Genomic DNA, 61,345 nt, shown 5'->3' with positions numbered 1-61,345 from the left:
TACATAACAGTTTTATTTAAAAAAAGCTCAAAAACATCAAACAAATCAGTGAAAAGGAGCAGCTGTAAGTAGCTGCAGTTTTTATAGAACAAGGTTTATAACCTGTCATCCAAGTTTAAGGTGAAAGACGGAAGTAGGAGACAGTAACATACGAATACTAGTGCTGTCAATAGATTAAAAAAATTAACTAACTAATCTCACAATTTTCTGTTATTAATTGCGATTAATCTCAATTACTTTATTAATAGCCTGGCTCCAATTACATTTTTTTATTCTTTATATTTTAAGTAATTATCGTTGTTCACCGAAGTCCAGTGGTCTCCGGTGAGAGCGACATTCCTTACTTGCACAAGCTTGCTGGACTGCTGAGCCCTCTGGTCCCCATACAAAGTGTGCAGTCTCGACACAATGGTTCCTCTCGAGGGCAGATTGTAACACTCATCTCCTGATGCAGCACGAATGACTTCTCTCAGTCCATCATCTTCTACTATGCTAACTGGTCGGCAGTTTTTAGCTATCCAAACAACCAAGGAATTGGTTACCTTTTCTCTCACATTTTTTGTTATTCGTCCACAAGCACCATACTCCTGAAGCGTAGACTGGCGAGGTCCCGTAGAGGTGGATTCAGTTGGGTGTTTTGCTCTCAGGTGATACGCCAGTGATGAACTGCTTCTGTGGTACTTGAATTCAGCGTTGCAAATTGTGCATCTTACTCTCGTTTTGTCCAACAAGCCATCAGGCAACTTCTTAAAGAGAAACTTTCCACCCAAAAGTCCGCCCTCGTCCATGCTTACGTGTGTTAGCTAGTGTTAGCTAGATAGTAGCATGGTGTCACTTCTTCTTCTTCTTCTAATCATTTCTGTCAGGCCAAACGCCAGCATAGCACACTGTTGCCCCCTCCTCCAGAGGTGCTCATGAATTTAAAGGTCTTAGATTACAGGAAATTAATAAAAAAACAAAATCAGCGTTAAATTTTTTTAATGCATTAAACATTTCGCGTTGATCTTAACAATTAACGCGATAATTTTGACAGCACTAACGAATACATAAGAATCCAGATGTTTTGGCTCATGCATAAAGAAGCACACAGCATGTGGACTCTGTAGCTGCCGGTTTTTTCTTTCTCAGATTTTGTCTTGATGCTTTTTACCTTTATTGTTGGCTGCAGGCAGCAAAAAAAACAACCAACATGTGAGTGATGGGGGAGGGGTCATTTTATTCTTTTAATATAATCAAAGGACCCTAATCGTTGTCCAAAAAACAAGATGCTTAAAATGGATAAAAGCGCTTGAGAAAAATGTCAAACACGCCCACGAATCCTGTTGGTTTGGTGTTTCTAATATATATATATGATGCTACAACTCAGGCACGTCTGGCTCAGTAAGATGCTCTTCTACCTGAACAGCACGTGCAGCACATACATGTGTGTGTAACATTAGTATGTATGTGTCTGTAAACACGTTTGTTCTCGAGTGTGAGCGTCTCAGTTAAGATAATTCCAGGGATAAATTCAGCCACCTCTACAATTACACACCAGCCTCTCGCACACACAAACAGCGCCGTTCATGTCCCATTGATCTGCCTAATTCCTTCAACGGGAGCACATTATGGCTGGCGTCCTTTGTCTCCCGCCTTGCTCTCTTCTGTGCGGCAGTAGAGGCGAGGAAAGCCTTCCAAGTCCTTTTGTGCTCCACGTGTCTCTTTGAACAATGAATCGTATTTAGCAACGAGAAAGGAAACGAGGCGCCGCTTGGAAAAGAGAAGAAGGTGGCAATTCAGCGAGCCAGCAGAGAGGAGTCGACGCAGAGAGAGGGGGGTTAGTCAGGAAGCCTTTGACTGACACGTGGGTAGAGAGAGGTGACAGGGGCTGGGCAAGGCTTTACGGGGCCTTGAGCACAACTGGGCACCCCGCACTGCTTTTTGTTGATGAAAATCAGCTAAACACTGGGCTCTGTGCAGCCTCCTTCCAGTTAACAGCACAAATGAGCTGAGGGGACCAAAGACGATGCACATTTTTAATTTGCTCACGTTTGGGGCCCCCTGGTGGATGTGGGGCCATCATTAAAGCCTCCACTATGTAATATTTTTTGCAGATATTCATTTTGCCGAAATGAGACATTTTTAAAGCAAAAATAAACAAAAGAAGGTGAGATATCTGCCAGGAAACAATCAGACCGACACGTGACTGATACAAACCATCTCTGGTCTTTGAAACAACAGAGACCTGAGGTACACATTACCCTGAACGACCTCCTGTAAGCGATGTTCATCAATCCACAGTCGCTGTTCCTGTTCCTTGTTTTGCTTGTCAGGGCAAAAATAAAAAAGTGTGTTTTCCACTCGCTGCACAAATCTGCCACCTCCAGTGATTGATGCAGTCAAATTAGATGTATGTGGAACACTGGCTCTGAAAATGAACACATCAACTGATGACCAGCTGTTTCTAATTATTATACACTGGTTAATTAGGACGCTGTGTCACCATCAACGGTGGCGGTAAACTGTGTGAAATTCATAATTCATACTGTGGCATCCAATAAGCTCCCCGATCACGCCAGCATAGCGTGGCGTGGATGGCGAGGCCGTACGGAAAAAGGCCGGGGAGGGTGTGTGTGTGTGTGTGTGTGTGTGTGTGTGTGTGTGTGTGTGTGTGCGCGCGCATTCTTTGTCACGTCTCCAGCTTCTTCCTCTGTGTCTGTCAGCAGGGCGTGCATGTAGGTGGCAGCTTGGAGTGTCTGGATCTCAAAGGTAAGATGAGCCCTCACTCTGTCATTATTAAGCATGACTGTGACTGCATGCTGCACCCAGTCATTTTGTAATGTTTACACACACAAATGCATTTCTGCAATCTGCTGACCAAACAATCCAGTTTACCAGAAGCTGAGATTAGTTTTATATGGTTTTCAAACCAACATCAGATTGAAACACTAAACAGAGCTGATGTGTAACTCAGAGCCCGCTGGTGTGCATGTTTAGGGTCAGGGGTAGGGTTAGGGTGGTTTGCCCATGTTAGAAGCACTATGGTTAGTCACACATCTGGTCCTGTGTACACCAAATCTGTTAGCTAGAAACCAGCCAACAGTTTTTCCAGACACACAAACTATAAACAGGTTAGCCTAAGGTCTGATATGTGCAGTTATTTACATGCTGTGCGACTTAGCTCCGATTGGCTGGTTTCTATATTTCTGATCTTCCCACACACGTGACGCTAACAGGCGAGCTGCAGAGCACTCTGCAGGTTGAAGCATGTTTCTCTCCTCTCTTCTTCACTTTTTACCTTTCCATCAGAAATGCAGAGACACACAGATACCAAAGAGCCAGTATCAGCCTGTGATTCAGACTGCTCCAAATGATGGCCAACATACAGAGAGTGCATGTTAAAGACAGCAGCTTCCTGTTTCTCAAATACTTTTCAGCACGGCGACAAAATGCAACTGAGCCTAAATCCTGGTGCGCTGGTTAAAATGTTCACCTGATCTGGTCTCCAAGCTTTGCTTGTAGCACCAAGGTAGAGCTGACAGTCCTCCAAACCCTGGTCGTGATCTTAATGCTGTTATCCTGAAATAATGCTAAATATAGCATTTGATTTATAATAACAGACGTAAATCCTGGTTCACATCTTAGCCTTGAACCCAAACCGTTTTGCAGTGCAGTTTATATGCTGACACTGTGGGAACAAACAGACAAGGATGAAATAAATGGATGTTGACTAAACCCTAACCGTGGCTGGGTTGTCTGTTTCCTGGTGGAGAGGCTAAGCTTGACTTAACCTGACACAAATATCAAATCGTTATCATCAACTGAATTTAAACACAATCTAGTCCTGCTGATTAAAGTACAGTTTAGCTCTGAATGAAACTAATCCAGTCTCCCCTCAGTCTGTCGGCCAGTGATTTGACTGCATATAACTGGCTGAAGTTTTAAATCCAAGCTGGACGCTCTTCTCCTGTTAGAGGTCTTTAAACGTGCTAATATGGAGAGCGGGAGCCACATCTGCATACAGCAGCAGTGTAAACTTGTGCGTGATGCCATGATGGGCGTCACTGTCGTCACGCACTGATGACATCTGACTGCGGGTGCTGCTGCCTTATTATCTTTCCGACGCAGGGCGGATTAGAAAAAATGGGATTTCAGATGGCTCTCCCTTCAACCCCACACGCCCTCTGCCATCGCTCAGTTAGGTGATTATTGTTAAAACAGAGGGGAAAAATCATTTTAGAAATAATTATGATAGTAATTATCGTTTCCCCTTCTTGGCCAGGGAGATAAGAATGAACCCAGGAGATAGAGCAAAGGGGGAGAGACTAAGAGTCTTAAAAGTCACATGAATTTGCCTGATCAGTCACAGCTTAATGTGGAGTGTGACTTCTGAGCAGGCTGGAGTGACTTCCTACAGTAATCAGATTGCAAAGTGGTAACATCAAACCCTACAATGGCCTAAAGAGCTCAACGCTCTGAAAAGTAAGAAAATACCTTTATTAATTTGACAACACGTGCTGCAGTTACACATGACACCGTGCTGAAACCTGCAGCGACACAGTAACAGTGGAGCAGTTCATCAGGTTTGAACTGATGGAGACGTGTTCTTAGTGAGCTGTCCTCTGTATTTGCCTGCTTTCTTGAACTGTATTGAATTTGGGCCTCGATAATCCCAACAAACACTAAGAAACAGGGATTAGTGACAAAAATCAGAAAAGCACTTTTCTAAATGCGAACCCTCATATTTCATATTTCAGTGTAAAATGTGGTATCTGTATTAATTCATTGATATTGTAAGTGGAATTAATGACTGACCTGAGATCAGCTAAATCACACATGCTTAGGCTATGAATGCAAAGCAGAGATGTTATGTTTTCATTTAAAACTAAAATCCCAGCCACGTGTACAGCGGTCCCTCGCTATAACGTGGTTTTTACTGCGCATTGTGTTCTGCGTCCTGATTGGCTGTAGATCATTGTCAAGCCGTGTCTCCTGTACAGTACAGAGTGCATTCAGCTTGTCAAATTTAAACTAATCTTCGATCCTAGCAGTGTGACTCTGAAGTGCTGCACTGTGTGTTTGTAAGTTTCTCCCCAACAAACTCAACAATGTCGATGAAACGTTGTCACCTGCCTTTGGTTTCATTCTGTAACAGTGGACTTATTTTTCTACGAAAGTTTGAACTTTGAGAGTTTAAACGAGAGAAAAGTGAAAATGTTCATGCCTGTGTGAGAGAACTCTATAAAGTGTGTAGTGAGGGCTTTGACAGCCTTAAAACATCTGTGATAGTTGGCTACTTAGCTGATGTCATCTATCGCAGTAACTAGCTGTGTCCCAAAACGTCGGCTGCATCCTTCAGAGGACCCGGCCTTCGTGGTCTACGTGGGCCGGGTCCTCCGAAGACCGAGAAGACCAGAAGTGCGAGGCTGTGAAATGGGACGGTCTTGCCTTCAGATCTGCGTCACCGCTGTCTCGGTGGAGTTTAACAAACTCGGCCGTCTGCTCCTTGCTAACTAAAATATTACAGGACAGTGGAGTAAACGCTCGACCGTCTCACACTTCTGTTTAATCAGTTTTCTGTTTGACGTTTATTCAGCTGTGTGAAAACCCCGGAGGATTAATAAAGTTTTATCTAATCTAATCTAATAACTTTAATCTCAGCCAAACCGATTTACTCAGGAACAAATAAAACACTGAAAAAAGCCCAACAGTAACAATAATAAAAGTTATCAGAGTGACTTATATATCATGTTTAACCCGAGTAGTGAAAGAGCGCAGGGGGTTTGAAGACAATGAAGCCGGGAGTCCGCTGTTATTGACCCGGGTGGACGAGCGGGTGGACAGACGTCTCCGAAAACGTCGGAGCGCTTTTGCAAATATGCGATATCTTGATAAACCGAGCAGATATTTGAGGTTTACAGCTACATTCTCGCCTGGAAATATGTTAAAACTTTATTTTGTGACCCAGAAAGAGGAATAAGAATAATATTAAAACTTAGTAGCTGCCGCCATTGTTGGAAACTGGAATGGGCTGAGCCGCGCTATGAATTCTGGGAAATGGTGGGACACGAAGGACCTCCATCCTCCAAATCTGGTGAAAAGGAGGACGCGTTTGTTCGCCAGATTCGGAGGAGTCTACGAATTGGGACAGCCTTCATCGCGTTGCTGTGACGTAATCGGTCTACAGATGCACCCTGGGAGGATGCAGCCGACGCTTTGGGACACAGCTTCTGTGTGTGTCTATGTAGAAACTGCAGATGGTCAGATCAACAGCAACAGTATTTTATCCGCCATTGTAGAAATTCACGTAACGTAAACAATAATATGTTGTCCATATTGACATGTCAGCAGCAAACTCAGTAAGGCTGTGATTATAAGCAATGTTTCAGCTGAAGTACCAGGGGTCCAAGAATGTGCCAAGAAAATATCCCCCATAGCATTACACCAGCAGCATGAGCTTATACTGGTACAAGGTGGGTTCATTCTTATACCAAGCTCTAACTGTACTAGACACTTTCTGACTCATGTCCCCACTTTTTAACTTTACACGGTTTTTTATATTTCTTTGGTTCCTCAAAGGTTCCAATAAAAAATATATGTAGAAGTTTGGTGTCTTCCATCGGGACTTGGGGACTTGTAGTCCATGCCATGCACAGATTTTCCTGTACACTATCCCTACCACATGGTTGTACCTCTCAGTGTACGCAGTCCCAACTTAAACCTTCTACTATGTGTTGGATAGTCTCCAGGCACCTTTGCATAGTCTGCAACTAGGCCTTTTCTAGCCACTAAGACCAGCTCATTAGTCCTGCTTACCTTCTGCAGGTTTTTGGCTGTGGCTGCCTTCTATTAAAGTCCTGCTGACCTTTTGTCCATGTAGTTGTTTTATAAATCTATTATTATGCCTCGTTGCAGCTCCATGTCTCTGCATCACCTTTGTAACCATTTGACTTCACATCCACTCTTCTCTGTAGATCTGAGTGAGGTAGATTAGTGAGTCAGTGTCATGCATGCAGCTTTATGCATGCACAGGAGGTGGCTTGCGTTCGCTCCACTGTGGAATCTGTCCTGTATCTGCTCCTAATGATAAGCTGGATTAAGAGGTTGAGGCCTGTGAAGAACACCTGATGGTAACTTTGGGAGTTGGCCTGCAGTGTTTTCTTCTACATTCCCTTTGGGTTCCTGGTGAACATGATCAGCGTGCAGGAAACTGACTCGTAGGCTGTCCAGTTGCTGTCCCTAGTGTTACCGTCTCGTGTGCAGCTGTATCAACCAGTTACTGGTGTTTTGGCTCTCTGGTGTTATCTCCAGTACCGTTTATGAGCTGTGCTCATGTACTGACTCGTGTGCCTACTCACCTTGGTTCTAACATGTGTTGCGTATAACCTCTCTAACTGGAATAGTAGCATTTGATCAGTTTTATCAGTCGTTTTACATGCCTCAGCATTTTAAAATAGCATTAAACATGTTTTGTATTGCATCTCCTCTGCCCACAAACAAAACACGACAGATGGAACATGGTATTAATTAAGTCATGTTGAGTATTTTACCAAAATAAAATAAATGAGTTCTGAAGTTTTACACGGACAGGAGCAATGAATAACAACTACATATTAACACTGCAGCTAAAATGTGAATTTGGATTTAATTTACACAAAACAAACCACATTCTGCTGTTGCATGTTTATAGCACCATTTCCTGCAGAGGTGTGCCCATCACTGAGTCTGTTACACATTGGGCAGTTTTTATGTTGCACCAGTTTTATGGTATCATTTGATTGTCGTGGTTTCTATTACACGAAGCTTCTGGAGATGACTACTGGTTTGTAGTTGTGGTATATGAACAAAATAGGAATAATTTGAATGTCATTATTACGATATGTCAGTATGATTGACGTTTGAACAAAACATACTTCTCTGTGTGATGTTATGAGTATAAAGTGGCATCAACGTGACTTCCTCAAGTAAATTATAAAAACATAATTAAATGTATTAGTTGTAATTCACCACTGGGTTCTGGCACAGAGGATAAGTTGCCAGTTTAGACATTGTTATATGTATATTGCTATTATATACCATTAAACTGTTATTTCACATTCAGTGTGCAGGTAAAGTAATCAGACTACATTTAGCAGCTTCAGAAGTTGAGGTGCTGTGTTATTGATTACGATGGTTTGCAGGCAGACAGTAATCAATGGACCCTCCAACATTCACATCTTGGAAGTCCAATCATGAAAAACTGGAGCTGTCATTATTTCTCTTTCTGTGTTTCTGATTAACTCTCAGAACTTTATTAAAAGAAAACACACACACACAGATAAACTTTGCTTATAAGGGAAGTTGTTTTGTCGTGATTTTTGCTGAAATGTTCATTTCAGAAAAAAAGGATAAAGCACATTTAGAGTAGTGCAATTTTGCCTGTTAGCAAACAGCCTCCCAATTATCTTCCCTTTGATTGCTTGCCTCCATCAAGGTGAGCGATTAGACCACCGCTCCTGTGAAGCTCTGGAAGTCGTACTGAAATCGCTGCACTTTGATTTCATCAATCTGCAGGCAGCCCAACTGGAAGAAAATGTGAGTTTTATGAGCAAAACTTATTTTGCTCATCTTCATCTTCCAGTTGCAATACAGTTTCATATTCAGGCCTTCCCTTGTATCAGATTAGAGGCTATTTTTTTCCTTCCAAAGAAACTTCATAACATTCCTGTCAAATTTGGGGCCTTGCTTTCTTTATTTTTTCCCCTCTGCTTTTTTTTTCTATTCCAGGGAGCATCGTCCTTGTTGGATATGATTTTGTACTATGAATCTACAACACATCTTGACATTTCTGACAACAGCAGTATGGGAACATCGAGTTGGAGGGCCCTCGCTCATTTGATAAAGCAGGTTAGCTGACGCAGTGGAATAGCAATCTTTTCATGTAGGCTATCTCCCAGGGATAATGTACATCCTGCAAAGTGAGTTTGTGGCACATTACCGGGACTGAAGATGCAGGGCAGAGCAAACCGGGTGAGAAGTTCTGCTATGAACATCAACACAAACGCTGGATTATCACAACTAGCATTAGCAGGCATAGCTCGTTAGCTCTGAGGGTTAAGTGACTGTTAGATTAATATCATCAGGGAGGGACAGAAGGAGAAATTTGACTTTGAGTCCACGTAAAGACCAAAGGACTGTCGAAGCTTCTTTGGTGCTGCTGCATTTTAACCCACGGCTTGGTAAGAGCTGTGGCACATGTTGTGGCAATAACAGTGGATCTCACTGACTATGGTAAATGTCACAACAGTATAAATATTTATAGTTTTGTGAAGTGTTAGAATTCAAATGAAATGAAGGCAAAAAAAAGAAAATATGACGAGCACGGGAAGGAACAGTTCAATTCAGTTTTATTTACACAGTTTTATTTATATTGTAAGGTCGACCCTACAATAACACATACAGAGAAAAACCCAACAATCACATGACGCCCTATGAGCAAGCACTTTGGTGACAGTGGGAAGGAAAAACTCCCTTTTAACAGGAAGAAACCTCCGGCAGAACCAGGCTCAGGGAGGGGCGGGGCCATCTGCTGTGATTGGCTGGGGCGAGAGAAGGAAGACAGGATAAAGACATGCTGTGGAAGGGTTAACATATCTCTGCATTAGCTTTGTTGTAAGTGTTTGGTTCATTTTGCTACAATTATGACTTAATAATTATTTATAGTTTCACTTTTAGTTTTAATATCAGGGCTTTCATCTCGGGGTCTGTGTGGGGACCAGCCTTGGTCCACTCTTTGTGAAGCCCTCCAGTGGTTTCAATGAACATTTATTGTTGCTTGTTCAGTTTTCCTTCCAATCAACTTTCCGTTAGCAGTTTTCCAAACAGCACTCAGTGAGCAGCCGGCCTTTTCAGCAATGACCTTTGGTGGTTTACCTTACAGAGGGTGTCAATTATCGTCTAGTGACAGGTCAGCAGGCTTCCCCATGATTGTGGTTGCGTGTACTGAACTAGACTCAAACTAGAAATGAAATTTCCTGATAAGTTGAGATTTTCATGAACTATAAATCATAATCACCAAAATGTAAAAAGTAAAAAATCATTTTCTATGTAATGAAAATGTTTAGCTTTTTGAATAACTTATGAAAATTTAACCTTTTCTCATTTTTGAGATCTACTTTGATAACCTTGGCCGAGACACCCACATCTGCCCCAACAGCTCTCCATATCCTCCAGCAGCATGGACCTAACCTCCCTGTCACTCAGGGTTGTTCTTTCTCCGGGTTTTTTCCCAGTGTTTGATGTCAGGGAGGACAGACAGGTCAGTCCACTGTTCGAGTGCGAGTCCTTAGAAGCACCTTCTCCACTTGTCTTTCCACAGGTCTGAGTGTTTGACAGCCGCTGGTGAAGCTCTTTCTTTCAATATTCATCCTCCCCTTCTCTTCTTTTCTACTCTTGGTCAGATCAGACATTCTGACGAGTCTTTTTTCTGCAGTTGTCTGTATTCACTCTGTCTGCACTGTGTGTGTGTTTCAGAGTGTGTGTCTCTACAGACTGGATGTCTGCAATGTGGCCTTGGTCGACTATCCTGTCCAGGCTCTGTCTAAAGCGCTACGGAGCAGCCAGCTCACAGTGCTGCACCTTCAGCATGTTCAGCTCAGCGGGATGCCGCTGTACACACTGGGTAAGGCGTGTCCGTGTGCATCGCCCTGCACTCGCAGGCTGTTTTTTTGCAGCGATTTTTAAAAATGTACTTTTGAAATAGTGTCTGTGTATATAGCATTTGTGTGTGCATGGATTTAAAAATGTGGGTTTTTGTGCACGTTTATATGTGTGCATGCATGCGTGGGGGTTTGTGTCCTGGCTGCCAGAGCCTTTATAGACATGTGCAGTGGTGTGTAAAGTGACAGGTAAGAGATTAGGCCTTTAATCCAGGTCCAGACCTGCAGGGAGGGTCACAGGTCAAAATCTGGTCCTGCTGGCCACAGAACACACACTCGTGCACACACACACACACACACACACACACACAGTTTGTAGTCGTGTATTGTTAGATACATATTAGGACGTAATGGGATGTGCACACACAGCTATACATGTTTACAGCATACGAAGACCCACAAATGATTCAAACTTCAGTACATCTATCTGACATTCACTGATTTTGTGACCTCTCAACACTGTGGAAGGACAAGGAAAGGAGAGGCTTTAGGATGGTGACTAGGAAGGTTGCAGGACTTTATGTTCGTGACCTGTGCACAGACACACACACACACCTACAAACACACAATCACTGGGTGAGTATATAGCACAGAAATACACAAAAGGCTAACAGAACACCCAGGGTGGGTACACAGATGGACAGATATATAGCATCTCTCTCACACACACACACACACACACACACACACACACACACACACACACACACACACACACACACAGTGTTACAAAGAAAGGAAGAGTTTGATTAAATAATAAGTGCAACGTGAGTAGTTATTAATAGCCTTAAGGAGGCAAACCAGACAGTGATGTAGCAGTAAATTTATCGCAGCGCCCAAAGTGCTCTATGGAAAACTAATTTTCTTGCTTTAAAGCCGCTTTAATTATAATCCCACAACAATCACAGGACGATGTGGTTCTTTGAATCCTGGTACATGAACTGGTGTAATAATAAATCCGTCTCTGTGTCCGACTGGGACACAAATATCAAAGACAGCATCTGATCTCCTCTCAGCTGGGAGCAGGCAAAGACCCAAATGGACACAGTGTGCCGCCCACTCCCAACTTGTTCCTCCAACATTTGCAGCTCCTTCCTGGATTTCTTTGATATTTTCAGGCTGCTAAAGATTCTGCTCCTCCCATGCTCATCCTCACCCCACTCCTGCCTCTGCTATTACCGAGGCCCACTGGCGCCCTCCTCCTCCTTCCCTCCCAGCAGGGGGTCCCAGCTGAGGATCATTGCCTTCGATTCGAGGGGCTTGTGATTGCGGGATTGGGTGCTAGCAGTGGAGTCGACCGGATCAATCCCACTGATACCACCATTTGGTTCCTACTGTGCCTGATGACAATGTTGGCATTCCACATGCAGCCCAACAGGCTTGATCAAATCTGCAGCATCGATCTGGATGGAAGGGCAGCGAGGACCTAGACAACACGGACACATGTACAGTACACATGACACAAATACACAGGGAACGCCCACAGCGCACACATAAATACAGAATATGTCTACAAAAACAGCGTCTCAGCTGCGATAAAGAAGTGAAAAGACTAGTAACGATGGTGTGCACAGTGATATTTGGAGCAGAGGGTCGCGGAGCTTCGCTGGTGCTTTGTTAGGTCTCCTGTGCTGAATACTCTGCTGTTAACAATGGCTTCAAGGAGAAACACTTCTTTGGTATAATTACTGAAAGAGATTTTCAGTAATTACACTTTGTGCTGTGCTCCTGTTTTCATGTTCAGTCAGTCCTACCCAGCTGGCCTGTGTTGGCACTCACAGGACAGACTAGTACAGTGGCACAAAGTTCATAACATTAGCTTCATTTGGTTAGGGCTCAGATTTCCTAGATTTGAGATGTATTTGGGCCATGATCCAGAACACCTCCCACCGTGAGCAAGAAGCAGGAGCTTTCGATAGCTGTGTGCGATACTGCATATTTCGGTATCGATCCGATACCAAGTAAACACGGGCCAGATCGCCGATACTGAAATCGATACCGATACTTTTCAATAAATAAGGTGGATGCTCATTGAATTGCTAAATCTCAATTAATTAAATTAATTTAAATAGTTAAAACCCAGGACATAATTAGCACAAAGTTTATAATTAAATAGAAAATGTTTTATTATCATTTTTTTTAGAAACATGTTAAATAAAAAGTGCCGCAAACCAGGAAACAAATGAAAACAAACAAGTACTGTTGAGAAACTATAACACTAAAATTACAATTAAAATCCTCAACAACAAACACAACAACTGGTGAAAATATAAATATAAGTAAACAACCCCCAAAGCGTCTAAGTCACGTGACGGCGCAGCATCTAAACACAAGAGGGGGGAGGAGCAAAGTGTGCCTGCGCTGACACAGGAGCGGCGAGTCCGGCGACCTGGCTGTTGGTCTTTGCTGAAGCACAGCACAGCAAACAAGAGCAGAACTGAAAGTAAAGAATCGACCAGGCTAGTATCGATCTGATACCGATGCTGACTTGGTATCAATAAAATCGATATTTGGATCGATCCGCCAGCACTAGTTTTAGATTCCACCCTCACCAATGGAGTAAATGGTAAATGGCCTGTATTTATATAGCACTTTACACAACCAGTCATCCACCCATTCACACACACATTCACACACTGGTGATGGCAGCTACATTGTAGCCACAGCCACCCTGGGGCGCACTGACAGAGGCGAGGCTGCCGGACACTGGCGCCACCGGGCCCTCTGACCACCACCAGTAGGCAACGGGGGAAGTGTCTCGCCCAAGGACACAATGACCGAGACTGTCCAAGCCGGGGCTCGAACCGGCAAACTGGGAGGATGGATAGCTCTGCTAACAAGGACATGATCTTCCCTTCACATCAGTAAACAGTGCACAAACGTGTCATTAACATCTTTTTTACACTCACATAGTTTCTTCAGGGATTATTAAAGTATTGTAATTCTGAAGTCTGTCATTGTGAGTTCCAACCCTAGCCCCGAAGAAAAAGGTTGTATTTTTGGAAAATATCAAATCAATTGATGTTTGTCTGATAATCTGCTGATTACCCAGACAAAACAATTTAAAAAAAATAAATAAACACCCAGCACGCCCCTGCGGGCGGTTTATCCTTCAAGCTCGGGTCCTCTACCAGAGGCCTGGGAGCTTGAGGGTCCTGCGCAGTATCTTAGCTGTTCCCAGGACTGCGCTCTTCTGGACAGAGATCTCCGATGTTGTTCCCGGGATCTGCTGGAGCCACTCGCCTAGCTTGGGAGTCACCGCACCTAGTGCTCCGATTACCACGGGGACCACCGTTACCTTCACCCTCCACATCCTCTCGAGCTCTTCTCTGAGCCCTTGGTATTTCTCCAGCTTCTCGTGTTCCTTCTTCCTGATATTGCTGTCATTCGGAACCGCTACATCGATCACTACGGCCGTCTTCTTCTGTTTGTCTACCACCACTATGTCCGGTTGGTTAGCCACCACCATTTTGTCCGTCTGTATCTGGAAGTCCCACAGGATCTTAGCTCGGTCATTCTCCACCACCCTTGGGGGCATCTCCCATTTTGACCTCGGGACTTCCAGGTTATACTCGGCACAGATGTTCCTGTACACTATGCCGGCCACTTGGTTATGGCGTTCCATGTATGCCTTGCCTGCTAGCATCTTGCACCCTGCTGTTATGTGCTGGATTGTCTCTGGGGCATCTTTACACAGCCTGCACCTGGGGTCTTGCCTGGTGTGATAGACCCCAGCCTCTATGGATCTTGTGCTCAGAGCTTGTTCTTGTGCTGCCATGATTAGTGCCTCTGTGCTGTCTTTCAGTCCAGCTTTGTCCAGCCACTGGTAGGATTTCTGGATATCAGCCACCTCCTCTATCTGCCGGTGGTACATACCGTGCAGGGGCCTGTCCTTCCATGATGGTTCCTCGTCTCCCTCCTCTTTCTTGGGTTTCTGCTGGCTGAGGTATTCACTGAGCACTCAGTCAGTTGGGGCCATCTTCCCAATGTATTCTTGGATGTTCGTTGTCTCATCCTGGACTGTGGTGCTGACACTCACCAGTCCCCGGCCCCCTTCCTTCCGCTTAGCGTACAGCCTCAGGGTGCTGGACTTGGGGTGAAACCCTCCATGCATGGTAAGGAGCTTTCTTGTCTTTATGTCAGTGGCTTCTATCTCCTCCTTTGGCCAGCCTATTACTCCAGCAGGGTACCTGATCACGGGCAGGGCGTACGTGTTGAGGGCCCGGATCTTGTTCTTACCATTCAGCTGACTCCTCAGGACTTGCCTGACCCTCTGCAGGTACTTGGTGGTTGCAGCTTTTCTAGCGGCCTCTTCATGGTTCCCATTTGCCTGCGGGATCCCCAAGTACTTGTAACTGTCCTCTATGTCTGCAATGTTGCCTTCTGGTAGTTCAATCCCCTCAGTTCTGACTACCTTCCCTCTCTTTGTCACCATCCGACTACACTTCTCCAGTCCGAACGACATTCCAATGTCATTGCTGTATAGCCTGGTAGTGTGGATCAGTGAATCAATGTCTCGTTCATTCTTGGCATACAGCTTGATGTCATCCATGTACAGGAGGTGGCTGACAACTGCTCCGTTCCGTAGTCTGTATCCGTAGCCAGTCTTGTTAATGATCTCACTGAGGGGGTTCAGGCCTATGCAGAACAGCAGTGGGGACAGAGCATCTCCTTGGTAGATCCCGCACCTGATGGTGACTTGTGCTATGGGCTTGGAGTTGGCCTCTAGTGTTGTACGCCACATCCCCATTGAGTTCCTGATGAAGGCTCTTAGGGTCCCATTGATCTTGTACAATTCTAGGCATTCCAGTATCCAGCTGTGGGGCATTGAGTCATAGGCCTTCTTGTAATCAATCCAGGCAGTGCACAGGTTGGTCAGTCTGGTCTTGCAGTCTCGGCTGACTGTCCTGTCTACCAGTAGCTGGTGTTTTGCGCCTCTGGTATTCTTGCCAATTCCTTTCTGTGTCCCGCTCATGTATTGACCCATGTGCCTGTTCATCTTAGCCGATATGATGCCTGACAGGAGCTTCCATGTAGTACTGAGGCAGGTTATTGGTCGGTAGTTGGAGGGGACCGGTCCCTTCTTGGGGTCCTTGGGGATCAGGACCGTCCGACCTTCGGTTAGCCATTCCGGGTGTCTCTCGTCAACTAGCAGCTGGTTCATTTGTGCTGCCAGACGCTCGTGGAGTGCAGTCAGCTTCTTTAGCCAGTAGGCGTGAACCATGTCGGGCCCTGGTGCTGTCCAACTCTTCATACTGGAGACCCTTTCTTGGATATCTGCCACTGTGATGGTAAATAAAAGATATATATCTATATATACATATATATAGATATATATATATATGTATATATAGATAGATAGATAGCGAGAGACAGAGAGAGAGAGAGGATGCTGCTGTGTAGCATAGGCTCAAGGTTACGGTAATCGCTGAGGACTTAGAGTTCAGCGTATTAACCTGCAAGAATAACTGAAGTAATGTAAAGCCATGATGTAAAGCTTTGCATTTGCCAGCTTAGTTGTCCTATCATAACTTGTCCATTCCAGTTGGTGCACTGAAGACAAACCAGGCGCTGCGAGAGCTACACCTTGCTAATAACCTGTTGAACAGCTACCAGGATGCCCTTCATCTGAGAGACCTACTACGGTTCAACAATACTCTGCAGACACTGGAGCTCAGCAACAATGCTGTAGCAGATGCTGGTAAATGTTCATACATAAATCCTAGAACTACATGGTTCACAGTCTACTATGTAGATGTGTGGTGAGATGGGCCCTGAGTTATACAGTCATAAAACAGGTGAAGACAAACAAGGATAAGTCCATGGCTGAACCCTTACTGCTCATACATTACAGGGAGATGAAGTGTGCAAACATGCACAGACCAACTATTATTATTTCACTAATACAGACATGCGGATGTGTAAGGCACATAGCAACTTACATCAGAGTCACTACAACCAACACTCCCACCATACATCTGGAAGTGCCATTTAACTCCAGCACAGACAACAATGAAAGTTTGTCTGTGCCGTCTGCTAATAAACATATTTTACTGTTTGTTTTCCGAGGTTTGGAGGAGCTGTGTGACGGTCTGAGACGGCAGAAAGGAGGTCTCAAGGTCTTACTGCTGAGGAATAACCAGATTACTGTAAAAGGCATGGAGCATCTGGCTAAAACTCTGGTGAGGAACAAAGTGTTGGTTCTTTATGTGGAACAAAATCCAATAATGTGAAGAGTCAGCCAAAGGGTTGAATTAATACAGTGTCCGGTCATTTTGAGCCGTGTAAAGACATTAAGGACGACGGTGTTAGTGACAGTTAGCATTAGGGTTGCTAACTGTGGCTAGCAGAGGAAACACACGACTCTCAGAGCGTGTTTTAGGACCACTGAAGCTGTGGAGACATGTATGTGCCATCACTGCCACTGAAGCAAAGTGAAAACAGAAGAAACAGGTATGAACCAAACTCAGCGTACGCCTGTGCGGCGCACCAACATGGATAATATCATGAAAGAAGGCAAACTTACTCACAGGGGTCACCACAGTGTCCTGACACAATCCCAGAAGTGTGAAGCACTACTCAGTGTAAAACAGTTCGAGCATGTGAATAAACCACACCCAGGCCAATCCTACATGTGTGGCTGGATGTCTACAAGTCCTCGCTTCTTGTAGGTCGACACACCCTGAGTTAATGTGTGAAATACTACATTAAAGAAGGCTTAGCAGCAGAGATTCAGACTAATCAGGAAAATGTTTGCTGAGTTCAGTCATTTTTATAGGCTTTTATTTTTGCAACAACAATCTTTCTGGCACTTCCACTTTGGCTTAACTTTTTAGACCTGATGCTGTGTCCATCTTCTTATACAGTCTATGCATAAGTGATGTGTTTCATGTCAGCTGCTTGCCTCTGAGCGTCTGCACACACACCTATGATGTACTGATACTACACGTCTGCAGCATTTCATCTAGAAAAGCTACATTTACATTACACATCTATCATTCGGGTCCATGTTTGTCATGTGACGTCTCATCATTGCAGTGTTTCTTGTAAAATGTAACTGTGAACACTGAATAGTTCAGCACGCTTCAGCGACACCAGCACGACATGCTGTCCAATCACGTGTGAAGGCAAAAATGTTTATTCTTGTCTCACATGGCTCGCTGCCTGGCTTCTGACTGTCTCGATGCCATGAATTGTACAAATGGAACTAATGGCTCACTTTTAGGCAGCCGGCTGCACCCATGAAAGGCGACGACACAAACGTGCACACCGCCGACTGACACTCAGAGCAGGTCAGCATCAGGTTAAGGTGTTGAGGGTTAACATTCATGCAGGTTTGCAACTGCAGGTTTGTCATATCAAGTTTTTACCTTATTTTTAAGTTGTGATGATAAAACGACACCAGTCATACTGTCAGTAGAGGTCTGACAGCGTGCCTAATATGAATGTTGATCTCAAACCTGCGCTCACTGCCAGCTTTAGTAGTCATGCAGTGCATCTTTATGTTCTTTGGATCCTGCTTTTGTGCACATTTCCAAGATGAGAATATCACTTTGGTGGTGGAGATTAGACGATCCAACGTGGTTGTTAAGATTCGAGGGCGTTAATAATGAGTTCATTTTATGGGTTATACTTTTTAAGGAAACATCTTTTATGTTACTGACACTAGGCTTGTTTAGCATGTGGCTGAAATACAGTGAAACCTGTTGGCATCTGTCTGACGAGCGCTGCTAAACCAAGAGCCAGGACGGTGTTCTCTTGGAGAGCGGTCAGCAAAGACTCGACCCGAGCTTCATTTCCAGCTGATACTTGGTGCTTCCCTCTGTGTGGAGTTGTGGAACATGAGCCTGGAGAGATGAGTCCAACCTCCCAGCATCGTTGCACAGTCCTAATAACATGCATTCCTTCTGTGTGATTGGCAGCATAAACTGTACCCTCCTGTCATGTGAGTGGCGATTGTAAAAGTCAAAAGGCTGGAAATTAAAGGCCTCTCTCTCTGTCTCAGCACACACACACACTTCCCCAAAAGAAGGAACAGTTTGATTAAATAATAGATGTGTGCTAAGAAGGGCTGCTCATGCAGCCTGCCAGTCACAGGGATAAGTAGGTGTCCTTGCAGGCCGTAATGATGATAATTAGAGCCATAGCTGGTTGTGTCGAATATGATGATGAAGAGAGCTGTTATTAACCTTTCTGCTTGGTGTATCTGCGTTTTCTCTCTGTCCTCCGGGCTGGTTTAGTCCTTTGGAGGCCTGAGAGAGCGGGGGCAGACAAAACCTGCTCAACGTCAAACTGGACGGAAACTCTAAGCAGGGCTTTTCCGAGGTGGACGTGTCACCGAGAGCGCCAGCTTTGCCTGTTTCTGCTGCTTTTTTGTTTGAAGCCAGCACGGCATGTGTGAAAGCATACTGTGTTTTTGGTGGTTTCACACTCCTGCACCCCCCTCAGACTTCTCACTCCAACCCTCCCGTGGTTTACGTTTGACAGGTTTCAACCATGCTTGACTCTCACACACTCTCAACCATGCAGTTGCCTCTTTAATTGTCTGCTATTATCCCTCGTGCATATCCATTCAGGGAGGCTCTCCCTCCCTCTCCTCCTCCCCTCTTCACCGGAGAAGCTTCTCGCCACGCGTCGGATGCGGCGCTGCCTCCGTGTGCCGTGACTCAGTGAGGGAAAGGAAAAAAAAGGTGGGGTGTTGGGGGCTCTCGAGTGTGTTTGTTGTCACTGCGGTGCAAATTAACATAGAGGAAGACGCTCTCAGGGTCTGTCAGTTGCTTTCCTAGCTTCCTTTCCACCCCCGCGCTCCCTCTTTCTTCAGAGCAGTGACCAGAGGAGTTTAACAAGGGTGGTGAGGCGAGGGGGCAACCGAGGAGTGGGTGGCGCGTTCCTCTTCAAGCTGCTGGGCAACACGGGCCCCTTGTGCCCTCGACACCCCCACTTTGCTGCACCAGCTAATCAACCTTCAATGCTAATGTGGCTCTGGAGAGTAAAAACAGAAGTTCTGAAGATTAACACGAGAGGAAACATTTTGAAAAGGAAGAATAATCACTGTATAATCACAATGATAATTAAAACTTCTCACACTCACTTGCACAAAGGAACACACAGTGATTAACTGGTGGGTTAAGTAAGTCGTCTTGAACCCTGTGTTGCAGCCAGTGCTGAAGGTCCTGCAGGTCCTGGATTTGAGTGAGAATCTGTTGGGGAACGAGGGGATCCAGATCATCAGGGAACCTCTCATGGTCAACAACTCAGTGCTGCAGCTTGGCCTGGCCCAAGCCAGCATCACCTGTGAAGGTACACCATGTTAGTCTGTGTTCTGCATTTGTAATACAGCTCAAGTTCACTTGTCACGAGATAAAGTGTAGAAAAACATAAGGCTCATGTACAGTCCTGCGTCACGTTGGGTTACTGCACGCAGCATCAGTCAGAAGTAGCTTCTTTGTACAGTAACATTAGCCTTAGGGTCGGGTCCAGATTTGGTGCTGCTGTCTTATTCTTTTTTCCATCGTCTGGGCCTCATATCATCTTTCTAACAAGAGATATTAACAATATTTTAACCACTGAAAAACGCATCTAAGCTCTGCTAGGAAAAAATGAAAAATCAAACAGTTACTTTCACACCTCAGTCTAAATCCAGAAGCTTGTTTCTGCTCACGAAACACTTTGTGACCCACTTTGAGCATCAGTATAATGGGATGTAGTTCACTAGCTGGGCCCACGTCCTCATTTTAGGTTTGACAGTGTTTTAGTAGGTAAAGGTGAATGCTTGGACATGAATTAAGCTGCGGTTTAGGGAAGGCCTCGAAGGGGACTGGCGACGGCTCCCGGGCCTGGCAGATCCCCAAAGAAGGCATCCCCTAAAAGCAGTAATAACTGTGCGACACGAAGGTCGAAGACGTCAGCAGATTTTCGATTCGACTTATTAATACAGCACCGAACCACAGTGACAGACACCTCGAGACCCTGCAATGATGTCTAGAGGGAAACCCAACAATCATATGACCCCCTATGAGCAGCACTTTGGCGACAGTGAGAAGGAAAAACTCCCTTTTAACAGGAAGAAACCTCCGGCAGAACCAGGCTCAGGGAGGGGCGGGGCCATCTTCTGCGATTGGTTGGGGAGACAGAAGGAGAAGAGGACAAAGACAAGTGCATGGAGAGCGAACGTCGCTCCGTGGTGTGGAGTGGATGAGCTCGGACAATTTGGAAGGAATGGCAGGAGAAGAGATCCAAGGAAGTTGCAAACAACGGAAATCTTAATGGATGAATGAGGGGAACCCTCCTTCAGGGAGCAATGTGGCTCAACTTTGAGCTGAAGCTCTGACGGACAAGAATGCTGGATTTGAGATTTGAGGCAGGGCTTGGCGGCTCGAAGAGCTTGTCAGCTTGTCTTTGAGTAGAAGATGGAGAGGGGGTGCTTAGCTGGTTAATTACTTCAGATAAGGTAACGATAACAACTGAGCTGATTTCTGAATGAACAGAAGAACAGCAGCAGCTTGGGAAGAGTTGATGAATTGAAAGACTGATTAGAGGAAAATAATCTCTATAACAATAACCCCCAAAATCATCCGAGAGCAGAGAGCGAGTCCACTGGACTTCGTGGGAGATGATAAGCCGTTCAGACGCAGTCAGAACCGTGAGTCGACTTAGAGAGCGGTCTCGAATGATTCTGTCGAGGCGGGATGCCTGATGAGGCTAGTGAAAGCACATGAGAAGTGAAGGGACCGTTTGGATGTCTTAAAAGGAGTGATAGAGGACAGAACCTGGCATCTCGGTGCCATGAAGGTTCACCTTTGTTTTGCAAAGGCAGGAAAGATGGCAGCGAAACTGGCATCTCGGTGCCGGAAGCATGCTGCTGCATTTACAAATGAAGGAAAAAGAGAGAACCTGGCATCTCGGTGTCACCAGGTTCGCCGGTGCTTTGCGAAAGCAGGAAAGATGGCAGCGAATCTGGCATCTCGGTGCTGAGCAGAGAAACTGGCAACTCTGTATTAGAAAGCGTGCTGCTGCATTTGCAAATGAGGGATAAAGAAGAACCAGGCATCCTGGTGTCAAGCTTGATATTGCATTCGTGAAGGAGGGACAGAGGAAGAGAACCTGGCATGCTGCTGCATTTGCAAATGAGGGACAAAGAGAGAACCTGGCATCTCGGTGCCAGAGGGGTTTACTACTAGGGATGGGTATCGAAACCCGGTTCTTGTTGAGAACCGGTTCCCACTGTTTCAATTCCTTGGAATTGTTTGCCATTTTTGCAAACGATTCCCTTATCGATTCCAGTCGCCCCGAATGACGTCACCACGTTGCGGAGCGTCATTTACCTGGCAGGAAACACGGCGCGTAAGCGGCTCAAACGCTCAAAAGTTTGGTTATACTTTACGAGAATGAATGACAACAGGGCAACTTGCAATACTTGCAAAGTAGATATTTCATTTAAGGGAGGAAACACTACGAATATGCAAAAGCATTTGCTCACAAAACACACGATGACCTTAAATGAATGTCGTGTTTTTAATTCCGCTCCGGACTCGTGAATCTCAACCCAGCAGCAGCGGTAACGTTTGCACGTCCTCTCCCGTTAATGCGGCAGGTAAATAATCAACTAACAGTGCATATTATGTTAGCGCGATCTGCCTTATTACAAAACCATTACTGTGCATTTAGTGACCATGATGAGAGACAGAGTCTGGCTCAGATGCTGGCAGTTCTCGCTGCAGTCTGCCGGTAGCGTCTCCTTTCAGGCAGGATAGACAAATGTCACCGAGCAGAGACTCAGTTTGTGGTCAAAGGCTTGCACCCATTTCCCACAGCAGATGATTTTCGGTAAGTGAATGTGTTTAATTGTAGGCAGGGACATTACTGGATATTCTTGTGTAATTGCTACAGAATAATTTATGTTACACTTTGTTATTGCTACAGAAGAATATTTATTTTATTATTTTACATTTACAATTTTTTTTCCTGGGGACCCTGTGACACCCCATTGAAGAGCCGTAGGCTGGATCTCTTAAGATCTCACTGTTGGGTTTGTAAGGCCATGTTACTCCTAAATTTCTCTCTTGTTCAAAGAGAAGATATAAAACAAAGTTCTAAGCTAATCGACCTTAGTGTTCTCCTTTTTTAAAAAGAATCGATACGAGAATCAAATCGTTAAACAGAATCGAAAATGGAATCGGAATCGTGAAAATCTTATCAATACCCATCCCTATTTACTACTGCTTTGCAATAACGGATGCAGAGAAACTGGCAACGTGGTGGAAGAAGATTGCTGCTGCGATTACGAAAGATGGCTATAGAAGGAACCAGCTAGAACAGGGGTGGGCAACTCCAGGCCTCGAGGGCCGGTGTCCCTGCAGGTTTTAGATGTGTCCTTGAACCAGCACAGCTGATTTAAATGGCTAGATTAGCTCCTCAACATGTCTTGCAGTTCTCCAGAGGCCTGGTAACGAACTAATCATGTGATTCAGGTGTGTTGACCCAAGGTGAGATCTGAAACCTGAAGGACACCGGCCCTCGAGGCCTGAAATTGCCCACCCCTGAGCTAGAAGGATTCTCTGCTGCTTTAGCCATGATGGATGGACCGAACTGGCAACTCAGGGGTAAGAAGCTTGTTGCTGCAATTTGCACATGGGCAATATAGCAAGAGCCTGACACCACTTTGCTAGAAGGGTTTGCTGCTGCTTGCAATGATAGAAGCGAAGAAACTGGCAGTTCGGTAGTAGGGAAGCTAGATGCTGCATGCAAATGGGGGATGAAGGAAAACCTGGCATCCCAGTGCCTTTTTATTTATTTGTCTATGCAGACAACGCCAACCCGATGGTAGAAAAGCTGCTGCTTTCGCAAATGAGGGATAAAGGAAACTGGCAACCCGGTGCCGACGTTTGCTAAGGAGTTTAGCCGAGGAGGGAAGAGGCTGGGAACCTGACAACTCGGTGTTGAGGTTTGCTGCAGAATTTTGCGAAGGAGGGTTGGGTGGCTGAGAGGCTGACAACCCGGTGCCGATGTTTGCCGCAGAGTTTAGCAGAGGAGGGATGAGTGGCTGAGAGCCTGTCAACTCAGTGCCGACACTTGCTAAGGAGTTTAGCGGATGAGAGGTTGGGAACCTGGCAACTCGGTGCTGAGGTTTGCTGCAGATTTTTGCGAAGGAGAGATGGGTTGCTGAGAACCTGGCAACCCGGTGCCGAGGTTTGCCACAGAGTTTAGCAGAGGAGGGATGAGTGGCTGAGAACCTGGCAACTCGGTGCCAATGTTGGAGTTTAGCAGATGAGAGGTTGGGAACCTGGCAACTGGGTGCCGACGTTTGCTGCGGAGTTTGTTTGTTTTTTTATGTGTGTGTCATCTTTTCTGAGAAACTGGCAGTTTGGTGGTAGGGAGCTTGCTGCTGCGTTTGCGAATGGGAAGAACTGGGCATCCCAGTGCCAACTTGCGTAAGCATTTAGCGAAAGGAGGGATTGATACATCACGACGATGGAGAACAGTAGAGTATGGAGCTAGTGACAGATTTCCGGCTTGCATTAAAGGGTGTTAGTAGGAAGGAGAACAGAGCTGTGCTTCCCCCTGCTACCTGGCTTTGTTTGGAAGCGTGGGTTCAGCGCTGCCGGCTAAGTCGCCCAGCCTGTGACCCGTTTCGGAGCAACGTGAGAGGAGCTGTGAGTTCTGCTGACAGGCGGCCGGAGTTGCTTCATGACTGGATTTAGCGGAGATAAACCGACTGGATGGATGGACGTAGCAGACCGTATGTTGGGTGGCGAGAAAACTGCTAGGAGGTCGTCAGCATTTGGTTTTTTGGAAGCTCCGCCATGACGTTCGGTGTGTTTCTGGGATGGATGCAGAGCTTGGGTAGTTGTTCGTCTGACGCGCTGACGGACTTGAGGGCGATTGTAGCGAAGGGTGAGTAAAATTACGTTACTCCTGAGAGATGAGCTGTGTCGAAAGGTATTCGACGACCCTGTTTGCACATAAACGAGAATGAACAGTTTGCAGAACTGGGGGGAACCTATATAGATGACAACCGGAAGGAGCGTGTTTGGAGGCGTGGTCACGCTACATAATCTCCAATACATAATAGTTTCAGTGATGCAAAGGAAACCTTGGCCTCTTGGTTGTTGCTGTCTGGTGCTCAGGCATTAGAGCAGATCATCCAATAATCAGAGGGTTGGTGGTTGGATCCCTGCCTTGCTCTGTGATGTATCCATCAGACAGAGAATGAACATGAGTGAAACTTGGATTGAAAGCACTCAGGTGTAGAAAAAAGTCTTGTGTGATGGGGGGAGTGAGCCATGTTGTATAAAGTGCTTTGAGTAGAAAAGTACTTTATAGGGATCAGTCCATGTACCATTTAATTACATCAGGATTGATGTAATTAAATACCCTGGCAGCAAGGCATTAATTATTGTTCCAGTTCCATCAGATCCTGTATGAAAAACATGCTCTGGTATCCAGAGCCATGATGTTTTTGGTTAGCTGTTGAATCTTCAAATTATTTTCCCATATGGATGAACTTTGTGGCACTAGCTAAAGATCATATGCTAAGATCATGTTATAACTTGTTTTTATCCCATGAGCCTTTAAAGGACCCAAGTTTACTTTTTCAGGTATCCTCCTGTGCAGGGGTGTCCAACTCCATGCCTCGAGGGCCGGTGTTCTGCAGGATTTAGATGCGTCCTTGATCCATCACAGCTGATTTAAATGGCTAAATGACCTCCTCAACATGTCCTGTAGTTCTCCAGAGGCCTGGTAATGAACTAGTCGAGTGATTCAGGTGTGCTGACCCAGGGTGAGATCTGAAACCTGGAGGCCTTGAGTTGGACACCCCTGCTCCAGTGAATTATCAGATTAACACTGATATATCCCATCATACTGATGCTCAGGTTTCCTGTTTAAGTCTGCTCTAACATCATGTCTTCTTCCCCTTCACCCCCAACCTTCCTGAGGGTTTTTCTCTACATCAATATATATATTTAAAAACTGAATTGAAAATAATATAAGATAAAGTAATGTTATCTTTACAGAGGGATTATTTTGGGTTTGCATCTTGTATCTTCCTGATATCCCGTTTTTTGTGGTGGAGGTGCTGTGGCGCTTGCTGAGTTCCTTGCTGAGAGTCTTCAGATTCAGAGGCTGGACCTCCGTCACAATGAGGTGAAAGTGGGAGGCCTGATGGCCCTGAGTCTGGCCTTGAAAATCAACCGTTCTCTTTGTAGTCTACATGTGGACCACATACCCCAACAGGAGCAGGTAGGTGCAACTTGAACTGCATCTTCTCTGTGTGAGTGCTTGGTGTTAGATACTGATTACTCGTGTTTACATTAGCAAAATGATGGCAAAATATGATCTAAACTTTCAGACTCAACAGAACTGAACTTGAATTTAGTCTTGACAGCTTTGTACTATTACAGTATGTATTCAGACATTTGGTTGTTTGCTTCATTTCAGTTTTTGTTACACCTGAAAAAGATTTTTAAAATCCAACATCATCTGTTCAGTTTCACTCATGGTGAAGCCACCTCGCCCATTTCAGAGGTTTGACTATACCAGGGGTCGGCAACCCGCGGCTCCGGAGCCGCATGCGGCTCTTTAGTCCTTATAGTGCGGCTCTGGGTGGTTTGGGAAAATAAATTAGAAGTATTTAGCTGAAGTGTAATTTATTTATGTTAGTTCTTTTTTAACTTGTAGTTCTAAATTGGAAGATTATTGTGATATTGAAATATAAAAATAAAATTATATTAAATTATTTTTCCTTTGCTCAAAATAAGTGTCACACTCGTGGAAGCCGGTGTAGCCGCCGAAACGCCGTGCATTTATCGAGGCCAATTATGGATCTTCGGATCCACATTATGTCAGCAGCTCCACCGTGAACTATGTTAAAAACAAACACCGCTCACGCCTCACAGACGACAGCTTACAGTCCTGCATAAAGATGAATGTACAGCCCCGATTTGAAGACGCTGTGCGCAGAGGTTCGGGAGCAGAAGTCCCATTGTAAATATATCACGGCAGACCCGACGATGTTTCCATGAACACGCTTTTCACACATGGTTGCTGTACACATACAGCCGGCGTCCGCCTCCCCTGCAGCAGCGCTGCAGGCCACGCCCCGCCACACACCTTAACCTGGTAAAATACATATTTAGGCAGAATTTTGCAAATATCTCTTTTTCATTTTGTAGCAGCATAGAGCTTTTTTCCAATTATTTTTTAAAAGTCAGGTCAAGGCTCCAAAAGCTCAAAGGCGATATAACAGTTTGTGTTTGCTGGATCATTGTAGTTCAGCTTTCCTTTGTTATGTTTCTTTAAGAGCTCAAAATGTGTTAATTACTTAAATAAAATGTAATTTTCTCTGTAGCACTTCACGGATTTCATAAGCAACACACTGTAGTTGTTCACACAAAGCATAAAGGTAAAAAACAATATACACAGTGTTATCTTCATTTTAGATGTCAACAAGTATTTGCGGCTCCCAGTGTTTTCTTTTGCGTGGAAACTGGCTCTAAATGGCTCTTTGGTGTTAAAGGTTGCAGACCCCTGGACTATACAGTACTTGGCTAATAACTTGGCTCTAGTGTGAGTGGAAGTGTATGGTGTCGGTAGAAGAACTGTAAAATCTATGCAACCCTTAACTGTCCAGTGGTCCAAATTGGAGTCTTGGCCCGGCCAATTCTAGCCCCTGGGCCTCATATTTGACACCCGTTATGTAAAGCCTGTAACGTAGCCAGCATATATGCCTGTGTGACATGTAGCAGGGCTTCAGTGGGGTGCAGTGAACCCTGATAAACAGGAGTGCTGTTGATCTAGAATGAAAGGCTCCATGTCTGTTTGTCCCACTCAGGCTGCGGTTACAGATTTGTCTCTCTGAGCCACAAGTCTCTCATTTATGTCTCGGTTCATGTGTGACTTTTGTTTTCGTGTGGGTGTGGGTGTGCGCGCCGCTCTCTTCACCTTCCCTGGTTTCAGAGGCCTGAGGAAAACGATGCCATAACTTTAATACACGCCCCTGCTGGATTCACAAAATAATTACCCACACTTGCCATCTGTTTGTCATGATTTTATCTCTGCTAACTTATTTGCATATTAAAGCATTAATTAAAATCTCTGAGGAAACGCTTACTTAAAACGAACTCTGAAGGCGATCCGTGCACGGCTTCCAGAGATGTTTTATTTTTGTTTGCATTGTTTGTTTGTTGCTTTGGTGGGGTTGTTTGTTGTTTACACAGTTTAGTCTGATGTTTATTAACTGTGTCCTCTGGCTAAAGTCAACCGGCAGGATGTGCCAGATTCTGGAGAAGAGCCACGACGTTTCTGTGAATGTGTGTCATTAAATCTGGGATTTCTTCATCTTTTTTTCTCTCTTTCTTTGCACCACAAACCTGCACGCTGCCGGATCTATTTCCATGCTCCTCTAAGCTGCCGAGAGATGTGATTAGCATTTCCACCATCGCTCGACGTTAGTGTGGCGGGACATTTTGGGGGAATTGTAATAAGGGAATTTTTAAGCTCTGTTCTGTGGTTTTTAGAGCCACACAGCTGGGATTTGTCTTGGCTTGGCATATCCAGGTGGGAGGAGTGACGATTGTATTAAAAAGCAAATCTTTCCATCAGAAAACAGCGGGCGGCCAGATCAAGTGTTCTCGCTCAGTCACATTCCCCGGGTCGCCGAGGAATATGTGAAAATTTCATTCTTCTAAAGGAAAATAAGTGTGGGCATGAACGTGAGCGAGTGACAGAGGGGGCTGTGGCAGCGCCGTGTATTTGTCACAGTCACTGATATGGACTGTGTGTTCATACATGTGTCTCTTGTATGTGTGTGGTTTTATGGCGATGTGGGGGGTGATTGAAGATGCGCATATTTAAAAGGCGCGAGAGAGAAACGGGAGGAAATCTGGGGCCTCTTGTCTTTGTTTACAAGAGTCTGATTTTTCATGTCTGTTGCCACACTGCTCCATTTGATCAGTGGCCTGTTTACTGTTAATTATTAATTATTTACCCACTTGAAATATTCATGCACCCTGGCCCTGGTGGAAAGCAGCTTTTTTCCAAGGGGCAAGTTATCTCTGTAGCCACTACAAGGTGGAGCTGTTTATACACCCTTATCAGGAGACTGTGTAACCCAGCTAATGAACTAAACTTCCCTGCCCAACTCTCCCTGAACGTGGGCTTGGACGACGGAGCCTCGCAGCATGTTTACCTGTTTGATGCTTAAATATTTGGCTTTGGATTTGGCCAGCGTGTGCATCCCGTCAGCTGTTCTCCAGCAGAGCAGCTGCGCGATAACGCTGGAGATGGTGCTCTGCTGAATGTTGTGTGTCAGCAAGGTGTAGCTATTGTCTCACTGAGTCATAATTACAAGTGGTGTGTGCGTGCAGGACACTGCTTCCTATGACCTGCAGCACTGTGACCCCAGCCAATCAAAGGGAACCTCTTCCTATATAAAAGTGGCATTCAAATCGCATGGCCCTCATTTCCTTAGAGGTGAAAACTGTACTGATGTTTGAGCCTCGGAGCATCTCAGACACTCTGATTATTCAGTAAAGTCTTTGTCACTACCAGAAGCTCTCAGAGAGTCAGAGAACGACTTTAACATCTGCACATGAGACAGCTCATGAACGCTGGAGGACCCAGACCACGTCTAAGGATCCTGCTGGACTCGGAGCTGAAGCTGCGGTGCATCGTGCCCAGGAATCAAACAGCACGCCTCTGAAACTGTTTCTGTCCAATCTGCTGCAGATGTTTCAGTGTTGACAAAGAAAACCTGCAGCCTCATGTAACAAGAACCATCTGATCCAGTGTGACTCTGGTTTACATACTGGTACATGACAGACTACTGCATTACGCTCAGCTTTGTGTTTGGTACAGCTAGCAATAGTCAGTTAGGAGGTGACGACTCTCACACAGTCTCTGTAACATCTCATCAACAAACATGGTGTAAACTTGGCATTATTCTCATGTTTCACTAACACTACAGGTAATAAGTGTTAAAAGGGAGTTTTTCCTTCCCACTGTCACCAACGTGCTGCTCACAGGGGTTCACATGATTGTTGGGTTTTCTCTGTGTTTTTTTTACCTTCCAACATAAAACATCTCGAGGCAAAATAAAAACGACGATCACGTCTGATAAATGACAGTGAAAAGATCAGCTCTGACTGTACCCAACAATGCTGACTGTTCACACCTCGGTTTAGCTTAGCGACTGCCTTTGGATCACTTTGCTGTGAATGTGAGAGCGACGAGAGTGACATCTGAGAAAAGATGCTTGTGCCTGCTAGGATCTGTGCAGAGACTGCTGTGAGAAATGAACTGCACAGGGGGGCATCATCTGAAGGAGCGTGGATTCTTATTTGGAGAAGAGCGTGAGACAAAAAGGTCTCTGGGTATGTGTTTGGGCCCCTTCCTGTCACGGTCAGTCCCAGGAGGGTAGCTAGGTGATGGGACAGCCTGACCATGCATGTAGTCAGCACTCAGGTTTGAGCTCACATCATGATGACACTGCTGCTCTGGGGAATAAAGTGCGTAGGCAGACAACAGCAACCAGGCAGAACAAGCCTCCCAGCAATGCCTCACAGGGCAGCGAGGAATGGCTTAGAGTAGCTGGAGGGAGCAGGGTTCACTGCTCCCAGATCAGCCTGGTACCTGTACGAACACACGGAACAAAACTGTGAGTGTCTTTATTGTCCTTATCTTATCTTAGACCCACTGTCAAAACAGCAAAGCACCAATATTATACAAATCTGTCAAAACTTGTTTAAACCTCAAAGTTATTTTGTTATTTTTCAGGCAACTGTGAGAAAAAATAAATGTAACGACTAAAACTCGTTTTTCTGTCATTTGGCTAAAATAATGACCATAATGAACATTTATGGTTAACAACTACAATTATATATTTACATTAAAAATGTAATTGTCATTAAAGAGCACAGAAATAAGAAATAATAATAATTCTTTTCAGAAGATTGTTGGTAAAAACCAATATTGTTCATGTAGGGCCGCTGGATTTGTTCAGCACTTATATATGTGTGAAATGAATGTTTGGTCATTAGCAGGTAATCATATCGTATATGTGAATGCTGGCTGGTTTCATTTCAGCGTGTTTAAACTCCAGTTTTGTCCTCACTAACATGCAGCAGCCGACATTTCTCTCATGATACCTCTGAAAGGGACAAAGCTGGATGAGTCTCTCCAGCAGACGAGGGGGGGTTGCTGAGGGGTAGAGGGGGTAATCCCCAGTCTCTCTGCAAACACAACAACAACTGCAACAACACACTCCTTGCTGCACTCATGATGTATTTTCAGGCAAAAACAGGCATATTTGCCAGCTGTGTAATTTACTGCGGCTCTCATTTGCATATTAAAGCCTTAATTAGCCCCTCTGAGCGTGTGTGCGTGTGTGTGTGTGTGTGTGTGTGTGTGTGTGTGCGCGCGTGTGTGTGTGTGTGTGTGCGTGTGTGTGTGTGTGTGCGCGCGTGTGTGCGTGTGTGTGTGTGTGTGTGTGCGTGTGTGTGCGTGTGTGTGTGTGTGTGTGTGTGTGTGTGTGTGTGCGCGCGCGTGTGTGTGTGCGCGCGCGTGTGTGTGTGGCTGTGGTTGGGGGTGCAGCAGAATCACTTAGATGTGTAGTTAGAGGGGGTGTACACCATTTTGAATCGGTCTGGATCGGGGCCAGAGGGGAGAGGAGCGACTTCCTGTCCCGGCCCGGCAGGGTGTGACGAGAGAGGAACGTGAAGCTCTCTGATGAATAGGACTCGACACATCTCCTCGTCCTTTTTAATCACCTCCAAACCACAAGGTGTGACCTGTGACATCACCCAAAGAGGGGATATCTTTTCCTTTCTCACAGAGTGGAGGCTGGGTACATGTTCATATTCTCTCTTCACATTTATACAGTCCCATGTCTCTCTCTATGTACCTATGAGCAGAGATGGGCAGTAAGGTGGGCGACCGTGGCTCAGGGGGTTGGGAAGCGTATCTGTAACCGGAAGGTCGCCGGTTCGATCCCCGGGCTCTCTGTCCTGGTCGTTGTGTCCTTGGGCAAGACACTTTACCCTACTTGCCTACTGGTGTTGGCCAGAGGGGCCGATGGCGCGATATGGCAGCCTCGCTTCTGTCAGTCTGCCCCAGGGCAGCTGTGGCTACAACTGTAGCTGCCTCCACCAGTGTATGAATGTGAGAGTGAATGAATAGTGGTATTGTAAAGCGCTTTGGGTGCCTTGAAAAGCGCTATATAAATCCAATCCATTATTATTATAATCTGATTACTTTTTTCTAGTAACGAGTAAAGTAAGGGATTACTATTGCAAAAACGGTAATTAAATTACAGTTACTTTCCCGTAGGAACGCTGCGTTACTGCGTTACTAAAACCGTGATTTCTTTGCGAGAATGTCTCACGACAGTGACGTAAGCGAGTGCGCCGTTAGTGACAACAGCTGTGTGCAGATCAACAATGGCTCATATATCGAGTGCAGAGAGAGTATGAGCGTGCAGCGTTTAAAGCGTGGAAGTACTGACCTTACTTTGAGTTTGATTCCATAAAAAGTGACAAAAACATTAGTGTCCGCTGTGCGTGGGAAGAAAACTTCTTTTTACAGCGAAAAAACCCCTAAACTTCCAACAAGCACCGAGTAGCTACGACGTAATGGGAAACTCACAGAGAAACTCACGGATTCTTCCACTGACCGCGGCACACCTGCACCAGGGTAACCCTCCGCCTACCCCACTCCTGCTTTACAGGTGAAAATAGAGCAACAGGACCGCTGAGTCTTTGACTTTATTTATTTTCTGCTGTGTTTTACTTGCATCTATTTGAAAGACTGAGTGTAAACACACAAAATATTTTATTTTATGAGCTGGAATGTGTAGAAAATAAGTTTAAATGTTAAACTAATTTCTTCAAGTCAGAGAATGTTGCAGATAATAAAATCTTTGCTTGATGCATAAAGTTAAAAGATTAAAACTAATAAAACAAGTTTTAAAAAGAGACTTTTCCATTTGATTACATTTTGTATGATGGATTATGCAGAAAAAGTAGAATTGGGCTGAAAGATCTGTCGCTTTATCACCTGTTCAGGTTGTAAATCGTGTTTTTAAAAAGTAACTAAGTAACTAAGTAATTATTTCCTTGAAAAAATAAGTAATCAGTAAAGTAACGCGATTACTTTTTGGGGGAAGTAATCAGTAATTAGTTACTGATTACTTTTTTCAAGTAACTTGACCAACACTGCCTATAAGTAATATATGACACACCATGGGAGAGAGCCAGAGTTTAATCATGCTAATGATTAAGTACAGTAGTGGAATGAAGAGATGATTGAAGAAGTAGCACTCGGTGCATCATGGGAACCCCGAGCAGCTTGAATCTATCGTAGCATAACTTCAGGATGGGTCGAGGTCACCTGACCCAGCTCTAACTATATGCTTTATTCAAAAGTCCAGCTTTAAACTAAATCTTAGAAGCAGAGAGTGTCTGTCTTCTAAACCCAAACTGGGAGCAATAACAGAGTTTCCACACCAGAGGGGCCAAAGGCTCCACCTCCCATTCTACTTTTGAAACTCTGGGAAGTACAAGTGAGCAGTAAGTCGACCTGCAGTCTGAAAGTGCAACGCTCGGTTAGCTTCTCTACTGAAGTACTATGACCTGATTATTCAAGATTTTGTCAGTCAGGATTTTACAGTCATTTCTGAATCTAACATAAAGCCAGTGAAGAAAAGCTAATGTGGGAGAAGCGTCGTCTTCGCTTTCTGTATTTTTACTCGTTCCTGTCAGAGCTGTCGCTGAAGCATTCTGGTTTAACTGAAGGCTTTTCAGGGAGCTTTTAGACCAAACAGATAATAATGAACTGCAGTGGTCCAGCCTAGAAGTAATACATTTAATTTAATTTAATTTTAAGCCTCACTTTGAGACAGGATGTTTCCAATTTTAGGGATACTGTGCAAATGAATCCTACGTGAAAGCTTCACTCTCCTCTGTCTTTGCAGCCGAAGGATACATCGGAAATGACTCACAGTGTTACTGGAGTAACGCCATCTAAAGTACATATTTGGTTAGACACAGTGTCTCCACAGTTTGTAAGACCAAGAGCAATTTGAATTTAGAAGTGGTAACCAGAGGTCATCCAGACCTTTCACACATAGTTTAACTAATCGGCCTGTATATCAATGAATTGCTCGTAATATTGAGACGCACGTGTAATGTAAACTGTACTGGTCCCAGCACAAAGCCATGTTGAACTCCACGACCTTTGTGTGTGAGGATCACTGCAGTGCAGTTACTTTGATAACAGCAGCGTGTTTGAAATATTATGGTCAACAGTACCAAATGCTGCAGCTGCACAAAGCTCTTCAAGGTTTACATCCACCTGGTAGTTTGGTGACATTAAGTCAGATCATTTTTGTTTTTCTCTCGTTCCAGCCGTATCCCAAAGCAGTGAAACATTAGGTTCATTTTCTGCACCACAAACACAGCAGGCCTGTTTTTTCTGATTATAAATATGTGCTGATGTATCTTCAGCAGACTGACGTCACAGGTCATCTGAGTTTCTGTTGTTACGGTGCAGCCACACAGTTTTACAGAATGTGTGCCAACACCAACTGTATGTCAGTAAAAGAGCAGTTAGTGCTGTTAGACATAAGACCAAAAGCTTTACTATAATTACTGGCCTCACAGGGAATAGAAAGGTTGTCCTCACTGGGATTAATCCTTCCTGCAACTTCTCTTATCCAAACTTTAGTCACTTTCACAGCTTTTGTTGACACACACCAGTCAATGCAATTCTACATTTGGGGTCGTTTTATACGGAGGAGGCTTTTCTCAGTGGTCATAGCCCAGTAGGTCTACATTCCCCATTCAGACATGCAAGATGCTCACTCAAACAACTTGGCATAATGACCAAAACATTGGAAGTTCTGCAATTGATATGTATGCATATGTATATAAACTCTGCATAAGTGGGGGTATCGGATCGGATCGCCTTTCAACGGGCATGTCCTGAGGCGCCACGCTCAAACAGTCACCCATCAGCAGCTGGCAGCCTCTCATCTGACTACCATGAAGCCCCATGCGTGTCTATCTCTCTAGCTCCCTTCATCCACAAGCCACATCCCTTTCACTTTTGGATGGTGGGCTGACTGCAGAAATTGCCCCTGTCCACCATGCGCACTGAATATTTAACTATGAATACGAAATATTCTGGCAAGACTTCAACCACCTTCAAAAGTGAGAGGCCCTCTAACTCTCACAGCATACACACACTGTCCCAAAATCCCCTCCTTTTCCCTCTCATGAATCGATCATCCCGTGCCTGTATGGAGGGGATGTCGGGAGAGGAAGTGGTGAATGATCTTCTCCGGTTGGGCACCAAAGTCAGCGAATGAAGGCGAAATTCCAGACGCTGAGGCTCTGTGGATGATAAGGTGGGACTCCTCCGACACAGCGCGGGGCTCCGGTGGAAAGAGGAGACTGACAGAGTGAGGGAAAACATAATGGCTGAGGAGTTCTGCTTTGGCTGTTTGCCGCCTTTTGCTTTTCTTTCCCTTCCACACGTCATCCCTACCAGACACGTTTCCCTTGTGCTTCACCTTAGTCCATGCCGCGGATCGAGCCCGACCTGCGCTGGTCTTTATCGCGTTCTCTCCAAGCCAATCAGCAGGGACCAGTGTTGATGATCAGATTTCAGCTGGTTAGCATTTTGCCCACAACTGCGCTGCTTGATATGGAAGTAAACAGAGGCCCTGAATGGGCTGTAAGACGTTTGACTGCTTCGTGGTGTATTGTACGGTCAGCAGTCATTATCTGCAGAGAGCAAGAGGTCAAAGTCTTTGAAGAGCTGATGCTGAGGAAGAGGAGAGGCAAATGTGTGTAAACTCTCATGTTCCAAAGTGAAATGAGAGCTGCTACTTCTAAATTTATCTGACAGTTGATCCATGAATTAGTAACAGGGAGGTGACGGGGATCTGACGCTTTATATTACAACATGTTCTCATAGTTACACACACATTTGTAAGGCAGAGGGCCGATTACCTGTGACCTCCACCCCAGCGCTACCCTGGTTTATTATTTTAATACCACATAAGCACTGAAACAGGAGGAGAAGAAGTTTTCAGACGGCTCCAGCATCCCCTCCGTGTCCGTCTCTGAGCGACTCTACTGGAATATCATTAGCACAGCGGGAAACAGACCGTACAGAAACCGTGTCGCACAACGCGCAGTTCTAACGAAGTGGCGAACATGATGATTTTATCTGCTTTAATCACTGTTCTAGTCATGATGACCTATTACACACTCACCCACCACTGCTTTGGGTCCAGTAAAGCTGTCTGTGACTGGGCGTGTGCTCCCAGCACCTCTCATGGCTCCCAACCTTCAGCTCTCCAGTTGATGAACAGTTAGTGAGTAAAGCCAGATGAGGAAAAGATATCCTTGCTATGCTGAACTTACTGTGTGGTACAGGTGACCATTTAGGCAGTTACCAAGTTATAAGACTTGTAGTTACTGGCATTAGCGGCTGTGGGAGGCCTGCAGCAAGACAATTACCAGTAACTGGCATCCCACTGTGTCCACTATTGTTTCCCACTCCAAAAATAACCATAACTACTGCTGGCAACACTCACCTGTCAACATGTGGCCTGGTGCTGAAAACACACGAGACAGACCTGACTGTGCACAGAGGCGTGTGAACAACAGACTGATCCATTCATACACACTGACACTAAACACTTCATGCACAAGTCTTATCGTTCAGATCGTAACAGTCATAAACGCTGTGATTACAGCTCTGTGGCTCAGAAATAAAGTCCCGCCTCCACGGTGACACTGAAACCACGACCACAGGCCTGTTTGCCAGTTCGGTGTCACTGCTTGTGCTAGCACCTTGTCTTTCATGTCCTTCTTCCTCTATAGCTTAGCAACCTGCTCCACTGTCCCACTGTCACTCTGCCACACTCCACCCAGCCCCCAGCCTTACCTCCACCCAAGTCTGGTCCAGACACCATGGAGGGTAGGTAATTGGATTTGTTGTCACCTCCACTGGCTGGCAGGTCTGGTCTGTCTGCTCAGCTTAGTGATGAAGACATCAGTGTGACAGGGACCCTGAGAGAGGATCAGCTGCTGTCCTGGAGACCACTAATAGAGCTGTGGTCATGCCACGGCCATGACGCTGGGTGCAAGTGCCCACTCCACAGCTTGTGTGTGTGTGCGTGCATGTGTGTTTGAAGGGAGGTTGCATGGTGAATAAAGATAAGGCAGCCTTATTAAAGCAGTCCCTCTCTCAGTGGGAGAGGTCAGAGAAACCCTCAAACACACTTCTGTGGTTGTGGGCGATGCTGGCACCAGACACCACAGTCCTGGCATTCCCTGTGATGCTACGCATCTTATTAAAGCACTGAGAGGAGGCTCGCCAAAGTCAGGGTTTGTACTTTAGGCTTCATTGCAGTTGTCCCCTAGTTCACCTTATCGGGGGTCCATCAGTTCAGCATCCAGAAAAAATCGTTGACTGAACACTTCACTAGTTTACTTGAATGCGAAGCAAAGCTCCTTACAGACACTTGCACCTTTGAGAATATTCAGGCTTGGAAACATTTTCCTCTTGTAAAGATGTGTTTGGCTGTCTCCACTTAGTTACAGTGGAAAAATAAGAACGACTGATTTGTGCAGATATGGAACAGTGTGCATAGATAAAACTGAGTAAAACACGGCAACACAATGTGTTGGGTTTGTGGACCTGGACACCACCTCGGTGTTTGTGCAGCAGCATCACAGCGTGGCTGACCCACCACCTGTGCACTCATTATGTGACGGCAGTGGTGAGTTCACTGCCAGTGACAGCACTGATGATGTGACTGTAACCATGAAATAACTGCAACAGCTATATGTCACTACACTTTGAGTTATTATAATAATAATAACATATTCATATATTTTGGTTGAATTATTACATTTATTTATTCTTCCTTTTTTGAAACCATGACATAGTCTCGGGCACACTCAGGATCTGTGGCAGACAAACATTTAGCAGAATTGCCCAAAATCTCCTGTCTGATCATTTCTTAAAAATCTTTTCATTGACAGTAATGGACAGCACCGCAGTGGGGGATGCATGTCATTAGAGTAGATGTATTTCTGTAACTACGTTCACTCTGCGTACACCCTCAGAGCTCTGTTTTTTTGGTAACTGTGTTAAATCCTCACTGTGTCTGGATGCAGCTCGAAAGCAAGTTTGAAATTAGGGAAGCTGGAATCCGACTGAAGTCCTGACATTAATTAATGCTTCAGTTTGAAATGATTAATCTGTCTTCATTAACAGATATTACTGACGGCTTAAAAAGTCACCTGTCTCACCTGATTAGAAACAACAGCAGTAAAGGTGATGGAGAGGAGTTTGACCTTCACGTGCTTTAAATGCAGACATTGATAAGAAGACTTTTCCAGAGTTTAGGTGCTCGGTCGCCTCTAGTCTTTCGTCAGGGCCTTTGCACTAAGAGCAGCTGGTGAGAGGATCTGAGCGCTCTCTGTGCACGTTGAGAAGGTCTGTTAGGTAACTGTGCCCCAAGTTATTTAACATTTTAAAAGTATACAAAAGGACTTTTGTCTTATGTCCAAGCTCCCGGAGCTCACTTCTCTTTCCCTCACCCTCCACTGGCCTTCCAGCAGATGGCTCCGCCCCACCCTGATCCTGGCTCTGTTGGTGGCTTCTTCCTGTTAAATGGGAGTTTTTCCTTCCCCTCATCACCGAACACTGTCTGATTGTTGGGTTTCTTTCTAATATTGTAACATTTTTACCCTGAGTGTTTTTTATATATTTGTTATATTCACATGCTTATATTTTCAGAATTGTAAAACCTTATTGTGGATGTGAGAGACAAATGATGTGGATATTTTGTATCCACTTCATTGTGTAACATTTTATTCGATGGTATTTGATGGTTTGGGCCCCAGGAAGACTAGCAACCACTGTTGTGGAAGCTACTGGGCTTCCTTATAAATAAACAAATAAACAAAAACAGTATAAAGTGAAGTGACAGTTGTTTTGATATGGCGCTAAAAAAAGTTGAACACTGAGGTTATGAGGGGTTAACAGATGAAACTGCAGAAGCACGGGACTGAACGTTGTGCAGTAAAAGATTTGTCCTTTCAGTCGTTATGATATCGAACTTTTGTGTTCATTGTGACCAACACGTTTCATGGAAAGCTTTATGACGATGGCGTCGCCATAGATCCATCTGTTACATTAAAATGGGTTGAAATACACATTTATTTATTTATTTATCTTTTACCTGTAGCTGCTTACCAAGACATAAATTATCGTTTGTCTGGAAAAGTCTAGAAGACAAACAGAAAAGACGTCAGGACAGGAATAAAAGGATCTGAGTGCCAGACGAGGAGCGAACGAGCGATGCTTGTGCCCTTAAGGACACAGTGAGTGCTGAGTGGTGTGTCATTATTTCTTATGTGCTGCATGTATTACTTTAGTCTCTACTATAAATTTAAATATGATTAATAAATAGAAGACATTTTAGTAACTTTCATAAAGCTTATGAAATGCGACTGCATCCATTTAATGCCAGCACTGCTTTATGAGATGCTCTGTGTCCAAACAAGCAGGTAAAACTGCTGATGGCTGAAAATGATATATATGTAAATGTGTCGATATCATAGTAATTACTAAATACTAGCATTGTTGCTGTGTTACACTGGACTTTTATCTTTAGGTTACAGGAGAACCAGTGACTTAAAACAACTCCATTAATGAAGCGTGCAGACCAAAATGAGAGTGCGTGGATGGCTGTGGACGTGTGATGAACTGCAGGCGTCACCTTGCTTAAGATGAATGTTCATGATTCAACAATGAGACTCATTGCTGACCAGAACACAAAGAACACGTCTCACGTGTGCTCAAAACATTTAGGAAGTTTTTAGTCTTCATAAAAAGAAACATCCTGACAGTAAGTGTGGTGGGAGTGTGACGGTTGGAGATTTAATGACACTGTGAATTCTCCCCGATAGCAGAAAACGAGTCGTTCATAACTTTTAGCTCCACCAGAGCCCACTCGGTTAAATTAGGTCAACCTCTTAGCACCTAAAGTGTAATGTTTTACTCCTGTGTTATTAGTTTGCAGTTGGTTAGATCTGCTCAGTTTCTGCAAAACAATAACCAGGATCTGGTCATAATATCAGTTTTTGTTGTGTGACACCATTGTACATTAAGAAGCACATTTACTGGGAAATGTATGTAATGTAAGTATAATTCATTAAAATTGTTTTTTAAAAGGTTAAATAAAATGTTAATGATCTCACGTAGGCTTACCTGCAGACGCTGTTTATTATTTTTAACTCCTTTAGATAGACACTGTCGTCTTTCTATCGTCTCAGCTGAAACTGAGCAGCGGTACAGCCTCTTCAGCAGTGGGACGACCAGCGGTTTGTCCCCAGTTCCTCTGTCAACGTCAAAGTGTCCTTGAGCAAGTTGCTGAACCCCACACTGCCCTCATGGTCCCATCAGAGTGTGAGTGTGGTATTTAGGAAGCTCTCAGAGCCACACAACAAAGCCTTACATGAATGTGTGTAGCGTTCGTGTCGCATATTAGCCACGTCACGAAGCGCGCTGACGCGTTATTATGACACTGACCACACGTGTATGGAGGCACTTAAATGTAAAGGAAAACCAGTACAAAAGTGCTGTAGCACATAAGGACCAGTGGATCTGTCATTAGTACAGTGAGTTAGTGAGGAAATGTTTCCACTTTATCGCTTTACAATTGTACCTGACTGCTCCTGGGCTAGCTTACCCCAATCACTGTTCAACATGTCTCAGTACCACAGTAATGTGTGGTGTTCCCACTGTAGGGAGCATCAGGTGCTGAGCAGAGGGTGGAGGCCGCGGTGTCCCCTCTGTTACAGTCACTGTCTGATTATCTGTGTCAGACAGTTAAAGCTGAAGTGACCATCATCTGTGAGCTTCTGATGGCTGCATCATGAACGCTGCAGCATAAAACAGCATCAAGAAAAACGTCAAATCAACTACATCCAATTAGAAAATAAAAGTAAAAGCTGCAGCCTCTCACAGCCGAAACAGCCAGTTCTACCTGCGCTTATTTTCTTTTTCTTTTTTTTGTGGGGGGGGGGCTTGTAAAAGTGTGAAGATCAATTAAAAAGCGTTAAAGCATCAGTGGCTTAGGAGAGCATGGCCGGGGGTCTCTGTGGTGGTCTCTTCAGATAATCAGCAGCCCAGGGCTCTCCATAATCACACGGAGGAGTGTTAGCTTTCACACACGGCTGCTAAAGAGAGGGATTAGAAAGTCACACAGCCTGATAAATACAGGGTAGGATGGAGAGAGCGCGGAGGGAAGCAAAGGGGAGGGAGATGGACATACTAGTAGGTGGGGCAATTTAATGGGCCCATTATAGTCACTGCACTGGGCACGATGTGTGCAGACAGTGACGCTGACACAGCTCCGTACCATTCACACCAGTACTCCTCTCTCTATCCACACTGGTGCAGCAAGACAGGAAGTCCAGACCCGAAGCAGAGATCTGTATGTAAGTGACACAGTGTCGTTTAAATGGCACTGCCACAACTGTACACGTGTCTCGCCACCGCACACAGCTGAAATAACGCCAAGCTGCTTCCAACATGTGTGACATCACGTCTGCCTTCAGGTGCCTTTGCAAAGACAATGGGAGCGAAAGACCAGAGAGTCGCTGCTGTGTGTCACCGAGTTAAGAATGAACACATTTAAAATGTGAAAGTTTCAGAATCAAACAGAGTGAGTCCAGGGAAGGCTGCGCATGCTGCTAACACCTGCGTCACAGCTAAATAATGAAGCCCTCTAAAATCACCAACAAATGTTCCTCAGAGACATTTTTATATGAACCAAATTGTTCTGGTCTTACTTGTGAGCTCGTTTTCTTTTGATTCCCTTTTAGAGTAAGACTCCCGACACATCGTGTGCTGCGTTAATCGTGGAAACGTTTCTTGGAATTAAAGCATTTTAACAGACATTTCATTTATTCACATAAAGTAACAACAGTGTTTTTATGGTGTCCCAATAAAAACAGTTGTGACTTTTTTATTTAGCTGAACCTTCTGCACGTTAAGCCTCAAACTGAACACCACTGTAGAGTTAAGCTTTAAACAGAGTTTCAATGAAATACATTTAAAGTGAGTCCTGTTTGCACTGGGCCAGAGGTAAATATCCTCATCATAGTTTATCTCTACAGCTCTTTAAAAGCACACAAGGCTGACCAAAGTGCTGAACAACACAAGTATAAGAGATACAATAAGAATAATAAATACGATGAAATAATAAACATAGTAATAACAATCAAAAATAAATACATATTTATCCAGGTAAAAAATCTCATTGAGATTAAAAATCTCATTTCCAAGAGAGACCTGGCATCATGGCAACAAAAGTCACATACCACATAGGTATATAACATTTAAAACAAATACAACACATACATATGTGACTATATCAAACATGTTTTGTTGTTAATTCACTTTCTGACTTTCTTTCTGCATCTGAGAATTTGGGTTTCTAAATCCTGAATCTCAGATTATTCCAAAACAAAGAAGCTTCTAATTTTGAATTTGTTTCCTGCTTCGTACCACGCAGGTGTTCTCCTACATCTCAGGACACATTTTGGAACTAATGCATGTCAGTGTTGAAGTGTTGTTAAAGTGGACGCTGAAGCAGTGACCCGAGGTCCAGCAGTTACTGTGACACATGAATATTGTTCATTTTTACTACAAAGATGTAACACTGTAACATTGTAACACTGTAACATTGTAACATTGTAACACTGTAACACTCACTGAGTGAGTAGTACTGGCACCTGTGTTTGGCTTTGTCAGCTCTGACGCTCGGCTGCAACAATAACAGTAATCTGAGTAACTGATGACGTTTTGATGTAAAAATCATTCTTATATTTGTGACACGTTTCAGACACGTGTTTGAACATTTTAAGGTAGAGGTGACATTTTAGTTAATTTTTTTTATGTGTCCACAATTTCAGTTTTTTATACAAAATGTCTACTCGTGTTTTTCATCCACACGTGACATCGACGAGCCTCACGGCCACACAGCAGTAACATCTGGCAGCACTGACACTGTAGACACAACTGGGTTTGTGGCCACGTTAGAATTTTTACCCGTTGAATTTCGTGACTGTTATCTTTAATAATCTGGCCCTGATTTATCAGTGTGGCTGAATTTACTCTTCTCTGAATTTTCACAGATCATCAAGAGGAAAAGTGGAACAAAGCACAAATGCAGCAATCAAAGAAAAGAGAAAACAAATGTTTCAAATGTCAAATCTAACGGTTAATAAATGACATATGATATTCAGTCTGTGCAAATGCACACGAGCGAGAGCGGCAATGATGTTTGTGCGTACGGGATCACAGACGATTTTATCTTTTATTCAAGCTTCACGTTCACTCTCCTTTTATTTGTCGTCTTTCTGAATATCTCAGTATAATTATCAAATCATAACATTGATGCTGTAATTACCAGCATAAAAAAATAAAAATGAAAATGCACTAAACACCCAGCGTGTGCCGTGGGTGAAGCCGGACACGTGTGTGTGGCACCACCTCCTGCCCCGTAAAGAGCAGTCTTCATTTTCATAATTGACCTAATGAGCACTTCTGCGCTGGGATGCAGTCGTTGCTCCTCTATTTTCATTCGCTGTGGGAATTCTTTGCCGGCAAAATAACAAAATAAGGAAAAGTGATGAATTTGAAATGTGGAAAGCGGCGAGTTAATGCAGTTTATCGCCATATACTTAACAATCAAATTCAAATATGTAATTTAGTTGTTTTGACTTGAATGTGTTTCTCTCTTAAAGATCACCCAGCTGGATGAATTCTGATGGATTTCTTTTGTTTTTTTGTCTGTCGTACCCCCCGCTTTGTCAAAACTTCACAGTCGAACATCTTAAATACGACAACATAGCTTTGTATCTCACTGATGAACACAGAAACATGTTTTCTCGTCTCAGACAGAGAAGAACAGGGAGCAGCTATTTGGTGTACAACAGTGACATCTTCAGTCGGTGTGAGGGAAGGCTGCAGAGCAAAGAGACAATGGAGAGCAGCTCTGTTTGTCTGTCTGTGGCTGGTTACTGTAACAGCGTCTCCATTGGTCACAGCCTCCTGACACAGCAGAGAGCAGCCGATGGACCCGAAGCTTCAACCGGGTCACACTGGGAATGTTCAGTCAAATCCCAGCTCACATACACTGGTTCTGTTTAATGAGGTGGTCGTGTAATGTATTCACAGCTCACAGTTAATGCTCATGAATGCACGGTGAGACACCTCACTGTAAATGCAAATCATTTCTCTCATTCCTGGCGCCTCACTGGGATCCATGTGACTGATTTATAGTAGCTGTCTGTATCCACATATTCACATTTGGATCCACCCGTCCCACCGAGCCAAGCACGTGTCAGTACATACATCCACCCACGGGCATCTGTATGACTGCAGCGGGAGAGTGTTTGGACTTATTGTATATATGACGAGCACGTTTTCATTTCATTTAACGTGTGAAGGGTTTGAATAACTTCTTCCATGAAAAGGTCAAAGGTCACAGCTTCATCTCTGCAGAACATTTGTTTTTATCCTTTGTGTGCACTGCCTGACATTTCTAAGCTTTCCCACACTGAACAGGAGCGTTCAACAACATGTTCATAAACAATGATGAACAGCACTCCATAACTCTATTAAATGCTACAACGTAGCTGTAAAATACTTTTAATGGGTTTGTAACTTCCTGTTGTAAAGCCTTTTCATCTGGCATATAAACAATGTTACCATGTAGCAGTTATTTGTGTTCTTGTACACTGGGAGCTTTTAATGGAGACCAAAGTCGTTTATATATCGATCAACTAAATACAGTTAGACTGGTTCACGGCAGCTGCCACAGCATCAGACTGTTCCTCAGTAAATGTGATCAACGTACCTGTAGCTTTGTCCTTTACACAAACGAAGGGTTAACGTGTTACAGAGACTCATCATAAATCATGAATATTTCTTACTTCCTGTGTGAAATGTAAAACTCCCAGTGACATTAAAGTCTGTAAAGTAGGCTGTTAAAATAATTAATTGATTGATTAATTAATTAAAATAAACACATTGTCTTTAGAAAGGTCACAGCTTCATTTCTAATATTGTGAGACCCTGTAGCTAAAACACACAGAGGTTATTAGATCACCTGCTCATATAAGCCACAGCTGCCTCAGTATGCGCTCGCTCCTTCATCCAAATGTTTTTGGGTTTTTATCCATGAATTTTTCAATCGCAAATATAGTGTAGTCGCTAATTTAGTAGAAATATGCTTACACTACTGCAGTTTATATTTACTCTAGACACACTGATCTGTTTCCTCACATTTCCCCACATTTTCTACAGACATCATTGATCCTTCACATAATGTCTGTAGGAAATTTGGGGAAATCAAAAATCAGTCAAATTCCTGTTTCACTTCTAAATACAACCACAAAAGGTCTGCACAGCATAAATCACTCTGTGTAGAATAAGCAGTTGGTCTGCACTCTGCATGGAGGCCTGATCAGAGACGTGTCTCCTGGCAGGTTGTCTCAATGCATCGAGTGCTGTTGAGTCATCCTAATGATAAGAACAGATATTATGAACTCTGAAATCTAGATCACTGTTAGTGTTGCCAAGTAATCCTAACCTGGTTTCTGACAAAAGCAAAAATGTATTTCGTAATGATATCAGTGGCATCGTCTGATTATTAGACCTCACAAGGTTCAGTCAGTCGGTACAAAAGTATGAAATTCACTTAGCTCCAAAAATGTGGGTGTCAGTTTGTGTTACTGGATAATAACTAAGTAAATAAATAAATGCATTTATTTACATGTGTCTTTGTTTTGTCTGAATTTGGTTTGAAAATTCAGTGTTTTAAGCAGAAAATGAAAAATGACATGAAAACCGATAAAGCGCCTTTGCTGTTTATTTCAAATGATCCACGTGTAACTCTACAGACGATTCAAAGGAAGAAAGCCCACAGAGACGATGGTCTTCAAACTAAACGTATCATCCGTGTGAGGTGAACGTGTGGTTCACGAGGAAATACAGAACCTAACACACCTCCAAATTTAAAGAAGTCGTATTGTTGATCAGCCTCAACAATACGATTAAAAAAAAACAAAAAAGGCACAATACGCCGCTCGCATAATACTTGAGACTGGCATCTGAGATGTCATTTACATATATTAGCATATAAAGTAATTGGCACAGATGCCAAGGAAGCAGCCGCAAACAGATTAATTGTCATCGAGCAGTCATGGTGACATAGTTAAAAACGAGCTCCTTTTAAGGCACCAATTATCAGAGAATTTCCAAAGTAACCTTTTTTTCATCAGCCGTTTTCTTCCCCACCGTCTCCTCACGCACACACAGACACACGCACACACACACACACACACACACACGCACACACGCACACACACACACACACACACACACACGCAGGCTAACAAACAGACACGTATTATGCATAGTATCAGCATCCTAAATGTATAAATATTGTAAATAGCTGTCTGTCGTCTTTCAAGTTGTGCCTTTGAAATAAGGCCGCGCTGCACGCCGCTCCGACAACAAGCACATGTGCCTTTGTTTAGCTGCACATGAGGAGAAACGGTGAATTCTCACACGCGCTGATTGTGAGAATGCGTAATGAATTTTCACAGATCGAAGTAAGAATGTCTCTGCTGGGGCTTCCATATGCTCACTTTTTTAATGAACACGTTTCATTGCTCCAGTTTAGGCTCAAGTGTGTGTGTGTGTGTGTGTAATTCAGTGTTGTGAGTTTGATCACACTGAGTCTTGTGACCCTGCTCATCTCCCAGTACAGGGTCCTTTTAGGCCAGTCAAACCAGACTGGAACTGTGGCTCGGACCTACCTAATAATAATAATAATAATAATAATAACAATAATAATAATAATAATAATAATAATAATAATGGTACTAATGGGTGAGTAGCTGCATTTGTGAGCTTGTCCTCCTGAATACAGAGCTGACAGATGAGCTTGTTTAAGCCGCCTGCACCTCAGAGAGCTTTAAACGCTCGTTCCTGGCAGCCAGCGTGCAAGCGTCTGAAATAATGGTGTGATAGCAGCGAGAGAGGAAATACTGTTACAGTGGAATCAGAGCTCAGGTCAGCGCTGCAGCCACGAGGCCCAGCACAGCTGACATTTCACTGTGTTTCCCTTTAACAAGCTTAGAAACAGGGAAATGATTTGGATGCTTTCAGTGTCACTTAAATGCACATCTATGATTGAAGTGATTTAAGAAACTCACTACGGTGCACTTTTCTGTCTCATTATGAACGATGCACCTCCTGTGTTCTGCTGCCATCTTGCTGCCTGTCTCGTCTTTTTTCAGCATCCATTGTTGTTTTTCAGTAACAGCTGTAGACACAAACTGTGCATCCTGTGTTCTTCTACTTTATTGACGCACTTTTAGTTCTTAACGTGTATTTAATATGTAATAATTTAAGTTCTGTTCCCTCACAGCTGGAAGCTTCGGGCTTTATTTAATAACTTGTAATCATCTCTTTGAGCGCTTTGCTGAATGTGTGCAAAACAGAGCAGTTATAATTAAACTCTATAGACAGTATAAATACAGCCTTGTACATCCAAATTTTAAAACAGTCAAATGAAATAAAAGAGAGGCAGACTGAAGCTGTTCTTCTGGATAAAGTGACATCTAGCAAAGGACCAGAGGACCACAATGAGGCAGTTTGAGCATTGGGGTTGTGTTTGAGGAGACTCTTTTCCAACTGTTTGAATAAAATTGTTTTTAGATGTGTAAAAAAATTTGTTCATAGCAAAGAAATTCCCCAATAAACAGTTTGTGAACCAGTGCAGAATCCATCCGTCCTTTAGGGGATGCTGGAAGCACTCATGCAGTCTGAACAGCAGAAAAATATAGTAAAGTGACTTTATAGCGTGTGTGTGTGTGTGTGTGTGTGTGTGTGTGTGTGTGTGTGTGTGTGTGTGTGTGTGTGTGTGTGTGTGTGTGTGTGTGTTCTCCCTTGTGTGTTTATATTCTTTAATGACTTTCTAATTCAGGGCCAGCAGGAATCTGCCTTTATCTCTATTAGTTTAGTAGCTGGGCAAACAAAGAGAGTCTGTGGCCGTGGCACCGAGCCAGGAGGAGACTCACCCGCATAAGCACTTGTCCATCTGCGTCTCCTCCTCCACCTCTTTCACTCGTATTCCTCCTCCCTGGGTGTGAAACGCTCTCCTCCTCTCGTCAGTGACAGAAAAAAAGGTTTCGATTCCAGACTCAGCGTAGAGATATCGATCCTCCACTCACTGATAGAGTGCACAGAAAAGTGTGTGTGTGTGTGTGCGTGTGTGTGTGTGTGCGTGTGCGTGTGTGTGTGCGTGTGTGTGTGTGCGTGTGTGTGCGTGTGTGTGTGTGTGTGTGTGTGTGTGTGCGTGTGTGTGTGTGTGTTACTTTGCTGACAGTCTGCCTCCTTGTTTCCATACAGTGAAAAATAGCAGAGAGAGTGATTTGAGCTGAATTTTCACAATAAGATTTTTAAGAAGGTTTTTTTTTCTAGAATTTTTTTTAATGCAAAAAGAAATTGGGGGAAAGGATGAGATGTAGAATCTCATGCAAAAAGATAACATCTAAACATGTAGTTGTTTGGACACGCTGCACCACAGCATGCATGCTACTGTCTTGAATGAGAAAACTAAGGTTTAAAGTGGCATAAACATGTTGGAAAACTCTCCAGTGTGGCTCATTTAAAACAACTACATACAGGAGAATGGGCCAAATTCCTCCACAGTTACATGAAAGCCTCATTGCCAGTTATTACAAATGCTTGTTTGCAGTTCTTGCTGCCAAGGGTGGCACAACCAGTGGTTGGTTTTAGGGAGCAACTGCTTTTTTAAATATGGCCAGGTAGGTTTGGAGAGCTTTTTTCCCCCATAATAAATGAAATTGTCACATTAAAACTGCATTTTGTATTTAATGGGGTCTCTACAAATGTATAAGTGAAGCAAATATGCAAAAAAAAAAAAAAATAGAGGGCAACATTCACAGTGCTGTGCATAATGTTGTACTGTTGTTATTAAACATGAATAAGACTGAGTCCAGTATATGTGTGTAAAATGCTAAAAACAAAAAACCCCAGAATGCCATGATTTGCAAATCTCATAAACCCTTATTTTATTTCCTTTTTATTCACAATTAAACAATAAAATTATATTTATATATTTATATTTAATTTATATTTATTTATATTTAATTATATTACTCAAGCAAAAACTCAGGTGTGGGAGGAGTTCGGAGAGGCCATGGAAAAAGACTTTCGGACTGCCTCGAAGAGATTCTGGCAAACCGTCAGGCGTCTCAGGAGGGGAAAGCGGTGCTCTACCTGCACTGTGTATAGTGCTGGCGGAGCGCTGCTGACGTCGACTGAGAAAATTGTCAGGCGGTGGAAGGAATACTTCGAGGACCTCCTTAATCCCTCTGACACGTCTTCCGAGGAGGAAGCAGAGTCTGGGGATGAGGGGAATGACCCGCCAATTTCCGGGGGCGAGGTCACTGAGGCAGTTAAACAACTCCTTGGTGGCAGAGCCCCTGGTGTTGATGAGGTCCGCCCCGAGTTCCTGAAGGCTCTGGACGTTGTAGGGCTGTCCTGGTTGACACGCCTCTACAATGTTGCGTGGAGATCAGGGGCAGTACCCCTGGACTGGCAGACCGGGGTGGTGGTCCCCATCTTTAAGAAGGGAGACCGGAGGGTGTGTTCCAACTACAGGGGGATCACACTCCTCAGCCTCCCTGGGAAAGTCTATGCCAGGGTGCTGGAAAGGAGAGTTCGTCCGCTAGTCGAACCTCGGATACAGGAGGAACAATGCGGTTTTCGTCCTGGTCGCGGAACACTGGACCAGCTCTTTATCCTCTCGAGGATACTTGAGGGTGCATGGGAGTTTGCCCAACCAGTCTACATGTGTTTTGTGGACTTGGAGAAGGCATTCGACCGTGTCCCTTGGGGTGTCCTGTGGGAGGTGTTGCGGGAATATGGGGTGTCTGGCTCATTGCTACGGGCCATTCGATCCCTATACAACCGTTGCAAGAGCTTGGTTCGCATTGCCGGCAATAAGTCGGACTCGTTCCCGGTGGGTGATGGGCTCCGCCAGGGCTGCCCTTTGTCTCCGGTTCTGTTCATAATTTTTATGGACAGGATTTCTAGGCGCAGCCAAGTGGCGGAGGGCTTTTGCTTTGGTGGCCTCAGAATCTCATCTCTGATTTTTGCAGATGATGTGGTTCTGTTGGCTTCATTGGGTGAGGGCCTCCAGCTCGCACTGGAGCGGTTCGCAGCCGAGTGTGAAGCAGTGGGAATGAGGATCAGCATCTCCACATCTGAGGCCATGGTTCTCAGCTGGAAAAATGTGGAGTGAGTTCACATTCTGCCCCAAGTGGAGGAGTTCAAGTATCTCGGGGTCTTGTTCACGAGTGATGGGAGAAGGGAGCCGGAGATCGACAGATGGATTGGTGCGGCGGCTGCAGTGATGCAGACGCTGCACCGGTCCGTCGTGGTGAAGAGGGAGCTGAGTGTAAAAGCGAAGCTCTCAATTTACCGGTCGATCTACGTCCCTACCTTCACCTATGGCCACGAGCTGTGGGTAGTGACCGAAAGAACGAGATCGCGGATACAATCGTCGGAAATGAGCTTCCTCCGAAGGGTGGCTGGCCTCTCCCTTAGAGATAGGGTGAGAAGTTCAGCCATCTGGGAGGGGCTCAGAGTAGAGCAGCTGCTGCTCCACATCGAAAGGAGCCAGCTGAGGTGGTTCGGGCATCTGACAAGGATGCCTCCTCGGCGCCTCCTGGGTGAGGTGTTCCGGGCATGGGTCTGCCCCGGGGCCTCCTCCCACCGCCCCGGGGCAGACCCAGGACACGCTGGAGAGATTATATCTCTCAGCTGGCTTGGGAACGCCTTGGTATTCCCCCGGATAAGCTGGAGGAGGTGGCTGGGGAGAGGGAGGTCTGGGCTTCTCTGCTTAGGCTGCTGCCCCCGCGACCCGGCCCCGGATAAAGCGGATGAAGATGGATGGATGGATGGATGGATATACACTCAACAAAAATATAAACGCAACACCTTTGTTACTGCTCCCATTCCCCATGGGATGGACTTAGAGACCTAAAATTCATTCCAGATACACAATATAACCATCCCTCCCAAACAGTGGTCACAAATCAGTCCAAATGTGTGGTAGTGGGCACATCTGCTATATTGAGATAATCCATCCCACCTCACAGGTGTGCCACATCAGGATGCTGATCTGACATCATGAGTAGTGCACAGGTGTACCTCAGACTGCCCACAACAAAAGGCCACCCTGGAATGTGCAGTTTTTTGCGCTATTGGGGGTCTGGGGACCCAGAACCGGTCAGTATCTGGTGTGACCACCATTTGCCTCATGCAGTGCAACACATCGTCGCATGGAGTCTATCAGATTGTCAATTGTGGCCTGTGGAATGTTGGTCCACTCCACTTCAATGGCTGTGCGAGGTTGTTGGATATTCGTGGGAACTGGTACACGCTGTCGTATACGCCGGTCAAGCACATCCCGAACATGCTCAATGGGTGACATGTCCGGTGAGTATGCTGGCCATGCAAGAACTGGGACATTCTCAGCTGCCATCTGCCCTGAACAATGTGAACCATGATTCATCCGTGAAGCGCACACCTCTCCAACGTGCCAGACGCCATCGAATGTGAGCATTTGCCCACACAAGTCTGTTACGGCGACGAGCTGGAGTCAGGTCAAGACCCCGATGAGGACGACGGGCATGCAGTTGAGCGTCCCTGAGACGGTTTCTGACAGTTTGTGCAGAAATTGTTTGGTTGTGCAAACCAATTGTTCCAGCAGCTGTCTGGGTGGCTGGTCTCAGACGATCTTGGAGGTGAACCTGCTGGATGTGGAGGTCCTGGGCTGGTGTGGTTACACGAGGTCTGCGGTTGTGAGGCCGGTTGGATGTGCTGCCATATTCTCTGAAACGCCTGTGGAGACGGCTTATGGTTGAGAAATGAACATTCAATGCACGGGCGACAGATCTGGTTGACATTCCTGCTGTCAGCATGCCAATTGCACGCTCCCTCATTGCTTGTGGCATCTGTGGCATTTTGCTGTGAGACAAAACTGCACATTCCAGGGTGGCCTTTTGTTGTGGGCAGTCTGAGGTACACCTGTGCACTACTCATGATGTCAGATCAGCATCCTGATGTGGCACACCTGTGAGGTGGGATGGATTATCTCAATATAGCAGATGTGCCCACTACCACACATTTGGACTGATTTGTGACCACTGTTTGGGAGGGATGGTTATATTGTGTATCTGGAATGAATTTTAGGTCTCTACGTCCATCCCATGGGGAATGGGAGCAGTAACAAAGGTGTTGCGTTTATATTTTTGTTGAGTGTATTATTCACATACAAAGAAACAATAAAGCATCTTCAACTGCACCAAAGAGTAAAACCATTAAATGTGGATTATTAGACATTAGTTCTCTTAGTAAATGATTTTTTTTGATCAACATATTGATTCATTCAGCCTTACAAAGACCTGCTTATAGCAAAAATGAATAAATGAGTATAAATGAATAATCCCCCCGTCATACTCCCAGACTCTGCGGCGCTCAGGCCGAGGCAGATACAAATCTGTCACTCCAGCTTATTTTTCAGCCAAAGACCCAGAAAGCATTTTAATTCATTTGAAAGCCTGACTCTTGGCCGTGTACACATAACTCAATTAAATACAGTTTTATTTATATTGCTCCCATCACAACAGCAGTTCCCTCACGGCGTTCTATATTGTAAGGTAAAGATCCTGCAATAATCAAGAGAATTTCATTTGTTGTTTTCTATGATCCTTCTGGCCCTTACTTTTCTTATCTGATTTAGTGCTTACTTACTTCAACATTGCACTCAGTCTATTATTAGATTCAAATGACTTCTTTCAAAATGTAAAACAACTCAGTCACCACTTCCGTTGCACTCTGTTTCTCACATAGAAACTGGACATTTAACAGTGTTCTCTGCAATTCGTGTTTTATCCGATCATTTCTTAGTAACAGCTGATTTACAATAATGAATTACACAGCAGTGGGGAGTACATTTCCTTACAGTAGGTCTTTTTAACTAGGTTCATGTTGACAAAAAAATCAGAGTTCTGTTGGGCTAAGCATTCTTTAACCTTACACTTAACTAGGAATGACTTCATGACTTCATAGTAAAGTTTTAAGCATTACAAATGATTACTCAGAGGACTCATCTCTGTGCTTATTTATGCTGCATTTCAGCTGCAGCATTCAATACTGTTAATTAGTAAAGAGGCCCCAGTTTGTCCATGTAAATATCCTCTTCACACACTGAGGTTAATTATGGAGTACCACAGGGTTCTGTGCTGGGGCCACTTCTATTTATACATGCTTCCCTTAGGCAGCATCATCAGAAGACATAGCATACATTTACACTGCTATGCAGATGACACCCAACTCTATCTCAATTCAATTCAATTTTATTTATATAGCGCCAAATCACAACAAATGTCGCCTCAAGACGCTTCATAGATACAGAGAAAAACCCAACAATCATATGACCCCCTATGAGCAAGCACTTTGGCGACAGTGGGAAGGAAAAACTCCCTTTTAACACTCTCATTACACATACATATAGTATCTTGGGGGTGGGCACAATCACGGAGTCCAAATTACCATCAGGGTGTACACCTCACCCCTGGCGTCGTTGCCCACCTCTCAATTTTAAATACACTTAGACATTGAGGGCTATCAGGAGGGACTATGCGCTTACCTGCTGCTCCTTGGCAGGTAGCTCCATGCCCTCCTGGGTTTTAATTGCACCTTAGAACACACATGCATCAACACTACAATGAGCGGGTGGAGGGAGGTTTGGAGTCTTCTCCCACCCCCATTCTCTGCGGCCTGCTGGAGCGGGAGGGCTAGGTGGAGTTGGCCGTCCGACTGCGGTCTGGAGTGTGGGGCCTCCCTGCTGCTACGGAGTCGGGGTGGTTTGCCTCTCCCCACCGCAGGGAAAAGGGTAACACCACCTGGGTCTGGGTGCAGTTCCCCCCTCCAGGAGCAAGGGTACCTAGACCCGGTTTGTAGAGTACGCTTGGGGAGTGTGATCGTGTGTACAGCATCTCTTTATGTCTGTCTCCACGTTGGTTGAGTGTGGAGTGAGTGCATATGAGAGCATGAGGGGGGGAATGGATGTTTGTGTCTGTGTGTGCCTGTATGTCTGTGTCTATATGTCAGGTTGGGTATCAGACGTCACCTCTCTGGGGACATCTCAGGTCCTCCAAGGTTTGGAGGCCTATCTCCACCTACCACCACTTCCCCTGCCGGTGGCGGACTCCCTCAGGTGTCGGTGCGTTGGTGGTTCTTTGTGTCTGGGGGTGGGCGTCCAGGTACACACCGGCTCACTCCTTGGCGGCCGCTTATCGGGGCCTGGAGCCTGGGGCTCACTCGGGCCACTTTGGGGGTGGGGTGCCCCCGGCCTCTCGGCCTGGGGCTCGGTCACTCAGGCACAGCTGGCGGCCGGCGGAGCTCACGGGCGCGTCACTGCAACTCCCCCTGGCTTCTGCTCCGCGGCTGCTGAGTGAACCCTCATCTGGGACTCTCCTCAGCTCTTACTGGAACAGTGGCGCGGCTGCCCCTCTGTTGGTCTTCCATGGTTTCTTGTGTTCTGGGGGCCTCTGGATGTCTGGAGTTTTGATCTCCTCCATACCTGCTTCACACCCTGGAGGACGGGGCTGTGGCCCCCCCACACTCCCTAGCAGATCGTTACATGGAGAAACCTTTGGAATACAAGCATGCTGATCCACACAGGTATGCACACGGGTGTTCACTGCTCGTAGACCCAAATTACACCTTTCTTGGCTGCTACTTCGAAGCACATCTGTCCTGCGTGCTGCACAACAACATTGAATATTTAGTATTTACTGCTGTTTACACTTAGCTAGATTAATGCGATGGTGTTGTGTTTAGTATGTTGCTTTGTTTTTTGTTTTTTTGTCTTTTTTTGCTTGTTTTCTATTCTTCTCTCAACAGGTGATCCAGGAGATTTTTTTTTCTCCCCCCCTTTCTCACTGTCCCTCTCCCCTTCTGTTTTTCCTTTCCTTCCTCTTTCTTTCTCCCTTTCCTATCTCTCACTCATGTCTGTCCCGTCCGTAACATCTGAAAATAAAATATAATAAATAATAAAAACAAAGATCGACCAAATGGACCAATACGGCAATGCCACGATGATCCATTTGGCAAAGTAAATCCATTGGGTATCCTTGTTGGTCTTCAGACAACAATTCTGATGGCTAAAGAACCAAATGGGACAGGCGAAAAAAAAAAAAAAAAAAAAAAACAGGAAGAAACCTCCAGCAGAACCAGGCTCAGGGAGGGGCGGGGCCATCTGCTGTGATTGGTTGGGGTGAGAGAAGGAAGACAGGATAAAGACATGCTGTGGAAGAGAGACAGAGATTAATAACAGATATGATTCAATGCAGAGAGGTCTGTTAATACATAGTGAGTGAGAAAGGTGACTGGAAAGGAAAAACTCAATGCATCATGGGAATCCCCCGGCAGTCTACGTCTATTGCAGCATAACTAAGGGAGGATTCAGGGTCACCTAAATCCTCCCTGAGTAATAAAAGTATAATATTAAAAAAGATATTAAACATGTGTGAAAGGAAAAGCACTACAGAGTACTATAGTATTTAAAGCATGTCCAATAAGCTGTTTGGTCAGTAAGACTGGAACAGAGCTGCTACATTAATGATGTCTAGTCTATTTGAAGCCAGGAAAGAAAGCTGGATTGAAATAATAATCCATATTTAATACAGATGCTCACAGAGGAAACATGAAGACAGAACCTGAACCATAACCTGCTCCAGAGCATGACCCCACTAAGAACCGATCCACCTACATCGTACTCACGTGACCCGATCAAACAGGATCCTTATAGTGCGGGCCTCAGTGGTTGGGCGTTTGAGGAATGTCCCGTTCTTATCCAATAGGAGTGTTTAACAGTCCGAGTAAAATCTGTAATTATGTTTCAAACTTACAGAAGCTAAAGCAGAAACTGACAAAGCACACACAGTTTGTGACAGGGTCCATCTTTACTCATGAGAAACTCTGCCTCTGTTGATTTCATACACAGTCATGTTACTGACCTGTTGCTTAATTAGTGGTAAAATATTCCTCTGCTGCTTCTCTTTAATGCCATGTACATTTCCAGGCTTCTCCACTTTCTTTAAATGTGTTTCTGCCATCAGATTCAAACGCAGCTAATATTTCTCACTGCATAACAAAACGTTTCAGTTTAAACATTTGTTGTTTCCTGTGATCTGCTGTGAGGAGAATATGGGTTTAGGAGATTTGCAAATTTGGTTTGTTGTTGGGTTTTTTTACATTTTCTTTACATTTTAGCCAACTTATTTTGGAATCGAGGTTGTACAAGTAATCCCTGTGAGTGACTGATCTAAACGTTTTTTACTCTTAGTTCTGTATGATGTCTCAGAGAGTGGACATCCTTCACAGGGATTATCTGAGGCTCAGACCTCGAACTGTGAGGACAACAGCCAAACTCAGCGACTGTTCAAAGCAGCCGATTAGACCAAAGTAGTCTGACTTTGCTAAATGTAGTCTAACTAATAATCTTTGTGTTAAAACTCGCTGAGCTGAAAACAGCCACACCACAAGTTTTAGTGTCAGTCGTGATTCAGCAGCTTCATCAGCAAACAGAATTGTTTTAGACGTCACTGATGATGTCATATTTTACCTAATTAAAAAATGTTTCATTTTTAGCCAAAAGGTAACTTAATTTAAAGTGAATCAATAACATCTGAAAACATGTATCGAACCTCCGAGAAAATATTGTTGCATTTTAAAACATCACTACATTACTGTAGTATTACAGTGCACAGTTGCTGGAACTGTTATGGCAAATGGTCAGTTCATTAAAAATCAATGTTACGCATCATTAATGACTTAGTATTTATATTGAACACATCATTCTCAGCCAGCTGGACGTCTGATCTTTGCTGCCTTTCCCAGGGCTGATATTTCCACCGGGGTGAAGGCAGCTTGCTACTTCGTGTTCACCTTGTCAGACTTATTACGTGACATATGCTCCTCACTACTAAAACAGCCGTTTGCTTTATGCTGATTGTGTGGTTGGTGAGCTTTGCCAAGATAATCCCCTGTGACTGTGGAGACTGACTGTGGAGAGTGCTGGGGGCACACTCACATTTTACTACTCTGCTCCAATGAGAAGATGGGAACTAGATCCTTTCACCACCCTTTGGGGCATTTTTAATTTAACTATCTACCAAAATCTGTCTTGCTGTAGGATTAACTGTATGAAGAGCTCATCCCAGAAGTTTGAGCTTCAGTGTTGATGAGTGAAATCACAGTATTATTTAGTATTTTTATGTTAGCACTAACCATCAGGTATATGTGTAATCAGTGTGCCCGCTGGAAGGTTCAGCTGGTCAACACGTTTGCAGGTTTCAGTTGTCTTGGTGTTTAGTAGTTAGACGCACTAATGCAGCCGCACAACTCTTTCTTTTCCAAATACATGAATGATTCAGTCATAAAGTTTCTCTTCTCTGCTGACTCAAAGTGTGATTGCACACACGAAGTGGGTTATTTAGGTGTGTGTGTGTGTGTGTGTGTGTGTGTGTGTGTGTGTGTGTGTGTGTGTGTGTGTGTGTGTGTGTGTGTGTGTGTTTCCACAGTATGCCCAGCAGCATGGCTGGGAACGAGGGTGAGCGTGTGCTCCTGAGCCTCTTCAGGGTACGGCACGGTTGGCATCCCTCTTTCTGTCTCACCAGAAGGCAGTGGCTGTGAACTCTGACCCCCTCCACCGCCAACATGTACACACACACACAGAAACAAACACAAGCACACACGCAGACCTCTTCTACCAGCAGAAGGTTGCATTTCTGTTCTCCACATGAATGCCTCCTCCTCCTCCTGCACCACCTCACCTACCCTCTGTGTTGGCAAAGACATCTGGGTGTGTGTGTGTGTGTGTGTGTGTGTCGGACGGGTTGCTGCGTGGTGAGCATGCCCTCTGTCATTCACGCAGAGCAGCTCTGTCCAACTGTCACTTCCTGACAGGCCGATAATCAATCTCTTTATTAACTGCTCTGCTGCAGACTGCCGCCACTGAGGGGGGTGTGGGAGTGGGGTGGGGTGAGCGGGAGTCAGGCAGGAGCTCAGGAAGTTCGACGTAGTTGAGGAAAAGGCTGGCTGACAGTTTGTGTGTGTGTTCGAAGGCTGTGCTAAACTTTAGTGACACAAGTAATGTTGAAATGAGGATTTTTGGATGAAATTATTACTCAGCTCAGAAAAAGCAAAAATGTACAAACACTATAAAAATATTCTGAACATCAGGGCAGTGTGAAGTTTCCTTCATAGTTCTAGTGGACATGTGCTCTGTGGAAACTGTTCTCGTCTCAGTTTGTTGCTGTGATGAACACATTCCTCCACAGACAGTAAAGCTCATCTGTCCATCCTGCTGCAGTTACGCTGTGAATCAACTTTATCGATTCTTTGAAGTCATGATAGCAAACTAAATGTGAATGTAGAAATGATTTCTAATAAATGCTGATTTAAGACTTTTCCACGTTGTTGTCTGGGACGTGTTTCAGTGACTCTGGTTCATCACCTTCAGCTCCACCCAGTCCCTGTTTAATGACCATAAATTCATCTTTTCTAAAATGCTGCTCTTGTTGTAAAGATCTGTTTCCATGTTTGCACAGACAAAGAGGCAGGGATGACAGAAGTGGTGGGGTGAGGTGGGGGGCTCTCAAGCTGCCATCCAGACCTGCTGCTGCTGTTGGCTGTTGGGATGCTGGGCTTTCCTGTCAGCATCACACCCATCGTCACAGCGATAATTTATGAGGCGGGAAAGAGCATCAGTGATTCTGGCGACCAGCAGCCAGCCAGGACTGCAGCGCCGTCCTTTTATTCTCCATCCTGTCACTTTCTTCTTTACTCGTTCTCCAGCCAGTAACTGCAAACACACTTATAGCCACAAGATAGAAAACTGAAGAAATACAGTAGAAATCCCAATATAAATAATATCTAAGGAGAAAAGCAGGTTAGAGCATGGGCACCATTAAAGTATATTACAGCATTTAATCACTAAAGAAGCTCGTGAAGTGGGAGAGCAACAGAGATTGATGAGGCCTGGGGCCAGTTTAAACACCGATAGCAGGACCAGAGAAGGATCTCTCATCTGTGGATATTCACGCTCCCCACAGCAGGATCTGTAATGATTGTAGTTACTCTGTAACTTTTCCCTGAACTTCAGGGGAAATTGTTTCGATCCATTATTCATAAGTTAACACTTTGCACACCTGAGCATCGTTTTAAATTTCACACTGATTCATGTGGAATATTTCATCATTGCTGAGTGTTATCTCCTTTGGAGCTCTGGCATTTCTCTCATTTCAAATGTTATCAGCCTGCTGACGGGACATTATTAATTGTAATCACCGCCTTAGATATGGCTGCAGGCACCGTCATGCAGTGAAAACCTGAATATATATAACTCACAATGTTAAGAAGATGTTAGTTTAAATAACTGCATGTAAGAACTCAGCTACTGTCAGAAAAAGAGCGTTTTTCATCCCAGACCATCTTTTGTTTCCTACCCGTCCAGCAGGTGCAGCAGGCAGAATTATGGCTGGATGCTCTGTTGCATTAGTTTTGTTTATTCTCTTGATTTTATTATTCATATTACTGTGTTGTGGATGTAATGCTGGAGCAGACAGGTGTAAACACCAGAATGGGGAAAGAGAAGAGAGCAGAGAAAGTCGAGGGTGAAGTAAGCAGACACGCCCCCAACTGCTCCATCTGTGAGGATCGAGGCCCAGCGAGCCGCAGACCCAGGCCTCGCCATATTCACACACACAGTCACACATCCATCCACTCCACACTAAGGTGTGGACGACAACCAGCAGTGATCCCAGGGTGCAGTCCCATCCTCAGACCTATCCAACCATGGCGCCAGGCTGGTTGTAGCTAACGGGGATGTAGAAGCCCCGCCCGCTCCATTCCCCCTGCCTGTCTGTGTTAAAAATGACCGTGTGCGTGTGTTTGTGTGAGTATGACTGTATGAAAACTTGATTGCTCTTAAAATTGATGGGAGAGATACAACACAAGCACAAGACTATTGGTCAGCAGTGCTCATCAACGCGCCAGGACCTGCAGCTGCACCCGGGAGGCCAGCTCCCCGACCTGGGGTCAGCACCTGAGGCCCCCGTCCCAGGACTGGAAAGCAGCACCCGCCCCAGTCACCCACCTGTTATCACGATCCTGGGTCACATGACTCAGCGTGTTGAATTTGAATATAAATTTAATGTTTATGTTTAAGTTCTTGGGTTAAGGTCATTCCTGTTGTGCTTGGGTTCCTGTCATAGTTCATTGGTGTGTCTTCACCTCTCTGTCGCTCGGCCTTCATGTGTTTCATGTCCGTGTCTCATTATGTTTCCTGTTTTATTTTGAAGAGGTCTGGCTTCCATGTTCATTGTGTTTAGTTCAGTCAGCTGTTTCCCCGGGTGTTTCCACCCCCCGATCACCTCCTGTGTGTATTTAGTCTGTAAGTGGTCTGTTGTTTCCCATCATGTTTCCAGGTCTCATGTGTCCATGTCAGGTTGTGTTTTAGTTCACCCACTTTAGGTTAGTTTTGCATCGGTTTCCCTTTTGTTAATTCCAGTTGCGTTCCACATCCCATTGTGTCTGCGTCCATTGTTCTCTCTCCACACTGTCAGCATTCACTGACCGTGACACCTGTTATGGATTTCAACTGTTGATATTCAAGAAACATAGTTGTTGAGCCCATATTTGAGAACCTGAAACGAAATAAAGTTTCCATCTTGAATAACTGAAAACTGGTTTGATCTATGTCAGGTCCAGCTCCAGTCCTCGAGAGCTGCTGTCCTGCAGCTTTCAGATGCATCCTTGTTCACACCTGAATCAGGCTTGTTACCGAGCCTTTGCCAAACTCTGTGGCATGCTGAAGAAGTAATCCAACCATTTCAGCTGTGTTGGAGTAGTGATGCAGCTAAAAGCTGCAGGACAGTAGCTCTCGAGGACTGGAGCTGGACCCCCCTGCTCTATGTCATAGTAATGAACAGAGGTGGGACCAAGTCATTGTTTTGCAAGTCTCAAGTAAGTCTCAAGTCTTTATCCTCAAGTCTCAAGTCAAGTCTCAAGTAATGTCAGGCAAGTCAGAGTCGAGTCTCAAGTCACTGGTGTAAAAGTCCGAGTCAAGTCACAAGTCTGAAACTTTGAATTTCAAGTCCTTTCGAGTCTTTAAAAAAAAAAAAGCATGTTGCAGTTACATGCTAAATGTAAATATTAGACCATGTAATTTTTAAATCTGTGTTTTTCTCAACACATGACGAAATAGTGAAAAATCTGGTTAATTTGATTGGCTGTGATACAGCTCACGCACACATACGTACAGAGTGTGGTTTGAATAAATGAAGTGAATTAATGGTGCACATTTTCTATATAATATGCGTGTTAAATTTTATATTTGGGATGAAATATCAAGTCTTTTCAAGTAAACCGGTTCATGTCCAATTCAAGTCCCAGGTCATTGG

At 44.6% G+C, this 61,345-nt stretch overlaps 1 long non-coding RNA gene across 1 annotated transcript; it reads left to right on the top strand.

The window, feature by feature from the left end:
* Positions 1 to 8,791: 8,791 nt before the first annotated feature.
* LOC146645991 (uncharacterized) lies at positions 8,792 to 16,347 on the top strand. The gene is made up of 3 exons (XR_014908929.1): positions 8,792 to 8,865; positions 10,492 to 10,639; positions 16,222 to 16,347. It is a non-coding gene; the product is annotated as an uncharacterized LOC146645991 (long non-coding RNA).
* Positions 16,348 to 61,345: the final 44,998 nt, after the last annotated feature.

The sequence above is a fragment of the Rhamphochromis longiceps genome, linkage group LG19 (assembly GCF_057381845.1).
Source record: "Rhamphochromis longiceps isolate RC_006_pf linkage group LG19, R_longiceps_female_GT1.1, whole genome shotgun sequence".
NCBI lineage: Eukaryota > Metazoa > Chordata > Actinopteri > Cichliformes > Cichlidae > Rhamphochromis > Rhamphochromis longiceps.
The sequence above is the reverse complement of the archived record's forward strand: the minus strand, read 5'-3'. Positions and strand labels throughout refer to the sequence as shown.